Source organism: Staurois parvus, unplaced genomic scaffold (assembly GCF_062004578.1).
Source record: "Staurois parvus isolate SC_StPar_1 unplaced genomic scaffold, SC_StPar_1.0 ptg000073l, whole genome shotgun sequence".
Lineage (NCBI taxonomy): Eukaryota > Metazoa > Chordata > Amphibia > Anura > Ranidae > Staurois > Staurois parvus.
Window position 1 is genome coordinate 1,314,234 of NW_028317869.1, and position 70,080 is coordinate 1,384,313.

Consider the following 70,080-nt stretch of genomic DNA (forward strand, 5'->3'; position numbering starts at 1 on the left):
GTAGCGACAGCCGAATAATAACCATCAGACAGAGGGATGACTTTTGGCTGTCCACCTTGTTGGACCCTCGCTACCGGTCCAAAATGGTGGCCTTTTTCACACCTGCTGAGAGGGAGGCCAAAATTACGTACTATAAAAACCACCTATGTAGTCAGTTGGTCTCTGCCTTTGTGCGCCAACGTCCATCCTCAGACACTGTGGGCCCTGTGCGCTCGCGTTCCGCTGGCATGGCAGCAGGGGAGGGGTGGGGTGGTAGGAGCAGTGGCAGCTCCACCAGCAGCGGCTGCCTCAGTCTGCAGTCGATGATGAGTAGCTTTCTTCACCAGCGCAGTGAGGAAACTACTAACCAGCCGCAGCAGCAGCAGCAGCATCAGGTGGACCTGGAGCAGGAGCTCAAACAACAGGCTTGGGCCTACTTGGACAGCACCCTGCCAACCGAGGTAGACAATCCCCTTGACTACTGGGCAACGAAACTTGACCTTTGGCCCCAACTAGCTGAATTTGCCCTTGAAAGGCTGTCATGCCCGGCCAGTAGCGTGGCATCGGAGCGCGTGTTTAGTGCGGCAGGAGGTATTGTAACTCCGCGGAGGACACGACTGTCCACCCAAAGTGTGGAGAGACTCACGTTTGTGAAAATGAATCAGGCGTGGATTAGTCTGGATTTCAAACCACCAGTTCCTGACACAACTGACTAAATCCGCCATGAATCATGCCTCAAACATGTGCCACTTTCAGGTCTCCTCACACTGCTGGTGTGTTTAATTTTTTGACATAGGGTGCTGGCAGATTACGGGCCTCACATAGCTGCTGCCAGGCCCCTAATCTGCCATAGGCCCCTATATACCGCCTCCTCATGCTGCTGCTAGGTCCAGAGTCTCTCATGGGTCCCTGTACGGCCTCCCATTGCTGCTGTCTCCATCGCCACACTCTGCTGCCATGTGCCACTTTCAGGTCTCTTCACACTGCTGGTGTGTTAAATTTTTTGACATAGGGTGCAGGCAGATTACGGGCCTCACATAGCTGCTGCCAGGCCCCTAATCTGCCATGGGCCCCTATATACCGCCTCCTCATGCTGCTGCCAAGTCCAGAGTCTCTCATGGGTCCCTGTACGGCCTCCCATTGCTGCTGTCTCCATCGCCACACTCTGCTGCCATGTGCCACTTTCAGGTCTCTTCACACTGCTGGTGTGTTAAATTTTTTGACATAGGGTGCAGGCAGATTACGGGCCTCACATAGCTGCTGCCAGGCCCCTAATCTGCCATGGGCCCCTATATACCGCCTCCTCATGCTGCTGCCAAGTCTAGAGTCTCTCATGGGTCCCTGTACGGCCTCCCATTGCTGCTGTCTCCATCGCCACACTCTGCTGCCATGTGCCACTTTCAGGTCTCTTCACACTGCTGGTGTGTTTAATTTTTTGACATAGGGTGCTGCAAGATAACGGGCCTCACATAGCTGCTGCCAGGCCCCTAATCTGCCATGGGCCCCTATATACCGCCTCCTCATGCTGCTGCCAAGTCCAGAGTCTCTCATGGGTCCCTGTACGGCCTCCCATTGCTGCTGTCTCCATCGCCACACTCTGCTGCCATGTGCCACTTTCAGGTCTCCTCACACTGCTGGTGTGTAGAATTTTTTGACATAGGGTGCTGGCAGATTATGGGCCTCCTATAGCTGCTGCCAGGCCCCTAATCTGCCATGGGCCCCTATATACCGCCTCCTCATGCTGCTGCCAAGTCCAGAGTCTGTCATGGGTCCCTGTATGGCCTCCCATTGCTGCTGTCTCCATCGCCACACTCTGCTGCCATGTGCCACTTTCAGGTCTCTTCACACTGCTGGTGTGTTAAATTTTTTGACATAGGGTGCAGGCAGATTACGGGCCTCACATAGCTGCTGCCAGGCCCCTAATCTGCCATGGGCCCCTATATACCGCCTCCTCATGCTGCTGCCAAGTCTAGAGTCTGTCATGGGTCCCTGTACGGCCTCCCATTGCTGCTGTCTCCATCGCCACACTCTGCTGCCATGTGCCACTTTCAGGTCTCCTCACACTGCTGGTGTGTAGAATTTTTTGACATAGGGTGCTGGCAGATTATGGGCCTCCTATAGCTGCTGCCAGGCCCCTAATCTGCCATAGGCCCCTATATACCGCCTCCTCATGCTGCTGCCAGGTCCAGAGTCTCTCATGGGTCCCTGTACGGCCTCCCATTGCTGCTGTCTCCATCGCCACACTCTGCCATGTGCCACTTTCAGGTCTCCTCACACACTGCTGGTGTGTAGAATTTTTTGACATAGGGTGCTGGCAGATTATGGGCCTCCTATAGCTGCTGCCAGGCCCCTAATCTGCCATAGGCCCCTATATACCGCTTCCTCATGCTGCTGCCAGGTCCAGAGTCTGTCATGGGTCCCTGTATGGCCTCCCATTGCTGCTGTCTCCATCGCCACACTCTGCTGCCATGTGCCACTTTCAGGTCTCTTCACACTGCTGGTGTGTTAAATTTTTTGACATAGGGTGCAGGCAGATTACGGGCCTCACATAGCTGCTGCCAGGCCCCTAATCTGCCATGGGCCCCTATATACCGCCTCCTCATGCTGCTGCCAAGTCTAGAGTCTCTCATGGGTCCCTGTACGGCCTCCCATTGCTGCTGTCTCCATCGCCACACTCTGCTGCCATGTGCCACTTTCAGGTCTCTTCACACTGCTGGTGTGTTAAATTTTTTGACATAGGGTGCAGGCAGATTACGGGCCTCACATAGCTGCTGCCAGGCCCCTAATCTGCCATGGGCCCCTATATACCGCCTCCTCATGCTGCTGCCAAGTCCAGAGTCTGTCATGGGTCCCTGTATGGCCTCCCATTGCTGCTGTCTCCATCGCCACACTCTGCTGCCATGTGCCACTTTCAGGTCTCTTCACACTGCTGGTGTGTTAAATTTTTTGACATAGGGTGCAGGCAGATTACGGGCCTCACATAGCTGCTGCCAGGCCCCTAATCTGCCATGGGCCCCTATATACCGCCTCCTCATGCTGCTGCCAAGTCTAGAGTCTGTCATGGGTCCCTGTACGGCCTCCCATTGCTGCTGTCTCCATCGCCACACTCTGCTGCCATGTGCCACTTTCAGGTCTCCTCACACTGCTGGTGTGTAGAATTTTTTGACATAGGGTGCTGGCAGATTATGGGCCTCCTATAGCTGCTGCCAGGCCCCTAATCTGCCATAGGCCCCTATATACCGCCTCCTCATGCTGCTGCCAGGTCCAGAGTCTCTCATGGGTCCCTGTACGGCCTCCCATTGCTGCTGTCTCCATCGCCACACTCTGCCATGTGCCACTTTCAGGTCTCCTCACACACTGCTGGTGTGTAGAATTTTTTGACATAGGGTGCTGGCAGATTATGGGCCTCCTATAGCTGCTGCCAGGCCCCTAATCTGCCATAGGCCCCTATATACCGCTTCCTCATGCTGCTGCCAGGTCCAGAGTCTCTCATGGGTCCCTGTACGGCCTCCCATTGCTGCTGTCTCCATCGCCACACTCTGCCATGTGCCACTTTCAGGTCTCCTCACACACTGCTGGTGTGTTACATTTTTTGACATAGGGTGCAGGCAGATTACGGGCCTCACATAGCTGCTGCCAGGCCCCTAATCTGCCATGGGCCCCTATATACCGCCTCCTCATGCTGCTGCCAAGTCTAGAGTCTCTCATGGGTCCCTGTATGGCCTCCCATTGCTGCTGTCTCCATCGCCACACTCTGCTGCCATGTGCCACTTTCAGGTCTCTTCACACTGCTGGTGTGTTAAATTTTTTGACATAGGGTGCAGGCAGATTACGGGCCTCACATAGCTGCTGCCAGGCCCCTAATCTGCCATGGGCCCCTATATACCGCCTCCTCATGCTGCTGCCAAGTCCAGAGTCTGTCATGGGTCCCTGTATGGCCTCCCATTGCTGCTGTCTCCATCGCCACACTCTGCTGCCATGTGCCACTTTCAGGTCTCTTCACACTGCTGGTGTGTTAAATTTTTTGACATAGGGTGCAGGCAGATTACGGGCCTCACATAGCTGCTGCCAGGCCCCTAATCTGCCATGGGCCCCTATATACCGCCTCCTCATGCTGCTGCCAAGTCTAGAGTCTCTCATGGGTCCCTGTACGGCCTCCCATTGCTGCTGTCTCCATCGCCACACTCTGCTGCCATGTGCCACTTTCAGGTCTCTTCACACTGCTGGTGTGTTAAATTTTTTGACATAGGGTGCAGGCAGATTACGGGCCTCACATAGCTGCTGCCAGACATGTAATCTGCCATGGGCCCCCGTACCGACTCCTCATGCTGTGACGTTGCAACAAGGTGGAATTCAACCCTACATATGTTAGACCGCCTTTACGAACAGCTAAAGGCCATCACAGATTTCCTGATGTTAAAAGCGGATAAAGGTACTCCCTGTGTAACTTAGATGTCAGCCATTGGCAGCTCATGTGTGACACCTGCGCTTGCTCAGGCCCTTTGAGGAGGCCACGCTATTCGTGAGTCGGCAGGACTATGGGATGAATGAGGTCAAATCGGCCATGGGCCCCCGTACCGCCTGTTCACGCTGATGCTGGTCCCACAGTGTGACCTGGGTCCCTGTACGGCCTTCCATTGCTTCCACTCTGCCATGTGCCACTTTGAAATCTCCTCACACTCCTGCGGTTGTCCATTTTGTCATAGGTTGCTGGCAGATTACAGGCCTTCCATAGGTGCCACCAAGCCCCATATCGGACATGGGCCCCCGTACCGCCTGGTCACGCTGCTGCTGGGCCCATAGTGTGACCTGGGTCCCTGTACCGCCTCCCATTGCTCCCACTCTGCCATGTGCCACTTTCAGGTCTCCTCACGCTCCTGCTGGTTTCCATTTTGTCATAGGTTGCTGTATGGCCTCCCATTGCTGCTGCCTCCACCGCCACACTGTGGCTCCAAACACTGGTTTTGGCCCCGTGACTGGCCAAAGGAGTGAAGTGTGCAGTGATTCTAAGATCGACGGCACTCATCTGCATGTCATACTGACAGACAGTATTATTTCTCTTCCCCAGCAGACTCCAAGGGCATTTAAATTAAAGGTACAGTGTTCTGCACTAATATTAAGTCTCTCTGAAGCCTAGAAACACCCTTTTTTAAGTTAAATTCACAGCGAATTTATTCGACTCGAATCGAATATTGTCCACGAATTCGCCGAATCAGTCGAATCGAATTTTTCATTTCTTCGCTCATCTCTACTAACCACTAATCCACGGAGCTACATTGCTAATCCAGCCTGTATTTCTGTGCTGTGAATCAATCTTAGGTCCCTGGGCAAGTTCAGTGTAACTACCAGATATCTCCAATGTGACACAAATGTTGTGCTATGTTGCCAATTCACATGTATGTTGGTTGTATGTATCCCAATACAAAGGATTGCAATACTAATACAGGCGTACCTCGGTTTACCAATGCCTCAGGGAACGTCATATTTGGGGTACAAATGCCAAACCATTTCAGTTAATTGGTCTGTTTACAAATGTTTGAATAATTTGGTATGGGCATGTGGCCTGGTATGGTTCAGGAGGGGGGGAGGCGCTCGCTTGTCCCCCCCCCTTTCCTGACCTGCTGGGCTGCATGCTCAGATAAGTATCTGTTATGGATTTTGGGGGGTACCCCATGCTGTTTTTTATTTAATTTCAGCGTGGAGTTACCCCTTAACATCCATACGAGACCCGAAGGGCTTAGTATGGATGGGAGGGGGGACCCCACGCCGGGTTTTTTACAAATTGTTTATAATTCCCTGCAATACTTTTACATCAACTGTCAGTGGGGAACTCCGCCGACAGCTGAAACATGAGCGCTGCATTGCTTTTCGCTACTAAAATGCTGCATGAGTTGATAACATAACTCATGCGGGATTGTAGGAGCGACAGCCATGTGTTAATGTTTCAACTGTCAGCGGGGTTCCCCACTGACAGCTGAATGTAAAAAAAAAAAAAGCGTGGGGTCCCCCCTCCCATCCATACCAAGCCCTTCGGATCTGGTATGGATATTAAGGGGGAACTCCACGCTGAAATAAAAAAAAACAGCTTGGGGATCCCCCCAAAATCCATACCAGACCCTTATCCGAGCATGCAGCCCGGCAGGTCAGGAAAGGGGGGGCGAGCGAGCGCCCCCCCTCCTGAACTATACCAGGCCACCTGCCCTCAACATGGGGGGGTGCTTTGGGGAAGGGGGGCTCCCCCCCAAAGCACCTTGTCCCCATGTTAATGGGGACAAGGGCCTCTTCCGTTATTGGGATAATTGGTCAGCCATTTTTTGGGATTTTAGCATATTTTGTTTACCAGTAAAGTTGAAAATTTTTTGTTCCAAATTTACTGATAAAAAAAATGTGCCAAAATCCCGAAAAACAGCTGACCAATTAACCCACTAACGGCCCGAAAATCGTTCGATTTTCTTTTCGGCAGAAAAATCGGCCGATTTTAGACCCATCTATGGCCTGCTTTACATGGGTCTAAAATCGTCCGCAAAAAAAATCGGCTGATTTTCAGCCCGTTAGTGGGTTAATTGGTCAGGCATTTTTGGGGATTTTGCAACTTTTTTTTAATTGGTAAATTTGGATAAAAATTGGCCGATTTTGCAGATCGGCCGATTTTAGCTGCAATGATCGGCAAATTGGCTGATCTTTTAACAGATAAATAATCTGCACATGAGCCATGACCTGCAAGAAAAAGAATAAAAAAAAAGAATAAGAAAAAGAAAAATGCAGGCCTTAGATGGGGCGAAAACTGACCGTTTTAAAAAAAAAAAATCGGTTGTTCAATGGGCCGACGTTACCACCAATGGCAAAAAAATTGTTCGATTTTCGCCCCATCTACGGCCTGCAAATATAATAGCAAAGTAATTACTTCTGTCCCTGCAGAGAGCTGCGCTATTATATTTGACATTAAAAAGTATAAAGGTTGCAACATTGTATCTATTTGTATCCGAATAAAAACATCTATATCCGGAATGGATACAAATGGATACAATGTTGCATTCTCTATACTTTTTAATGTCAAATATAATAGCGGAGCTCTCTGCAGGGACAGAAGGAATGTTTCAGCTGTCATCGGGGTTTCCCACTGACAGCTGAATTTTAAATTATTTCCGTGAATTAAATAAATAATAAAAAAAACAGCGTGGGTCCCCCCTCTCATCCATACCAAGCCCTTCAGGTCTGGTATGGGTATTAAGGGGGAACTCCACGCTGAAATTTAAAAAAAAAACAGCGTGGGTCCCCCTCAATATCCATACCAGACCCTTATCCGAGCATGCAGCCCGGCAGGTCAGGAAAGGGGGGGGACGAGCGAGCGCCCCCCCCCCTCCTGAACCATACCAGGCCACATGCCCTCAACATGGGGGGGTGCTTTGAGGCAGGGGGGGCTCCCCCCCCCAAAGCACCTTGTCCCCATGTTGATGAGGACAAGGGCCTCTTCCCCACAACCCTGGCCGGTGGTTGTGGGGGTCTGCGGGCGGGGGGCTTATCAGAATCTGGAAGCCCCCTTTAACAAGGGGGCCCCCAGATCCCGGCCCCCCCCCCCCTACGTGAACGAGTCTGCGGTACATGGTCCCGCAGACTCCTTCACAAAAAAACTAAGTGTGGTGTAAAAAAAACACAGTACAGGGTCTTTGACAAGTCCTTTATTAAAACAATGTCCCCCGAAGTAGATCCAACGTCAATCACGGCGGCGGCGGCAGGGACCCGAAAAAAGAAAAAAAAAAAAGGTTCCGCTCCCGTCGGAGGCTCCCAGCCTTGTGAAGAAGAGGCTAGCTGACAGTTCTTATATAGGTATGGGGCGGGGCCAGCCGGGCACATCATCCCCGCCCCTTACCTATTTGAGAAATGTCACCCTGTCTCTCCACTGAGGCTAACTAGCTGAATGCAGGAGACAGTCTGACATTTCTTATATAGCTATGGGGCGGGGCCAGCCGGGAACAGCAAGCATGTGACATGGGGCGGGTCACTCGGATGATGTCCCCGGCTGGCCCCGCCCCATACCTATATAAGAAATGTCAGACTGTCTCCTGCATTCAGCTAGTTAGCCTCAGTGGAGAGACAGGGTGACATTTCTCAAATAGGTAAGGGGCGGGGATGATGTGCCCGGCTGGCCCCGCCCCATACCTATATAAGAACTGTCAGCTAGCCTCTTCTTCACATGGCTGGAAGCCTCCGACGGGAGCGGAACCTTTTTTTTTTTTTCTTTTTTCGGGTCCCTGCCGCCGCCGCCGTGATTGACGTTGGATCTACTTCGGGGGACATTGTTTTAATAAAGGACTTGTCAAAGACCCTGTACTGTGTTTTTTTTACACCACACTTTTTTTTTTTGTGAAGGAGTCTGCGGGAGCATCTACCGCAGACTCGTTCACGTAGGGGGGGGGCCGGGATCTGGGGGCCCCCTTGTTAAAGGGGGCTTCCAGATTCTGATAAGCCCCCCGCCCACAGACCCCCACAACCACCGGCCAGGGTTGTGGGGAAGAGGCCCTTGTCCTCATCAACATGGGGACAAGGTGCTTTGGGGGGAGCCCCCCTGCCTCAAAGCACCCCCCCATGTTGAGGGCATGTGGCCTGGTATGGTTCAGGAGGGGGGGGGCGCTCGCTCGTCCCCCCCCTTTCCTGACCTGCCGGGCTGCATGCTCGGATAAGGGTCTGGTATGGATATTGAGGGGGACCCACGCTGTTTTTTTTTTTAAATTTCAGCGTGGAGTTCCCCCTTAATATCCATACCAGACCTGAAGGGCTTGGTAAGGATGAGAGGGGGGACCCACGCTGTTTTTTTTTTGTTTTTTTTTATTGTGGACCTTTATTTTTACATTCAGCTGTCAAAATATATATTATCTAGACCTTTGAAATAAGTAAAATCATTACAGAAATAATTATAAAGGATAAGAAACAAAAATAGAATCACTAGAACTAAGGAAATCTAATTAGATTACATGAAGATATGCCGAGTGCTGTTTATTAAACACAATAGTCGCGAGCGAGTGCCGGCTCTCAGAGGAATCCACAATCAGATTCACTATTAGTCAGTGGCTAAAAAGCAAACGCCCATGTCAGAAGTCTAAAATGTGTTCTGCACATGCTCAGTTGTATCTGCCAAAGACACTGCACAGGCTTCTAGATTTTTACTGTGTCGATTTCCTTGAAAAAAACGATTTTTAACACATTTTTAATTTTTTTGGAAATAGCAGATATTGTTTAAAGTGAAGTCCTGATATTTGGCAAAGCAAATTTCTAAGTGAACATGTCTCTGCAGTGATTTTTCATGGTTTTAGACTTGCTTCTTAGCAAGTCTGTTTTGTGAGTCTGATTTCGGGCGTGTGTCTCTTTGTGAATTAGATTGGGCATCTGCTTATGGGCTCTGCTCAATAGTGAATTAGGTTGCAGGGTAAAAAATGACGGACGCCCATGAAAATTGGGCTTAAGCCCATAAATATGCGCCCACGCCCAATAGTGAATCAGGGCCTAAGAGATTGTATAAACACAGTGCAGTCATTGACCAGACAGGCTTTGTGTAAGCTCAGCTTTGTTCAACCCATACTGCAGACATGGACAGATTTGTTGCACCCAGCCTCAGTCAGCTTACAAAAACCCAGTCCTGTTTCTAACTCTACTCCTGTGTTCCCAACAGCTCCTCCAGTTACAGCCCAGTATACTTGGCTATCTACCGCATGTCAGTCCTCTGTTCCCACTCGCTGCACCTATCCTGCCTTTAACCCTGTAAAAAAGCCCTCTGTAGCAACTGCTCCCTCTCCTGTTCCATCCTCCAGTTTTTCTCTGTCTCCAGCTGCTCCATTCGTTTGCAGACCTGCGTTTACTTGCAGTGCTCCAGTAGTTAAAACCAGAAAAAAGCGAAAATTCTTTCCAACCAATACCATCCTGCCAGTATCCAAACCGGTGAGCCTGCCTTCCGTGACTCGGCCTGAAGCCTCTACTCAGCCTGTCCTGCCTTCTCTGCAGTTATGAAAGGGTTACAGAGGATTACAGGCAGTATAACCTTTGATGTCCACACAGTAAAGAGTCGATGATTGATAACCGATGATCTTTTACTGATAACATGTGATCATAATGAGAATGAATGAATGTGCGGATGAATGTGAATAAATGCGGTAAAACTGAAATACAAACAGAATAAACAAACATAAGTACATATCTAACTTCCTAGCTATGTGCATAACATTCCACAGTACATAGGAAGGGTACTTACAGACTTTGGGGGTCTAATCAAGCCCATATATGAAGAGGGAACAGCATCCCACATGTACTTGCATTGTAGAATTTCTTTAGTCTGAAGAGATGAGGTCACTTCCTCCCAAGTTAGCAAACAGGACGTCCCTAGCCTTAAAGGGACAGACACTGCTGAATGCTAAAGAATGCCTTGTGTAATACAAGGCAGCACACTCCCCACCTGGCATAATAATGATATGCCACTATTAAACTCCTGGAAGGAGTAAAACGACTTCCGTGATGGGTCTAAGGTACACCTTAGGGGTGCCCTGTTTTACTACTCTGACCTCTACTTTCCTGACTCTGCTATCACTACTAGCATCAGTCCCCACAATGAGTCCAATTGGCCACTCGTTCCTGTGGGCCTGAGAGTCTTTTAGTAGAACAACATCTCCAACTTGTAAGTTGGGCTTGTCGGCTTGCCATTTGTTGCGTGGTTGGAGGGTCATCAGGTACTCCTGTCTCCATCTCTTCCAGAAGATATCACATCTGATAATGGTGACATTGGCTTGCTCAAGATAGTCATTGTTACCCTGGTCAACACTGGCTGTTTTGCTGAAGGATCTGGCCAAGCAGATGAGTTTCCCTATGGCACGGAAGAGTGACTTCCAGCTGGAAAACCTTTCGAACCTACATGAGCCAAGACCTTCTCTGGTGGTTAGAGTCTTGTAAACTGCAACTAGAGGTCTTACCTCTTTGTCTTGGTCTGGTTCTACAAGCTGAAAAGTTCCTTTCTGATCAGTCTCTTCAGTTTCTGGTCCAGTCAAGAAGGATGGACCTGTGAACCAGTTAGTCTGTTTGAGGACAGCAGCTGGTACCAGTCTAGTCCCATGGTCAGCAGGGTTCTTGTCTGTACTGATGTGATGCCACTGTTCTGGACTTGTACACTTTCTGATACGTGTTACTCTGTTTGACACGTATGTGTAGAATCTTCTTGAAGCGTTGTGGATATAACCTAAAACAATCTTGCTGTCTGTGTAGAAGTTCACTGCATGGATCTCGATGTCCAGTTCTGCAATGAGTAAGTCTGCTATCTCCACAGCTAGGACAGCAGCACAAAGTTCTAAGCGTGGAACCGTGTGAGCAGGTCTTGGAGCCAGTTTGGACTTTCCCAAGATGAATCCTGCATGGCTTTGTCCCTGAGTGTCTATGACTCTAAGGTAGGCTACAGCTGCTATAGCCACGGTGGATGCATCTGAAAACACGTGTATCTCTCTTCGTTTTGTAACAGACAAAGAAACAGAGACGTATGGTCTTTGGATGCTAAATCGCTCAAGCTCCAGCAAAGAGTCTTTCCACAACTTCCACTGCATTTCTTTCTTTTCAGGTAGAGGTGTGTCCCAATCACTTTGTTCTAGCTCAGTTGTAATCTCTCTCAAAAGAGCTTTGCCTTGCATGGTGATGGGTGCTACGAACCCCAAGGGATCGTAAAGACGGTTGACCGTAGACAAGACACCTCGCTTTGTGAAAGGCTTCTCTTCCCTGGATACTCGGAAGGTGAAGCTGTCAGTTTTCAAGTCCCAACTAAGCCCTAAGCTTCTTTGAAGGGGTGGTGAATCTGTACCTAGATCTAGGTCTTTGAGGTCTTTTGCACGGTCTTCTGCTGGGAATGCTTCCATTACTTTGCTGTTGTTGGAAGCCACTTTGTGCAGTCTTATGTTAGAGTCTGCTAGCAAGTCTCTAGTGCTTTTCAAAATGTCAATGGCTTCTCCACTACTGGAGAAGGAAGCAAGTCCATCATCTACATAAAAGTTTTTCATAACAAATTGTTTGGCTTCAGGGTTGTGTCTGTCACCTTGCTGCGCTGCTCGTCTCAAGTTATAGATAGCGACAGCTGGTGAGGGACTGTTCCCAAACACATGTACTTTCATCCTATACTCTATGATACCTTTGTTGAGGTCGTTGTCTTCATACCATAGGAACCTCAGGTAGTCTCTGTGGTCTTCACGGACAAGGAAACAGTAGAACATCTGCTGTACATCTGCTGTTACTGCAACAAGTTCTCTTCGGAATCTGATAAGGACTCCAAGAAGTGTGTTGTTCAGGTCTGGTCCGCTGAGAAGTACATCATTAAGGGAAATACCTTCATGCTTTGCACTGGAATCAAATACTACACGTATCTGACCTGGTTTTTGAGGATGGTACACTCCGAATATTGGCAAGTACCAGCGTTCTTGTTTTTCATGCAGTGCTGGTGCTTTTTTAGCTTGATCTTTGTCAAAGATTTTCCGCATGAATTCTTGGAAGTGTTCTTTCATGTCTGGCTTTCTTTCAAGAGTGCGCTGCAATAGCGCAAGGCGTTTCTCTGCTTGCACTCTGTTGTTGGGAAGACGATGCCGTGGTGTACGGAATGGTAGTGGGGCTACCCAACTGCCTGCTTTGTCTTTGAAGACTTCTCTATCCATGATCTCAAGGAAGAGGTTATCTTCAACAGATGGTGCTAGTTTGTCATCATCTTGAGTTCTCTCAAACACTTTGTGGCCTAGCTGATCTGAATCTTCAGCTGAGGCTGTATCTTCCAGGAACCTCTGGATGTTCTGGGGATGTGTTGGGTTAGATAGTTTCTCTTTAATCTCCATGCTGTTGTTACATGGGCAAAGACATGATGTGCGACCGTTCTGCAGCAGATTTGTTCTGTAGACATTCACCTTTGCGGGTTTGTGAAGTCCGTTCAGACATACATTTCCAACGATAACCCATCCAAGATCAAGACGTTGAGCAAATGGTGCATTGTGCGGCCCATTGTATTGTTCTCTGACCTTGTGCACTCTCAGTATGTCTCTTCCTAGTAGAAGGACGATTGCAGCATCTGGGTTGAGTGTTGGGATCTTGTCTGCTATTCGCACGAGATGAGGGTAGTGACGTGCCACTTCAGGTGTGGGAATCTCTGACCTGTCATCTGGTATCATGTCACATTCTATGAGGGTAGGAAGAGTCAGCTGTGTCTTTCCATCTAATGACTCGATGGTGTAGTTGTTTGCTCTTCTCCCTGATGTCTCTATAACTCCAGAACATGTCTTCAAGGTGTATGGAGTTGAACTTCCTTTGTCACCAAAGAGGTCGAAGAACTCTGTCTTTGCTAGAGACCTGTTGCTTTGTTCGTCTAGGACTGTATACATCTTCACTGCCTTTTCTCTGAGACCGTTGGGATACACTTTGACTAAGCATATCTTGGAGCATGATCTAGAGAGTCCTGGTTCTGTACAGATCTCAGTACACTTTGAAGTTATCGCTGGTGTTGCACTTTCTTTTTGCTCCCCACCATGATCTTCTTGAGTTGCTGGAACTTCTGATCTCCATGGTGGTGGTCCTGGGTGCAGTGCTGACAGATGTCGGTCATTGTTGCATTCTGTGCACCGTATTTCTCTCTTACAGTCTTTTGCAAGATGTTGCATTGAGGCGCAGCATCTGAAACAAATGTGATTGTCTTTAAGGTAAGCCTTGCGCTCCTCTAATGTCTTACTTCTGAAACTGCGACATTTTCTTAGTGGATGAGGCTTGTTGTGTATTGGGCACTGTTTGTCTGGATCCTCAACTTCTTTGGTTGTGTTGTCTTCCTGATTGGCTGCAGCCTCAGGCGGGACTTCTGTCTTCCGCACAGACACTGTTGCTCTGCGTTCTTTGTAGTGTACTGGCAGCTGCTTCTCTGTCCTTGGGGAGCTTGCAACTCTCTTGTTCAGGAAGGCGAAGCTTGGGTCATTGCGTGTCTTAGCTTGGTCTACAACGAATTCAGCGAGGAAGACAAACGGTGGAAATGCAACTCGATAGTCTTTCTTGTATCTGGATGCTTGAGAGACCCACCTTTCTTGCAGGTTGAAAGGGAGCTTCTCGATTATGGGCTCTACTCCACGTGCTGTGTCTAAGTATAAGAGACCTGGCAGAGTTCCACTAGTCTTTGCTGCTTCTATCTCTAGGAGTAGGTCTCCAAGCTCTCTCAGCTTCTGATTGTCTTTGTTTGTCATTTTTGGGCAAGTTTCAATTTTCTTTAAAAGTGCTTCTTCTATTACTTCAGGTGACCCATAGCAGTCTTCCATTCTCTGCCAGACCATCGCAAGTCCTGCTGTTGCATCATGGACATGCACTGACCTGATTCTTTTGGCCTGCTCTGAGGACTCTGGTCCTAGGTATTTGGCAAGTAGGTCGAGCTTCTCTCTGTCTGTCAGCTCTAAGTTTTGGGTGCTGCTTAGGAAGGATGACCTCCAGGCCCAGTAGTTTTCAGGACGATCGTCAAACTTCAAGAGACCAGTGCTCACCATCTCACGGCGCATCAGGTATTTCGACATGTCTGTAACCCTTGCTGTGTCAGGTGCGTTTGTTCTGGGTACAAACGCGGGACTACTGGCTGATAGTGACTGATGGGTTCGTTGAGGTATTTGACTAAGTCTATTTTGATCAGATGGTTGCTCTCCTCTATTGTAGTCTAGATCTGGTCTTGCACGAGGAGAGGTTATATCGCCATCTACTTGGTTTCTTAGCGTGTTGGCGGTTTGGTATCTGAGCACGTGATTGGTTGACTTATCACGTGGCGGTTCAGGTTCAGTCTTGTAGTGATGCGTAACATCAAAGCTGTCTGCTCCCAACTGGGTCCTTGATGGTTTCGGTGCGTCACTAGGCTGTTTATCAGGGTATAGGATTGCTTGTGATTGTACATACTCACGGGTGCGTTGGAATGTACTGAGAGGTGTTATCAGGGTTTCCAGTACATCGCTCTCTACAAACTGAATATCTGCAGCTCTCGCGAGAACTTCGGCTTCAGCTATGGCTGCTGCAGCTATTTTCTGTTGCTGAAGTATGTGTAAAGAGGCTTGCACTTCTGCCTTTCTCCTAAGCGTTTCTGCTTTTCTCCTAAGCGTTTCTGCTTCTGTCCTTTTTATTTCAGCTTGACTCTTCTGCTGCTCTTCATCTAGGTAGCCTTGCTCTTTCATAAGCTCTGCTTCCTGTATGGCATAGGAGGCCATGGCGCATGCGGCCTCGGCCTTGGCTTGTGCCCTGGCGGCGATAGCGCTGACTGAAGACAAGTTTGTGACGCTAGAATGTCTGGAACTTGTATGCTTACTCCTGGCTGCCACAGCACTGACTGACGATAGGTCTGTGACGTTTGAATGCCTGGAACTTGAACGCTTAGATCTGGCGGTTTCTGCTTTGGATGACGACAGATCCGATTTGTTATAAGTTCTCGGCGTGCTGCATTGTGACCTAGTTTCCAGCGTACTGTGCATATTTTCTTCCTGTTTGCACGAGATTTTAGGAAGGGTTAATTTAGTGATATCTTTCATATCTTTCTCTGTGTCTGCGTGCTGCATTGTGCTTGAGTGGAGTACACAGCGTGTACACGAAGCTGAGTTAGTTTCACTTTGCTATGCCTAGACTGGCTGTGCTGTGGGGATTTCACACACACGTGCTGCTGTATTAACAGTTAAGAGTCTTTTCTGTGTTGTGGGGCTTGCTGTAGTGTTTTCACACAATGTGCTCTGAAGTAACCGAGTAAGTCTTTTTACTGTCCTGCCTTCTCTGCAGTTATGAAAGGGTTACAGAGGATTACAGGCAGTATAACCTTTGATGTCCACACAGTAACGAGTCGATGATTGATAACCGATGATCTTTTACTGATAACATGTGATCATAATGAGAATGAATGAATGTGCGGATGAATGTGAATAAATGCGGTAAAACTGAAATACAAACAGAATAAACAAACATAAGTACATATCTAACTTCCTAGCTATGTGCATAACATTCCACAGTACATAGGAAGGGTACTTACAGACTTTGGGGGTCTAATCAAGCCCATATATGAAGAGGGAACAGCATCCCACATGTACTTGCATTGTAGAATTTCTTTAGTCTGAAGAGATGAGGTCACTTCCTCCCAAGTTAGCAAACAGGACGTCCCTAGCCTTAAAGGGACAGACACTGCTGAATGCTAAAGAATGCCTTGTGTAATACAAGGCAGCACACAGCCTGAAGCCTCTACTCAGCCTGATGCCTCTCTTCAGCCGGATGCCGGTACGCAGCCTGATGCCTCTCTTCAGCCTGAAGCCTCTCCTCAGCCTGAAGCCTCTCCTCAGCCTGAAGCCTCTCCTCAGCCTGATGCCTCTCCTCAGCCTGAAGCCTCTCCTCAGCCTGATGCCTGCATTCAGCCTGATGCCGCTACTCAGCAGGATGAACTGATCCAGCCCGACGATCCTATTAGGCCAGTTGACTCGATGCCCGCTGTTGATCCAGATGATCCGGTACCTGATCCAGTGCCCGCTGTCGTGCCAATTGACTCAGAGCCCGCTGTCATACCTGGTGACCCGGTGCCCACTGCCTTGCCAGATGACGCGGTGCCCGCTGGCAAGCCAAATGACCTGATGCCTGGTGACCCAGTGCCCGCTGTCATACCTGGTGACCCGATGCCCGCTGTCGAGCCAGACAATCCGGTACCTGATGCCCCGGTGCTCACTGTCGTGCCTGTTGACTCGGAGCCCACTGCCTTGCCAGATGACGCGGTGCCCGCTGTCGAGCCAAATGACCTGATGCCTGGTGACCCAGTGCCCGCTGTCCAGTCAGACGATCCAATGTCTGACCCAGTGCCCGCGGTCATACCAGTTGACTTGGAGCCCACTGCCTTGCCAGATGACGCGGTGCCCGCTGTCGAGCCAAATGACCTGATGCCTGGTGACCCAGTGCCCGCTGTCCAGTCAGACGATCCAATGTCTGACCCAGTGCCCGCGGTCATACCAGTTGACTCGGAGCCCACTGCCTTGCCAGATGACGCGGTGCCCGCTGTCGAGCCAAATGACCTGATGCCTGGTGACCCGATGCCCGCTGTCCAGCCAGACGATCCAATGTCTGACCCAGTGCCAGCGGTCATCCCAGTTGACTCGGAGCCCACTGTTGTGCCTGGTGACTCGGTGCCCGCCGCCCCGCCTGGGGGCCCGAGACCTGTCGTTCCGCCTAAGGGCCCGAGACCTGTCGCTCCGCCTGGGGGTCCGGCACCTGCCACTCCGCTTGAGGGCCCGAGACCTGTCGCTCCTCCTGGGGGTCCAGTGCCCGCCGCTCCGCCTGAGGGCCCGAGACCTGTCGCTCCACCTGGGGGTCCGGCGCCCGCCGCTCCGCCTGAGGGCCCGAGACCTGTCGCTCCGCCTGGGGGTCCGGCGCCCGCCGCTCCGCCTGAGGGCCCGAGACCTGTCGCTCCGCCTGGGGGTCCGGCGCTCGCCGCTCCGCCTGGGGGCACGATGCCTGTCGCCCCGCCTGGGGGCACGATGCCTGTCGCCCCGCCTGGGGGCACGATGCCTGTCGCCCCGCCTGGGGGCACGATGCCTGTCGCCCCGCCCGGGGGCCCGGTGCCTGTCGCCCCGCCCGGGGGCCCGGTGCCTGTCGCCCCGCCCGGGGGCCCGGTGCCTGCTGCTCCGCCCGGGGGCCCGGTGCCTGCTGCCCCGCCCGGGGGCCCAGTGCCTGCTGCTCCGCCCGGGGGCCCGGTGCCTGTCGCCTTGCCCGGGGGCCCGGTGCCTGTCGCCTTGCCCGGGGGCCCGGTGCCTGTCGCCCCGCCCGGGGGCCCGGTGCCTGTTGCCCCGCCCGGGGGCCCGGTGCCTGTCGCCCCGCCCGGGGGCCCGGTGCCTGCTGCTCCGCCTGGTGGCCCGCTGCCTGCTGCTTCGCCTGGTAATCCGATGTGCCTCTGCCCGGAGTCCTGCCCGATGTGCCTCTGCCCGGAATCCTGCCCGATGTGCCTCTGCCCGGAGTCCTGCCCGATGTGCCTCTGCCCGGAGTCCTGCCCGATGTGCCTCTGCCCGATGTGCCTCTGCCCGGAGTCCTGCCCGATGTGCCTCTGCCCGGTGTGCCTCTGCCCGGAGTCCTGCCCGATGTGCCTCTGCCCGATGTGCCTCTGCCCGGAGTCCTGCCCGATGTGCCTCTGCCCGGAGTGCCTCTGCTCGATGTGCCGCTGCCCGGAGTCCAGCCCGGTGTGCCGCTGCCCGGAGTCCTGCCCGGTGTGCCAGTCTTTGCTATCCCGCCAGTTGCCAGACCCGGGCGGTGGAACATTTTGCCCAGCTAGGACTGTTTGGAGCGTCCTGAGGCCGCTCCTTGAGGGGGGGGGGTACTGTTAGGAATGGACTGGCCAGCAATGGTGGGACTCACCTGCCTTTTGATCTGCAGTACCAGGGCTGGCCAGCGGGTGCTCCCAGCAATCAGAGACTCAACCTTTCAGCCAGCTAACACCTGGAACTGATGATACTGGGGTATTTAAGGGATGGCCAGACTTGCAGACTCTGCCTTGGTGTTGTGTTTGTCCTGGGCCCTGTATCTGTCCTGCATCCTGTTTCTGTTCCTTTGCTGACCCTGATCTGAACTGCTGCTGACTTCTCCTGCTCTGATCCTGGCTTGTGACCCTGACCATCCCTCTGTCTGACCCTCTGTACCTCGCTGCTTGCTACCTGCTGAACCTGGCCTGTGACCCCGACCATTCTCTGCTTGCTCCCCCCGTACTTACCTGCCCAATTGATATTGACCCGGCCTGCCTGACGACGCTTGCTTGTATGTACTGTTATCTGTGGGTGGTTGGTTTGGTTTGTTTGCACTGTATTATGTTTAGTATTGCCCTGCGTTTATGTTTGTATGGTTAGTGTTAATAAATTATATTGTTTATCACATTTCTGAAGTCTGCGTTTCCCTGCATCAGTCACACATCTCTGGTCATACCTGGGAGCCCTGACAGCTGGCCTGGTACAATGATCTGTCATCTGGTGGACACAGCAGGTGACATATCAAGATACAGCAGAGCCACTAGACTTGGAGGACTTCATATGATGTCCACCCAGGATGGGAGAGATCCCGCTCAGCTGTCATTCTGCTATAGGCCTGGGGGGAAGCAATTCATTACAGGGGACAGGGGACACTACAGGGGACACTGTACAGGTTCTATATGTAGTCTGAGGGCCCCTGTGGAAGTCCATGTGTGGACATTTCTACCTATGATAAATGACAGGCTAAACCCACCTGGAGACTTTCTCCACACCTGGAGTGTGCTGAGTTCTTGGAGAACGTCTACACAGTGTTTCCAGATTGGCTTTATCACCCCAACGAGCTCGCTCCAGTTCATGGATGTCATCATTATGTTTGGAGGATCTCACCAGTCAGGAGCCTTTCCTGTCATCCTACATGTTCCCTTCTGAGGATTGTTCTATCCTTCCAAACAAATGTATGAAATCATGGATGAGTCCTCCTTCTATGTGATCTAGAAGATCTTCAATCACAATGTCTTTATGGATGAAGTGGATGGCCCAGTTTATATATTATTTATTGCTTTACAGCTTTATTCCCTCCAGGATTCATTCTTTATTTATAGAACCATTCAAGGAAGTGTTCTTACTTTGAGAGATCTCCACCACCATTCCTCTGTGACCATTACATCCTTGTCATTTATGTCTAACATCTTCATTATGAGTGGATTGATAGATATTATTATACTTTAGGATGTATTTTTGCATTTTTTTTACCCAAAAAGATCTGTTTTGGAGGTCTCTGTTTTATTATGTATTTTGTTTTTATCTTGTGTTCTGTGTCTTTAAGACTTTTCTATCTGTAGTAAAATATATTATATAAACAGTTGGTTGCATAAGAGTTAGGTTTATTGTTTCTTACTTTTTTTAGTTCTTTTTGATCTTCCCTGGTATCTCTGTAAGGTAGATACAATGCAGGAATGGTTATTAGGGGATGTTTCTCAGGGCTGCAGGTCACCACAAGATGGTGATCTCATTTCTCCCCAGACAGGACTTCTCTATGGAATACAGACAGGAAGTGATGTCAGGTACAGACAGGAAGTGATGTCAGGGACAGAGAGGACATTCGGAGAGGTGAGTTGGGAGGAAATAGATCAGAGACATTGGTGGACGTGGCAGCAGAGGAGGTAATAAGATGTTATTTCCTATTTACACTCAGTAACCCCCCGTCATGTCCGTCCTCTTCCTCCATAGTCCTGTCCGTCCTCTTCCTCCATAGTCCTGTCCGTCCTCTTCCTCCATAGTCCTGTCCGTCCTCTTCCTCCATAGTCCTGTCCGTCCTCTTCCTCCATAGTCCTGTCCGTCCTCTTCCTCCATAGTCCTGTCCGTCCTCTTCCTCCATAGTCCTGTCCGTCCTCTTCCTCCATAGTCCTGTCCGTCCTCTTCCTCCATAGTCCTGTCCGTCCTCTTCCTCCATAGTCCTGTCCGTCCTCTTCCTCCATAGTCACGTCCTTCCTCTTCCTCCATAGTCACGTCCTTCCTCTTCCTCCATAGTCACGTCCTTCCTCTTCCTCCATAGTCACGTCCGTCCTCTTCCTCCATAGTCACGTCCGTCCTCTTCCTCCATAGTCACGTCCGACCTCTTCCTCCATAGTCACGTCCGTCCTCTTCCTCCATAGTCACGTCCGTCCTCTTCCTCCATAGTCACGTCCGTCCTCTTCCTCCATAGTCACGTCCGTCCTCTTCCTCCATAGTCACGTCCGTCCTCTTCCTCCATAGTCACGTCCGTCCTCTTCCTCCATAGTCACGTCCGTCCTCTTCCTCCATAGTCACGTCCGTCCTCTTCCTCCATAGTCACGTCCGTCCTCTTCCTCCATAGTCACGTCCGTCCTCTTCCTCCATAGTCGTGTCTGTCCTCTCCCTCCATAGTCGTGTCTGTCCTCTCCCTCCATAGTCACGTCCGTCCTCTTCCTCCATAGTCACGTCCGTCCTCTTCCTCCATAGTCACTGTGACGTCTTTTATCTCCAGCAGATGATGATACACACATATATAGTGTGGGAACCCAGATGAACCCCTTCAGGGGCAGAACATTCCCCCACTTCCGGGGCCGGAACATTCTCCTCATTGTGGAGATAAATTCTAGTAATATGGTCCTCTAAACAAACAGCACTGACAATAAATAGACAAGACAAGGACCAGCCTGACCATACATGGCCTACAAAGGGCAATGATGACACTACACAGGCAGCCAATGGGCAGTCATTACACTATGCAGCCAACACAATGATGGAGTGCCGGGGTCAGGAGTATGGAGCATAGAGCCCCTTACATTGCTGCTCAGGAGGAAGAAAATATTCCTTTGTAACAGAAAATGTATATAAATCTGAGGCTCTTTTAGGAATGTCCGGGGAGTTAAAAAATGAAAGGGGCTTTATAGCGATTAAAACATTTAATATGTGTAACATTGCGCTGTTTATCTTCTCCTCCCCTCCCCCGCCTGTCTCCAGCACCGCACCCGGGGACTAGCAGGGAGGGGAGAGACCTTGCAGTGTAATGAGAACCGATTGGCTGCTCCTCAGGAAAGGGGAGTGTCCGGCTTATCCTTTCTCCCTTTCACTCCCAGAGCCATTTTTGCATTTTTTGCACATTTAAAAAATCATTTTATCCTGAAGATGACAAAAAAACCCCCAAATATAGGTTTTCTAAAAGTAGAGACTTTAGAGAATAAAATAGCGGCAGTTCTATTTTTTTATGTCACAAAATATTATCACAAAGTCTAGGAAATGCCAAATTTCACTAAAAAATATACTTACGTTAATTTCAGGGCACAAAAAAGCAATAAATGACCCATTTATGTGTAAAAATATAAAAGCCGAGGTTGCAGCGAGTAAATAGATATCCAACATGTCAAACCTTAAGTTGTGTGTGCTGAAATGGTGACAACCTTTAGTCCCCGGTATTATCTATAGGGGACACATTTATAGCCCCTTCTAGGTCATCAGTATAGAGTACGGAGGAGGTCTGCTCCTAGAATTATCCTCTCATTCTGGTGTGACCGGCGATATGTAACGTTTATCACAATCAATGTTATCACATGTAGGCCCTCCAGCGTGTGCTCTTACATTTGGGCGTGCATATATGTGGGGGAGGGGGGGCCTTAAAATTTTTTAAAGGGATGAGTTATGTACTTGGGTGTAACTTTAATTGTTTGCATTTAAAAAAACATTTTTACTTAAGGGGACAAAGTCCTCTATGAGATGACTTTTGATGAGAGGTTCTCTTTATTGAGACATCCAGGGTCTAAAAGACCCCCAATGTCTCCCCTGTACTGCATTGGATGTAATGTAGCGCACATCGCACCGCATTACATTCTTTGCTGGCCTCAAGTGTGGGGGAAATCTGTCATAACGTCACTTCTGGGTCAGGACAAGAAGGGAGTGAATGTGTCCGCTCTCCTCCGTCCCCTCTACCCTCCGACACCCGCTGACCCGGGCCCACAGATGGGCAAGCAGAGCCGGGGAAGCATAGTAGGTACAGGAGAGGTTCACACACACGGGGTTGCAGAGGCTGGCACCTGAAAGGAGAGCCCTGTGGCTTGCCCTCAGCAGGGATAAAGATTAAACACAATACTTGCCCGGCCCCCAGAACTACATGTCCCGGGCGTCGGGTGATGTAAAGTGACCATCCCGGCATGATGAGCCGACATTGACCTCACAGCACTGCCCCAGAGCAAACTAGTCATAGGAAGGATCAGATTTATCATTCCTTGTCTGCAGATCTAATACTCAATAAAACCAGTTCAGAGACCAAACAAACCCAACAGAGAAAAGGGGCCCCGGACCTCAAAATTGTAGTAAACACTAAACAGTCCAAACAAAATGTCTTCCCATGAGGGGAGTAGTTCTTCAATGTCCAGCAACCCTCCTATTCCCCCCTCACATCCACATCCTATTATTGTGTGACCAATACCATCCAAATCATTCTTACTTTCATTTCCCAAAGTTATCCGTCTACAAGGAGACCTGTATAGATCACATGATGGCACCAATGAGGATGGAGGAGGACCGGAGTCACATGACTGAGAAGATACTAAACCTCACCCTGGAGATCATCTACCTGCTGACCGGAGAGGTGAGGAGGATTCTGGGAGGTCACATGACATCACTCTCATCTCTATTAATAAAACACAGACCTGACCGGAGAGGTGAGGAGGATTCTGGGAGGTCACATGACGTCACTCTCATCTCTATTAATAAAACACAGACCTGACCAGAGAGGTGAGGAGGATTCTGGGAGGTCACATGACATCACTCTCATCTCTATTAATAAAACACAGACCTGACCGGAGAGGTGAGGAGGATTCTGGGAGGTCACATAACGTCACTCTCATCTCTATTAATAAAACATAGACCTGACCGGAGAGGTGAGGAGGATTCTGGGAGGTCACATGACATCACTCTTATCTCTATTAATACAACACAGACCTGACCGGAGAGGTGAGGAGGATTCTGGGAGGTCACATGACATCACTCTTGTCTCTATTAATAAAACACAGACCTGACCGGAGAGGTGAGGAGGATTCTGGGAGTCTAACATGATATTCTGGTCAATAGACCATTTTATTTTTGCACACATTTAGATGATGTCAGGTGGTTGATATTGTTTTATTTGTCTCCTGATCTGTAGGATTATGTTGTAAAGAAGAAGTCTAGTGGGGAGCCAATCTCAGGAGGATGGAGCAGAACCCAGAGCCTCACCATGGTACCTCCATCTCATTCTCTGATACCTGAGAGGGAGAAAGAGCAGAAGATTCTGGAACTGACCACCATGATGGTCCATCTGCTGACAGGAGAGGTGAGCGGTGCCGGGAATTCTGGGACATTCTCCAGTAACAGACAAGGGATGTGTCTGGATGGTGACTGTATCATTGTGTGTGTCAGGTTCCTATAAGGTGTCAGGGTGTCACTGTCTATTTCTCCATGGAGGAGTGGGAGTATTTAGAAGGACACAAGGATCTCTACAAGGACGTCATGATGGACAATCAGCCGCCCCTCACATCACCGGGTAAGAGGAGACTTTATTGTAAAGGAGAGAGCAGTACGGAGGATCCACCTAGATCCCCCATCATCTGATAAACACATAGAAACAATGGATTCAGTCAGTGTGTGTGTTTCCTACAGATGGATCCAGTCATGGGAACCCACCAGAGAGATGTCCCCGTCCTCTGTATTCCCGGGATTCCACACAGGAAGGTCACACCATCCCTCACCATCATCAGGTAGATGATGACAATTATTGGTAGTTGTGATTTATACACAGCATGTTTGTTACAATGAATGTTTTATTATATCTTTCAGAGTGGAATCCTCGGGGATGATAATATTGATGTTAAAGAAGAGTATAAAGAGGAGGATGAGGAGTATGGAGTGATGGAGGAGTTTTCAGAAGGACACAAGGATATGATGGAGCCACCTAATACCAGGAACCCACCACAGAGATGTCCCCGTCCTCTGTATTCCCGGGATTCCACACAGGAAGGTCACACCATCCCTCACTATTACAAGGTTGGTGGGATGGAGAATCTAGAACATGGACTTGTAGAGACTATGGGCTCCAATCACAAAGCGGTATCTTCCCGTATCCCAGTATGTAGTAAGATGCTGCATTCTGTTTTTTAGTAGTGAAGCCTGCGGGTAATTTACCACTGGTGTCCATAGCAACACTTGTAAATAGCTTGTTGTTAAGGAGAGGGCAGCCGCCAGTGTCCTCAGCAACCAGTAAACAAGGAGCGGACGGCCACCAAGTTCCCCGCTGACAGCTGTGACAGGTCTGGTATGGATTTTGAGGGGATCCCCGATGCCAAAATAATAAAAATAAAGGCGTGGTTTCCCCTCCAAAATCAATACCAGATCCTTAGTGAGTGCCCACCTTCCTCCTGAACCATACCAGGCCACATACCCTCAACATGGGGTGGGTGCTTCAGGGCAGGGGCGCTCTATCCTCCCAAAAGCACCTTGTCCCCATGTCGATGGGGACAAGGGTCCTTCCCCACAACCCTGGCCAGTGGTTGTGGGGGGCATATTGGAATCTAGAAGTCACCTTTAACATGGAGGCCCCCAGATCCCGGCCCCCCACAATGTGAATGAGTATAGAGTACATAGTACCCCTATTCATTCACCAAAAAAAAGTAGTTTAAGAAAAAACGAAGTCATTTTTGAAAAAACAAAAATAAAGAACAATATCCCCCTGATGTAGATCCATCGATGATCCAATCACGATACTCACTGTCATTGCCTTCTTGTGACATCACCAATACAACATGCCCCGGTCAGTGATGTCACCAATACAACATGCCCCGGTCAGTGACGTCACCAATACAACATGCCCTGGTCAGTGACGTCACCAATACAACATGCCCCGGTCAGTGACGTCACCAATACAACATGCCCCGGTCAGTGATGTCACCAATACAACATGCCCCGGTCAGTGTCGTCACCAATACAACATGCCCCGGTCAGTGATGTCACCAATACAACATGCCCCGGTCAGTGACATCACCAATACAACATGCCCCGGTCAGTGACGTCACCAATACAACATACCCCGGTCAGTGACATCACCGAGTGGCACCGTCCCTCAGTATATTTAGTGGCAGGAGGTAGCAGAGCTGTCAGACAGAGGGGAGTCTTCATTGGGAGCGGAGCTTTTCTTTCTGAGTCAGCGGTGACAGCGAGCATCGTGATTGATGATGGATCTACACCGGGGGGGACATTTTGCTTTAGTTTTGCTTTTTAATAAAGGACTTGTCAAAAACTGCCTGCTGTCTATTTAACAGAATACTTTTTGGGGGTGAATAATTAGGGGTACCATGTACCCCATACTCGTTCACATGGGGTGAGGGATCTGAGGGCCCCCTTGTTACATTTTGTAAGTCCTCTGCCTGCAAACCCCCACAGCCACTAGCCTGGGTTGTGGGGAAGAGTCCCTTGTCCCCATCAACATGGACAAGGTGCTCTGGGGGAGCAAAGCCCCCCCGCCCCAGAGCATCCACTCCATGTTAAGGGCATGTGGCCTGGTATGTTTCAGGAGGGGGGTCGCTTGCTCATCCCCCCCTTTCCTGACCTGCCAGCAGCATGCTCAGATAGGGGTCTGGTATGTGTTTCTTTCATTTAGGCAAGGGGTCCACCTCAAAATCCTTACCAGACCCCAGGGGGGGGGGACCTTACAACATTTTCTTAATATTTTGTTGCCGGTAATTTTTTTTTTTTTTCGTGATTTATCGGTTGGTTAGGACGCAGCGGCCGCTCGCTCCCTAACAACCATGTTGTTTACTGGTTGTTAAGGATGCCAGCGTCCGCCCACTCTTTACCAAGCAGTACACATTTCCTGAATGCCGCATGTCTCCACCACTAATTAATGACCGCATGCATTTCATTCTTTATTTCCTTCTGTGAATGTAACGCCTGTTCATGCGGTATTTACTGAGCGTGTTCAGTGTTTGTGGTCAATACCGCAACACGGGATAGGAAATGGACAGTTTCAGGATGGCATGCGGTATTTAGGGGAAATGTACCGACATATCACATGTGATCTGCTTCTGTGAAGGGAGACAATGTGTGGATTTTGTGTGTGATGTCACAATCATAAATCTTACATTTTACAGATGATATTTTCTCTCATTTCCTTGATTTAGAGTGGAGATCCAATCGATATAGAATTTGAGGTGAAAGCAGAAGAAGAAGAGGCGTATGTGAGGGATGATCAGCAGTCTATGGAGGAGGATGGAATAACGGGGACATTTATAGAGGAGGACACTCCTACAGAGATCAGCACAGGTGGGTCATGAACACTAAATCCATTCCTCCACCCATACTGCTCACTGATTGGTCCAGAGTAGGGCGGGGACTGGGTGATATCAGCCTGTAATCCCCTGGTCACTTTCCTGAGCTGTGTTCCCCGTCCTGTATTCCTGGATTTCTCTCGGATAATCTTCCTTCTCTGTGCTGCAGACACAATTTATGTATCTAGACTGGATTTATGGAGGTTCTGGGGTTCAGCTGGCAGCAAAATGTTCATTTCACCATAAGTGTTACTAGACCTAGGCACCTGGGGTGTGTGTATTGGGTGTCCTTCCTCATGTCCAGATCTATTAAGATCTCTGACAGAACATTTCTCCCAGGGTTCCTTGCTCTGTGGTCTGCTGGCTGTGCCGGGTGGAGGGATATGTCTGTAGTGTCTCAGACCCAAGTCACTGAGTGCAGTCTCAGGAGATGGGAGGCAGCGGTGTGGGATCTCTGCAACTTGTCTACAGTAAACATTTAATATTCCACTGATTACTGAATACCAATATTATGAGTCCTGACCCTTACACTGTATATTGTACATTACATACTCCTGACCCCTGCACTATATACTCTATGTTGTACATTACATACCCCTGACCCCTGCACTATATACTCTGTTGTACATTACATACTCCTGACCCTGCACTATATACTCTATGTTGTACATTATATACTCCTGACCCCTGCACTATATACTCTATGTTGTACATTACATACTCCTGACCCCTGCACTATATACTCTATGTTGTACATTCCATAGTCCTGACTTCTGCTCTCCCCCTCCCCCTCCCCCCACTGCTATATATACACATAATATGGATTATCTTTTGTTCTACCAGCTGGACATTTTATATCGGACGATGTGATTGGAGCACAGACTTTTACATGGTGATAATAATGTGATAACATCCTCCAACTTTGGACCCTTAAACAGAAAGTGATAATGAGGGAGGAGTCAATCCCCCAATGATGGTGGTCTTCAGGATCAGTCCAGTCTTCATCTTGGTTGTTCTCCCCCCATCCTCATTCTCTGACCTCTGGTGGGGCTCAGCCCCGCTTTTCTTCATGACTAAATCATGGACTAAATAAGGAAGTGCAGTACTTCTTGTGTTGGGAAGATGGCGATGAGTGATAGAGGGGGTGGGGACCCTCGTCCTATAATCCCCTCATCACTGTCCCTCCTATAAAAGACAGTTCTGGTTGTTTCCTCACTCTCTGACTAAGGTCCATGAATAAAGAAATGACCTGGTAGGAGATCAGAGGAGCCATTTCCTAGTTCCCTTGAGGGTGGAATTGTAAGCTCCTCAGAGACCAAGCTGCCTGATGTGGGCGGAGTCCTGGTTTGGGGGAACCAATCAGCTCCTGTCTAGTAATCCTCTTTGTCTTTGTATTTTAGTCCATGGCCGGGAGATGAGGAAAACCTCCGAGGATTGTCTCACTTTGTCTCCAGACTGGAAAGTAGAAAATGAGGACATCACACAGTATAGTCCAGGAGAAAACCCGGCTCCCTCCAATGTCCATCCGGCACCACCCAGTGTAGATGGACCATCGGATTCCTTGTATCCTGAGGAACCTCAGACTGTGCGGGACCAGGCCAGCCTTCCAACAGGGAAGAGCTTCTCCTGTACTGAGTGCGGGAAAGGATTCCGTTATAAATCCAGACTTAATAGGCATGAAAGATCTCACACAGGTGAGAAGCCATATTCCTGTGCTGAGTGCGGGAAATGTTTTGTATCAAAATCACATCTTGTCATACATCAAAAGCTGCACACAGGAGAAAAAATAAATTCCTGTCATGAGTGCGGGAAATGTTTTTCACAGAAGTCCCATCTTTACACACATCAGAGATCTCACACGGGGGAAAAGCCATATTCCTGTTCTGAGTGTGGGAAATGTTTTTCACATAAATCCAGTCTTTACAGCCATCAGAGATATCACACGGGGGAGAAGCCGTATTCCTGTCCTCAGTGCTGGAAATGCTTTTCAGAGAAGTCCGTTCTTTCCAGACATCAGAGATCTCACACGGGTGAAAAGCCATTTTCCTGTCCTGAGTGTGGGAACTGTTTTACACAGAAGTCTAGTCTTTATGTACATCAGAGATCTCACACAGGGGAGAAGCCTTATTCCTGTCCTGAGTGCGGGAAATGTTTTTCAGACAAGTCTAGTCTTTACAAACATCAGAGATGTCACACGGGGGAGAAGCCGTATTCCTATCATGAGTTTGAGAAATGTTTTTCAAGGAGCTTCAATCTTTCTAGGCATACGAAATCTCACACAGAGGAGAAGCCACTTTCTTCTCCTGAGTGAGGGAAATGTTCCTCACTGAAGTCCTGCCTTCCTGTACATCAGGGGTCCCACACAACCCTGGAGGTGTATTAGTGCCTTGAGTGCGGGAAATGTTTTCTAGATGAATGTTGCTGGACATCCCAGCTCTCATGTGGGGAAGAAGCACACCCTGATATACACCTCAGATATACTCCATGGCTGATCTTCATCATGGAAGGAACAGTTCATAAGGAGATCAGAGGTCCCCAAAGACACGGATGAAGTGTGGGACCGGGTTGCCCATTGATGGCAGGAGAAGAATAACAATGGAGTCCTGCCCTGTGATTGGCTGAGTCTATAAATTGTTGACTGAATGAGCCGTCATTCACCCAGACGTGACCAGTTTGGTCCATACTTGAAGGAGAAGTTCCCCTTTTTGGGCAGAATTTCCCTCCCATAATACACAGAAGCGTTCTCTGATGCCGTCTCTGGCCCGGCCGTCCCGATGGGCTTTCCTCTCCCCTCATCCACAGGACCATCACTTGTCTGTCAGTTTATTGGATCGTTGGAACGGATTTTCAGATTGCATCATTTCCTGTCCATGATATCTTAGCATTCACTTCCTGTAGGCCACATCCCAGAAGCCTTCACTTCCTTGTTGCATCACAGAAGGGGGTGTGACAGGGCGTGTTCACCGCTTGGGACCACACCTCCCTCATTATAATACCTTCCTATACAATCTGATTGGACAATCTCCTCTAGATCTCCCCCCAGCTATGTAGTACAAGGGCAGACAAAGTCCAGGGTATGGAATGTGTGACAATTTATATTGGGAACTTGTGAGGCCTGGGGGCTGCAAATGCATTAAGATGTACCGAGGGTTCCGGGGGGAGCGCAGATTAGTAACGTTTGTAACCGTTTTAGGATCACCCAAAAGAGGACAGAGAGGCAAGTGAGGGGATATGAAGTTGCTGGAATATTTATCAGAGTTTCAGGTGCAGAGTGTGTGACCCATCAAGAGGCTGATAGACGTAGGTCTGGATTTAGGAGGAAGCCATGGGAGTGAATGGTGAGAAGTTTGAGAACAGAGCAATGCTTCTAAGTCAGCCCATAAGGAGCCATGTATTGTGGTGTAAAGGGGGGTTAGTGGGGTAATCTGGGCACCAAGAAATATTTAGTAACATTTGGAACACCCAAACCTCCTTGTTCCTTATGTATAAACATAGCATGTCTTGGGATTCGTGGCCCTTTGTCTGCTCAGTTGAATCACAAGACCTGATTTTTAAAAAGATTTCAGAGTATAGGAGGAGATGGGGATTGATGGGGGTGGGGATGGGGAAGAGTACAGAACAAGTAAAGGAGTTTTGGTAAAATTGCCAATTTTCCATCACTGATCCTCCCTATCCAGGAGAGGTGAAGATGAGTCCAGGACAGAAGTAGGACTCTCAAGTATTTGAAAGTGGGGATGTAGTTGGCCTCATGGAGTGTGTTGTACGAGCGAGGGAGATGAATGCCCAAATAATCCAGGTAGGAGGTGGGCCAAGGAAACTATCATTCTGTTTTACAGAGGAAAGGGAAATGTATGGAGTACAGAGAATAGGACTGGCAGGGAGGTGTTGGGTTGGACCAAAGTAAGCAAAAGATCATCAGCAAACAATCTGACTTTACCCAGTTCAGGACCGACCACCACACTTATACTGCGGCAGGGCAGTCCCTCTGTTCCAGATCACATACAGTACATGTACACGTGTGAGCCCACCGCCCTGACTATGGTGTCATTCAGTACACCACAAGCCGATTATCAGGTCCAGGCCAATGATTTCTGGCCTGGACCTGCTGATCACCTGGACCTGCTGATCACCTGTACAGAATCAGAGATCATTCTGTGTCCATATTTATAAACACAGGAACTGGAAAGGTACACTAGTGAAGAGGAGCACAAATAATACAAAGTATTCCCACAAGCAGCTAAAAAAGGTGATCAATAATCAATAAACCAACTTATCAGTGAATTCAACTAAAACAACGCTGCCCACACCTAAACACACTCATATAAATGTGCAAAAATGTCAATAAATAGAAATACAGCGCCGAGCTTTCCTTAACCACTTTAAGTCCCCCCTATAATAGAAATACTGCCACAGGGCGGACTCCCTGTGCAAAATCATGTGTATATGATAGCTATGCCCAATAGAAATTGCGGTTACTGTCTGTGTCCCCATTAGGGAGATTCACTGTCTCTATTTGTCCTGTTTTCATTGTGAACATAAAAAAAATCCCACACTTTGGGTTGTCCCCAGAAAAGTAATAGAAGAGAAATCTTCCAATGGGGACGCTGGTTCTGGTGGTCACCAAGGAACTTCCTTAATTGGGAAGAATTTTCTCTCACTTCCTGTTTGGCTGACACAAGAAGTGAAGGGAAATCTGCACAATGGTGCACAGATGTAAAAAAAAAACTGACAGTGTATTTTTTGTTGCATTCAGTAAAAAACAAAGAAAAATGAACAAATAGGAACACATTTTATTAAAAATAAAGAGTACAGTGTTAAAGTTTATACCTTTGACTGTATTTTGCAAGATGACTTTTCTGCATTGGGGATGTTACCCATTTCTAATCTGTGTACTCTGGAAATATTGAACTGCTCTGTGAGTGTGGAATTGTCTCTATAAATAAAGAATTTGAAAAAAAATAGAGAGTACATACACATTAATTTTTGTTGCATTTAATAAAAAAAAAAAAATGAATAAATAGGAACAATTTTTAATGGTATTTTCATTTTTTTTTTTTGCATTTAATAAAAATATTTGCACAGTGGCTAAATGGTTATCACTTCTGCCTGGCAGCACAAGGATCATTGGTTCAAATCCCAACCACAGCATCACCTGCCTGGAGTTTGCATGTTCTCCCTGTGCCTGCATGGGTTTCCTCTGGGACTCCGGTTTCCTCCTACACTCCAAAGACATGCTGGCAAGTTAATTGAATCCTGTCTAAAATTGGCCCTAATATAGTGTATGAATGTAAGTTAAGGACTTGAGATTGTATGTCCCTTGAGGGGTGGGGACTGATGTGAATGTACAAGATATATGTAAAGAGCTGCGTAAATTGATGACGCTATATAAGTAATGGAAATAAATAATAAAAAAGGAAAGAATGAATAAACAGGAACAAATTTTATAAGAAATAAAAAGAGTACATGCAAAGGTAACGTATACACACACATTCCTGAATATCCATGCATAGACTGGGGACAAGTCCATTTACATATTAAAAGGGAATTCCTGAAGAGTGATAGACTATGGGGACTATTCTGGTGCTAATTCTATTTAAAAGGCAAACTGTATCTGTGTGACTGTAATGAGAGAAATGGTAATGGTCCAATGGACAATAGTATACTGTGCTGTCCTGGGTGACCAGGGTGGGAAACAATTGTCCATTTCAGCAATTAACATTTTCATGATTAGATGTTTGGTCAAAAAATCAGAAATCCCTCCAGCAGGTATTAATCTGTATATGAAGGGAAGATTAACAGCTAAAGACTTTATACCCACATGGAGGTAAGATATATTTTAAATATATTCTAAAAATATTCTTCCCAATATTTTGACATATATTTGAAATACCACAATTTTGGCCGTATATATATGCTGCATGTTAAAATGAGTTTTTTATATATTCCAAAATATATTAAAAATATCTTTAAAAATATATATTTTTAAAATGTATTCTTCAGATTTTTTTTAACATATAAAAAAGTAACTTTAACATATATTTTTACATATATTTGTAAATGCATTCCAAAAATGTAGATTAAATGTATTTACAAAGGCATACAGTATATATGTAAATGTATTTTTAAAAATATGTTTCCTATATTTTGTAATACAAATGCATTTCAACATACAATATATATATATTTATTGAAATATCTTTAGAAATATATTGCATATGACCAAAATTGTAGTATTTCAATACATTTTGGAAGAATATTTTTAAAATATATTTAACCACTGGACATCCTGAGGATTTACCCCCCTTCCTGTTTTTGCTGTTCGGCGCTGCACTATTTCAACTGACAATTGCGCAGTCATGCAATGCTGTACCCAAATGAAATCTACGTCCTTTTTTTCATACAAATAGAGCTTTCTTTCATTGGTATTTGATCACCTGTGCGGTTTTTATTTTTCACACCATAAACAAGAAAAGGCCAAACTTTTTGAAGAAAAAGGATATTTTTTACTTTTGGCTATAAAAAATATATAGTAAACTCAAAGTTCGTTATACATTTAGGCCAAAATGTATTCTGCTCCATGTTCTGGTAAAAAAATCCCAATCAGTGTATATTGATAGTTATAGCGTCTACAAACTATGGGATAGATAATGGAATTTACACAGCTTTACTTTCTGACTGCCCATCACATTTCTTGAGGTGCTAAAATACCAGGATAGTACAAACACCCCCAAATACCAGGACAGTACAAACACCCCCAAATACCAGGACAGTACAAACACCCCCAAATACCAGGATAGTACAAACACCCCCAAATACCAGGATAGTACAAACACCCCCAAATACCAGGACAGTACAAACACCCCCAAATACCAGGACAGTACAAACACCCCCAAATACCAGGACAGGTCAAACACCCCCAAATACCAGGATAGTACAAACACCCCCAAATACCAGGACAGTACAAACACCCCCAAATACCAGGATAGTACAAACACCCCCAAATACCAGGATAGTACAAACACCCCCAAATGACCCCTTTTCGGAAAGTAGACACCCTAAGCTATCTGCTGAGAGATATATTGAGTTCATGGAAGGTTTTTTTTGTTCCACTACTTTTTGGAAAATGACAAAAATATATATTTTTTTTACACAAAGTTGTCATTTAAGTGATATATTTCTGGCATGAGCCATGGGTATATGTGGAATTATATATATAGACTTTTTGGGAGCCTAGCCACATACAGGAGCCTGAAATCCAATGACCACTTTGAAAGCCTGAAGGTGCGTAACTTCCTCATTATACTTCCTCACTACCTATCACAGTTTTGGAGGCCCTGAAATGCCAGGATAGCACCAAACCCCCCAACCCCAAATTAACCCTTTTTGGAAAGTAGACACCCCAAGGAATTTAAAAAGAGGCATGGTGAGTATTTTTCAGATCTCATGTTTTTCACAAGGTATTGAAATATTCAAAAAGAAAAGAAATAATATGTTTTTGTTTTTTTTCTTCATTTTATAAAACTTTGTGGCAACAAATGAGATCTGCAAAATACTCACCATGCTTCTTATTAAATTCCTTGGGGTGTCTACTTTCCAAAAAGGGGTAATTTGGGGGGGTTAGGTGATATCCTGGCATTTCAGGGCCTCCGAAACTGTGATAGGTAGTCTGGAAGTGTAATGAGGAAATAAAGCCCTTTAAAAGCCTGAAGGTGCTTATTGGATTTTGGGGTCCTGTACTTGGCTAGACTGCCAAAATGTCTCTCACATGTGGTACCCCCATACTCGGGAGAAGTAGCAGAATGTATTTTGGGGTGTAATTCCACGTATACCCATGGCTTGTGTGAGCAATAAATCATTTAAATGACAATTTTAATTTTTTGTCATTTTCCAAAAACTTAAATTCTATGACTTCATGATCTTCAGTTGAGTGATATGCAGGACCCAACTTCGGTAACTGGATCTTGGTGTGTGGAATATACCTGGGATAATATTTCAGTTTAGATATATGCCACACTTATTTTTGTAATTTTTTTTGTAATTAAATGAAGCAAGTCTTTCTTTTGAGCCGAGTGCAAAGTTCCAGGAGAGACGACATAGGAAGCCTCTAGGTACTAGAACTATTGTGTGATCGTTAGAGAACACATCCAGATGGAGATTAGTGAGAAGTTTGACTCACTATAATTGAGTTTCCTGGAGACCTACAATTGACTTTAATCCAGATATCTCCTGGCTTTCCATAGACAATGGTGCTTGTTTAGATAACACACATCTGCAAGGACTTGTGAGAACCGGAGTCACTAAGGTTTAGTCCACCATTGTCATTGTACGGTATCTTGTGTTTGATCATCTGCGAGGTCCTGTGAGAACCAGAGTCACTAAGGTTCAGTCCCACCATTGTCATTGTACGGTATTTTGTGTTTGATCATCTGCAAGGACTTGTGAGAACCAGTCACTAAGGTTCAGTCCACCATTGTCATTGTACGGTATTTTGTGTTTGATCATCTGCAAGGACTTGTGAGAACCAGAGTCACTAAGGTTCAGTCCCTGTTAGATTTCCAGAGTTATGAAAAAACTCTATTAATATTTCTAGGTTCTTGTAGATGGTTGTGGGAAGAAATCCTTATGGAAGCCAGTTCAGTATGAGCAGTGTGACTTTTTTTGATCACACACCAAAAATACAAAGTCAATAAAAAACAGTAAATTCAGATATACAGTTGTGACCAAAATTATTCAACCCCCACTGAAATTGAGTGTTTTGGCCAGTTTGACATTGCTTTTGATCATTCAGTCATCTTGCTTACATTTACATTAAAGAGGCACTTGTAGGTCAGACAAATATAACATAACAGTTATAATGAAATAACCACAAATGTCTTTTCTGTGCTCACAGCATTATCAGTTTTATTCAACCCCCAAGTGACATTCAATCTTAGTACTTAGTACAGCATCCTTTTACAGTTATAACAGCTTTTAAACGTGAAGCATAGCTTGACACAAGTGTCTTGCAGCGATCTACGGGTATCTTCGCCCATTCTTCATGGGCAAAGGCCTCCAGTTCAGTCACATTCTTAGGCTTGCGCACTGCAACTGCTTTCTTTAAGTCCCACCAGAGGTTCTCAATCGGATTTAAGTCTGGTGACTGCGATGGCCACTCCAAAATGTTCCAGCCTTTCCTCTGCAACCATGCTCTAGTGGACTTGGAGGTATGCTTGGGATCATTGTCCTGTTGAAAGGTCCAACGTCTCCCAAGCCTCAGGTGTGTGACGGACTGCATCACGTTTCCATCCAATATCTCCTGGTACTGAAGAGAATTCATGGTACCTTGCACACGCTGAAGCTTCCCTGTACCTGCAGAAGCAAAACAGCCCCAAAGCATGATTGACCCTCCACCATGCTTCACAGTAGGCAAGGTGTTCTTTTCATCATAGGCCTTGTTCTTCCTCCTCCAAACATAGCGTTGATCCATGGGCCCAAACAGTTCTAATTTTGTTTCATCAGTCCACAGAACACTATCCCACAACTTTTGTGGTTTGTCCACATGGCTTTTGGCATACTGCAGTCGACTCTTCTTATTCTTTGGAGACAGCAAGGGGGTACGCCTGGGAGTTCTGGCACGGAGGCCTTCATTACGCAGTGTGCGTCTTATTGTCTGGGCTGAAACTTCTGTACCCACATCTGACAAATCTTTTCTCAGTTCCTCAGCAGTCACACGGGGACTTCTCTCCACTCTACGCTTCAGGTAGCGCACAGCAGTCGAAGTCAGCATCTTCTTTCTGCCACGACCAGGTAGCGTTTCAACAGTGCCCTTTGCCTTGAATTTGCGAATGATGCTTCCTAAGGTGTCTCTTGGTATGTTTAACATCTTTGCAATCTTCTTATAGCCATTGCCCTTCCTGTGAAGAGAAATCACCTCTTCTCTTGTCTTCCTGGACCATTCTCTTGCCTTCACCATGTTTGTAACCACACCAGTAAATGTCTAGAAGGAGCTGAGTATCACAGTCATTTTAAAGCTGCCTAATTGGTGCTTATTATGCTTGATTGCTGCTCGGTGACATCCACAGGTGTTTTCAATACCTGATGGAAAGCACCTGTATGAACCTCTGTTCTTCAGAGTGGTAGTCTTTAAGGGGTTGAATAATTGTGGCAATGAAGAAACCACATAAGAACCATTTACTACTGTATTACATAAACAATTGATGTCATTTTAGTTGCATTTGGGTAGTTACAACGTCCTTGTAGGATTTGATTCTGAATACAATTCCAAATGTACACTATAGTCCCTAAACCCCTTTACAGCATTGGGGGTTGAATAATTTTGGTCACAACTGTATGTAGCTTAAAATGAAATAAAAATAAAGAATAAATTGCCTTGGATATTAGGAAATAATGTAGTTCCTTTGCATAGCTTAGATAGAAGTTTTTGGCCTAGTTTAAGAAATGACCATGTGCTATTCTTTTGTTCTTTGTCCAAGCACGTGCTTTGAGTAAGAGTGTGTAAAAAGAATGTCTCTGTGTGTGAGTGAATGAAGTGAAGTGTAGTGTATCTGAGAAGCTTCTGCCTCGTTCTTTGAAAAGCTGCATACTTAAAATGCATGAGAAATTAGGTCCTCCCATTAAGCTTTGTTTCAAATTCGCGGGCTTCTAAACTACTCCCATAATCACTCCCAGTTTGAATAGAAACATGTGTTCCCATTCAAACCACCAAGTCATTATCATGATTGACATGCAGACTATGAAAAAGGTTTCTGAAGTTCTTATGTTACATACAACTGTCTAAATCCATGATTTATGACTACAATTTAAACTCTCAGACTCATTATAAGAATTCACAATATGGTATACATTACATGAGTATTTTAAAAAACAACATGACTTTAAACCTCTACTGATTACCTTTAGCTCAAACACAAATAATTCACATCTGACCACTGAAATGCAAAACCTCACATTCACATCCAATTAAGAGGGTATATTCTGCCAGCATATATTTCAAAAACTACTAAAGACCGAATTAAAGTTTGGATATTAAAAATTAATATTACATTCCCCTCTGAAATTCATATTAATTTATAACAAGCACACATCATTTATATCACAAACACTCAGGTTTTGATTTAGTAATCTCAAATGTATCATTATTTGTAACTGAGTCAGCATAACCAGAAAGTATTTTTCTCTGAAGTATATCTTGTAATAGATTATCTCCTTTCCTAATTTCACTTCTAATTCGCTTATAGAAACTGTTCATTTTACACATCAAACATAATTGAAATATAATACATAATATGATAATAATAAAAATAATTATTACAGGATGTAATAAAATATTTCCTGCTGCAGATGCAATTGAAGTTTTTCCCAACATTGATACAGTACGTTTAAATTTTGACCACCAAGAATGACCTGAAAATTCAGACCATTCATGTTCTATATCTTTTAAACTCCCTTGTTCATGTTTAAATAATATTTCTGCTTTTTGAAGTTCATCTGATAATGCTATCAGTAAACCTTCATCTTTTTGAATAACATTTGCCCAATCTCTCCATGGGAATTCATCCACTTGAGATATATTGTACTGTATGGGAAGAGCACTTATATTTTTCATAAGCATGTTTGTTAAATTCATTCTCATCCCATTAACACTTATTGCTGAAATATCTCCTTCTATACAGAACAAACCTCAACTTAAGTTTTCTGTATGTGTACAAGAAGAGAAGAAGGATTGAACCCTTTCTGAGTCAGACATAACTTGAAAACAAACTTTCTTTTTATCTACAATTGAGATTAACTCAGAAGTGGTTTTAACCTTTTCTATCCTTGCTGAACATAGAGTATGGTTATGGTAACAAGAATGAAATATACCTTTGTCTTGATTAGGTAGACAAATCACTTTAGACTGAAATTGTAAACATGAAGACAGATCTAATTGTTCTAACTCAAAATTATTATCAGTAAATGCAAAATCTGTATATTGCAGATGATAATATAGTAACTGTGTGTTGCTAACTGGTAATCCCAAGACAGTGATTGGAACCAACATTTGTTCTTTTCCTGCTACAGGAATCATTGAAGAACTATAACATATGTTCTGATAACATCCAATCCACTTATTTACCCACAGATCAGTATGGTTTATGGCATATACATACTCTCTTGGTAAATTTTGTACAATACCTATAGGAGTTATTCCACTTTGAAAAGCTTGAGCTATTATTTTAAAATTTGTGGAATATTCCATCTGAATTTCTAAACATGCTCTGGCTATATGGGAATGCTGTTCACTTGACATTAAATTAAGAGTAATATTCTCTAAGTGTAATATAGATGGACCCATAATATTGGCTGTTTTAATCACCATATTTTCCAATATTTGATTCAAGTTTCTTTGTACTTTAATACTATTGCTTCCCACTAAACCGGCTGTCTCGAGATCAGACTTTAATGTACTAATGTCCATGCTATTTGAAATACTACCAATAGTACCTATTCCTCCTAAAATACCTTCAACTATACCACGTTTATTCCTGTGAGGATTCCTAATATCAGTACCAAACCATCTTTCAATACCTAATTCCATGTTAACCAGATGTTCTTTACATTGTGGAAACCTTGTTGAGATTTTCCATTCTGAAATGTTAAAGTTCCACACTATAATAACAAACTTTCCTTCTCTCAACAGAAGTCTGGTCTGGAAATGGTTAATTTGGAAGGGACTGGCTGGAATAAATTTCTTATCCGTACACTGTGTTCTTTTAGGGGATAGTACAATTACATTTGTATTTACACATTTCTTCGGATAATTTTCTATTGATATGCAGCATTCATATATACCTGTATCATTAATTGATATAGTGTTTTGATGATACACAAAGTTATCATTATCCCAGTTCAAATTACCAAAAATACTTTTATGGATAACATCAGTTTTATCATGAAGAAAACTTCCCAAAAATTCACCATTCCTTTTCCAAGTTAATAATGAATTTTGAGGTAGGTGTATTTGTATATTACACATCAAATTCAGATTATCCTTTCCTTCTACAAGTCTTAATGATTGAGGAGATATTTTTATCTCTGGGACAATCAAATCTACCACAGTAACAATTACTTTGACTTTAGTTTGAACCAAAGCTCTTGTCACTTGGAAATCCCATATTTTCACTATGTCCTCTTTTTCATTACCATTTATATTCAAATGTTCAGGATCAAGAAAGTGTGAATAACTTTGTAATTGATACCAAATATCTGTTTTAGAACTTCCTATATTTCCAGTATTTAACATGTCTATGGAAATATCTCCTGACCAAATAGTAGGTTCATTTCCCTTTAAAACTATTAACCAGTATCCCATATCGGATAAATTACATTCAAAGTTACTAGTTTCGTTATTGATCCTATAAAATCCTTGCATTTTAACAAATTTTGATTTAGACTCTATTTTAGCTCTAACTTCAATATCATTATTATGAACGAAATACAATTCCGAACAACAAGTTCTACCATAACCTATGCACATATATCCTAGCAAGTCTTCAGCTGTATTAATGTTACTGTCTTTAGGAAAAAATCTTTTGTTCCTAATAAGTGTAGTGTCTTTCTTATGTAGGGCTTCAGTCTTGTTAACTTCTGCATTGCTGGAAAAGTTTATGTTGTAGATTACTAATATTGTCATTGTCACTAAGAAAATAATCAATCCTGTAATAAGTCTTTTCTTTCTACTGCTTTGATTTTCCTTATGTTCTTTTGTTGTAATGTTTATTTTTCTTTGGAATCTGCGATGCTTTGTTTCTTCCGGATTATTGAAATCCATGTCTGCAAAAGAAATGCAGTATCATTATCTCGGTATACACAATTTGCATTGGTCACTGTGCACCCACATTGTTTGTTGTCTGCGCGCATTTTTTACTGAATTAAGAGGTCTTTGCACTTGTACCATTACTCCTTGAACATCCAAAATATCAAATGGACCTTCCCAGTTGCTTTGCCATGGTCCAGTTTTTCTGAAAGTTTTTACCATTACTTGTCCTCCTTTTTCGAACTTAGAAGAATGTGGAGGAACCATTTTTTGCATGCGAGTAGCTGCATGTGGTACAATAGTGTTCAGATTGTCTTGCAACATCTGTAACCACTTTGTTTTTTCTATTGCCTCTTTTTGCGGCGTTGACAAAAACGGTTCATGGGGAAAAACAATACGCATTTTCCTTCCTGTCATTAACTCAAAAGGAGAATACTGTGTTGCAGAAGATGTTGTACTTCTGACACTCATCAGAACCAATGGTACAGCATCAACCCAAGTATTTCCTCTGTCTAATAACATATTTGCAATCCTTGATTTAACAGTCCTATTCATTCTATCCACAATACCTGCAGATTGTGGATGATAGGGCACATGAAATCTCTGTTGTATACCCAAGATTTTACACATTGCCTGCATAATTTTACCTGTGAAGTGGGTTCCTCTGTCACTACTGAGGTTTGTTGGTATACCCCAGACTGGAAAAACATGATTAATTAGCATTTTAGCAGTTGTTAATGCATCATCTTTGCGAACAGGCAAGATTTCAATCCATTTTGAAAAAACATCAACTACAACTAAAGCATACCTGTACCCATTTTTACCTGTAGGTAACGGTCCTATATAGTCTAGTTGTAATGTGGACCATGGTCCATCTGCTGGAGGAGTTCTTTGTAATGGAGGTTTTTGACCCTTTGGTCGAGGATTCACTTGAGCACAGATTAGACAAGATTGAACTACACTGTCTACTGTTTCTTCCATTTTGTCCCAGTAAAATTTTTCCTTGAGTATTTCAAGCAATCTTTGTTTACCTATGTGACCTAGGCTTTCGTGATTGTATTTTGTAAATTCTACCTGTAGATGCTGCGGTATAACAGGACGCAGAAACCCGTTTAAGTCATGAAACAAAATTCCGTATTCACATACAAAGGGAAATTTTGGATCAACCTGAGAAGCAGAAAGAGATGGATCCCTTTTCTGTTCTTCTGCAAAGGAGGGAATCTGTGTGTCTGTCTTCCTAACAACATTAACTGAGACTGGTTCAGACTGCATCACTGGTACTCCGTGTAAAGCTGCTTCCTTTGCTAAGAAATCAGCTGTTCTATTGCCTACACTCATCTCATCATTGTCCTTCCTATGAGATGGAATTTTTACAATTGCATAGGCAATAGGATTTTCCTCTGCTAGCTTAAAAATTGATTCAAGTGTCTCTTTGTGCACTAGGACTTTGTTAGATGCATCTACAAAACCTCTACGTTTCCAAATTGGTAAATAATCTGTCAGGGAACGTACAACATATGAACTGTCACTGTAGATCACTAATGGACTTCTGTTCTCTTCCTTGTCTAATGTCAACACAGTTTTTACTGCTTCAAGTTCTGCCCTTTGAGCTGAAAAATGTCCTGGCAATTTGTGCTGTATGGAATAATTACGCTCTGGATACCAAATTGAATATCCACTGTAATAATTACCTGACATACAGTATCTAGAACCATCAACAAATACAGGTTCATCAATTTTCTCTGCCTCTCTACGGAAAAGAGGAGAGGAAGTTTCTTGGACTTCACATAGACATTCATGTTCTAACCCGTTGTATTCCATCAACTGAGGTAGGACATACTTGGCATTATGTTCAACCTGTATTTGCTTAGGTGATAGAGCCAACAACCATTGAGAAAATCTTTGGTTGGAAACTCCAGGAACATTTTTCTCAAAAAGAAACTTCAAAGTGCTATGTGGAGTTTGTAGAATAATTTTGTTGAATCCTACAATATGCTCTGTTGCTTTTACTGCATAATGTACTCCCACAAGTTGTCTGACACAATCATCAAAACCTTTCTCTACTGGGGTAAGCAGACGTGAGAAGTATCCAAGACTTCTCCAGACTCCTCCTTGTTTCTGAATCAAGACAGCTGAGATTGCAGTTTCTGAAGCATGCACTTGCAAAGCAAATGGTGCTTGCTTATCAACAGTAGCCAAAGCTGGAGCTGTTTGCAAATCATTTTTCAACATCTCAAAAGCTTTTTGCTGTATTTCTGTCCAGGGACCAAATACATTTTCCTCATTGTACTTCAACAAATCATACAATGGTTTGGCTTTTTCTGCAAATGATTCGATAAAATCTCTAGAGAAATTTACCAAACCCAAAAACTGTCTCAGTGCTTTGAATGTTGTTGGTACAGGAAGTGACGCAATAGACTCAATTCTTTCCTGTAAAGGCTGTCTCTTTCCTGGACCAATCAGAACTCCAAGAAATTTTACTTCATTTTTCATGAGCTGAACTTTGCGTGTATTCAGCTTGAGACCTTCATCTTGCAGAAGTGTAAACAATTCTGCTAAGAGAGTCCTGTGTTCAGTGTCAGAATTCGTCATAAGCAAGATATCATCTACATATTGAATTAAACAATCAGGTCTAGAAAATTTAGACAAAACATTTGCTAATGCCTGATGTAAAATATACTTAGCAGAATGATATCCTTTTGGAAGACGTTTGAGACAATATTGCACATTTTTGTGGACAAATGAAAACTTGTATTGGCAACTCTCAGCCAATTTAATACTAAAAAATCCATTTGCAATGTCAAGAACAGAGAACACTTTCGCATTGGCATTTATTTGTGACATGATGTCTGGAGTTTCTGCCACAATGGGTGTACAACTTGGAGTGTATTTGTTTAGCATTCTTAGATCTATCAATAATCTATATGCACTAGGGTCATCACGCTTTGCCTCTACCCACAAAGGATTATTAGTAACTGAATTAGCTTTCCTGATGATACCCTGTTCCAAAAATTCTTGTATGATTACTGATACAGGTTCATCAGATTCTGGCGGCAACTTGTATTGTTTTAATGGGGGATGGTCTTTGCCTTGAATATTAACTTCAATATTTTTGAACAGTCCAGCTTCATTTTTACCTTGACTCCACAGTTTTTTGTGTAGTTGTACTAACTGTTTCAATTCCAGATTATCTCCAGTATCTGGCCATTTATAGTCAGCATCAATTGCTTCTGTCAAACAGATGCTACCGACTTCACAATAATCTGCTGGGTCAATTACCATAGGCTTACGATTAGCAGAGCCTTGCCAAACAATGCCATTGGCTAAATCAAGTATCCACCCTCTTTGAGACAAAACATCAGCACCAATAATGTTCTCTGATCCTTGACAATACCAAAAGTCTATCTCCATTTGCGAACATCCTGGTATTTCAAAAGACACATTTTTACATTTTTTAGCTTGAACATCACCTTTTCCATTGAAACCTACAACTGTGCATACTGTTGCATTAGATGGAATTGGTATTTTCATGCCTAAAACACTTATTTGAGCTCCACTATCCAAAAGAATTGAAGATTTCTGTCCATTAATTTTAGCTTTTACATAAGGGCGGCCACACTTATCCAAGAAAATTGGAGCTACATATTCCAGACAATGGAGTTCAACTTCCTTTTCTTTTGCTAGTCATGGTGAAGGTAATAGTGGCTGTCTTGAAGTATAGTAAATTTCCTCTTTTGTTCTGACTTAGAGACTTTTCTGGTCACCACTTGAATCCTCAGATCTCCACAACCAACGTTTTCCGTTCCAGGTTCTGCAATCTTTCCGAAGCTTAATCAATAGAAATAGTTCATCTCAATCCCCTCTGAAGAAGCGAGGAGAAATTGAAAAAACGTGGAAAAATCGAATGGCTGGTGTCATGGAAATTTTGTATTGTTGGTCGAACTTTAAATGTGTCATATATTCGTGTTATTCATATGTCTCTCGTGTGGCTTAATTAAAGCTCTGAAGGCTGCAATTGGGCCATGCCATGTACAATGTATGTATTACAGTACTCAGCTTGGTAATGGATGAGATGGCAGATCTGCGCTTATAGACCGGCGTGTATACCACCACGGCATTCCATGCGAATGCTGCTGTCAGTAGACCGTGGGCCTGTATCCACATATCAGCAGCATGGTACCACATGGGCTTCATAACGCAATGCGCAAGCGGTGTGAACTCCACGTGTAGGCTTGTGCATATCTTACAACCCATTACTAATCTGAACTGTATCTCGGATGGATGTGTTTTAATAAAGATCGTATCGGGCCCATCCAGGTACAGACTGATATTTTTAGGGAGTGCTTGTGCAGAGAATTTTACATACCAATAGAAGCTAGTAGGACAGGAAATATGACCTCAGATGGCTCATAGGGGGGAAGGGGAGGAAGTCTGCTGACCTCAGAAGGTTCATGGGGGAGGACCAGTGATAGATAATAGGAAAGGCTATGCTCCAATTGGAATGTACATCTTCTGTATAGGCAATCCCCATTGCATTGTTCGGTGGGAGGGGTTTGACTTTATTCATGTGGGGGGCATGTGTGTATTTTTAATAAAAACAGAGAGCTGAGCCTAAAGCCGGCCCTTATGTGGATTGCAACCAGCCTTAGAGTGTCGTGTGATCATTCTAGGGTAACGGAGCTCCAAATCACCTACAAATCAACAGGACCAAAGTATTTGGATGGGCAGGAATCGTGTAATTTGGCTGCAGTCGTGGTAAGCGAAATTCGCACAGCTTTATGGGGGATTTCTGCGCATCCAACTGCGAGTACTCACGGTAAGGAGAAATTCGTTAAAGCGAATTTCCAAGACAGTTTGGCGAGCCTGGTGGATACTAACGCGTATTCTTGCGTAGCTAACCTAGAACGAGGGGGGAATGGCCATCATGAACTAGCAAAAAGTATGCCGGCACATTTCAGGTCTCTCTGCCATTAAGAGGATCGCTTTTTGCGTGTTTGTGTGGCTGATTTCGCTCTCTGTTAGCTAACAAGAAATACCGCTTAACAAGGACCTCGTTTTTTGTCCTAAACTCTTGATTTGTGGGTGAAAGACGAGGGTTTGTCTCTGCGGAGAGCAGCAGAGGGGTGGGTTTTGGTTGGCTGGATTTGGTCAAGTTTAAAAATCTTCCAACCAAAAATTAAACGGGTATATGTTTTAGTGGGTAAAAGTTGTTGCATAGTGTTAGGTAAGTATTTGTGGGCTGTAGGTACTGTGGTGATTGCTTTACCCCCCTCCACGTGAGGTAATTATTACAGTGCTGAAAGGCTTAGGTTAATTGTTAACTGTTGTAAGATCTCTGTGTGTATGTGATCTGTACAATGTTTTGTGGTACTACTGCTCCCAGCAAGCATGCAGCAGGGGGTCCTTTCTGTTACATGTGCATGTTAGTGTGATATGTTGGTGTTTTATGTCCGTTCTGTGATTGTGCCAAATTGTGTTGTATGTGTGCTTCATATTGTTGTGTAATTGTCCAGTGTATGTTCTGTCCAAACGTCTGTTTTATGTAAGAGGCAATTTTGAGGCTAGAGGCTGCCGTGTGCTTCCCTGTGGGGGGCCATTCTAGCGTTACCATGTGCTTCCCTGTGGGGGGTCATTCTAGTATCTGCCATGTGCTCCTCTGTGGGGGGTCATTTTCTTGACTAAACCACATGGACTCCTTTTGTTTGGTGGCCATTTCGTTGGCTACCATATGTGCAGTAATCTCTATGCAATGTGCATGAAGTTTCCTATATGCATTTGACCCATATTGTGTTTTTAATCCAAATTTTTTACAGTTTCATTTGTTTGCTTTTAGCTTTAAATTTGCGTATTGCCAGCCAATTTAAAGTGTATTAAGCGAGTTTTCCCTTCACGTGTTCCACATTTAATGAGCGCGGTGTAGTCTGGGTTTTTGCACATAGATTTCTTGTATAGTGATTATGTTTTTCTTGTGTTTTTCCTGTTAAAAGTAGTTCCTTATTGTAAAGCGGGTTTGTTTTAAGCTGCTGTGTCGCGTGTTTCACGTCCAGCAGACTTTTTGTGTAAACGGTTCTAGGTGGTTGCAGTAAAGATTGCGTGTATAACGTGGATCGTTTAGCGGTGCTGATAGGAGTGATTTTTGCGTCAGCAACAAGGTTACTTTTGGCGCAGTTTTTCGGTTTACCTCTGTGTAATTGTTTTACTGTGAAACGTCCCGTGTTTTTCATAAGGATCCACTTTGTCCTTTTTAACAGTTTTTCAGGTTGAAAAGAGTTTTTTTTTTCTGTGTGTATTAGGAAAGTTTTTTTCTTTACACAAATTTCCTAAAGGTCAGTTAGTAGGTTTCTGCCCAACCAGTGACCCCTAAGTAACATCCAAGAACCCCTCTTTTTGTTTTGACTTGTGTTAGCTTCTGTGTGCAGGGAGAGAAAAGCCACTTTCATCATTGTGCGGTGTGGCCTGCCAAACACAGTGGGTGATGAGAACCACATAAATTACGCTGTGTGAGTGGGCGGTCCAGGGAAATCCTGGTTACCACAAACACTTCGGGTGGTCAGGATCACACAAATTGCGCTGTGGGAGTGGGAGGTGTGCTCTCAGTCTGACCGCCACTTGATGCGCTTCGGGTGATCGATAAGTATCACATAAATTACGCTGTGCTGGGAAAGTGGTGGAATCAGGCCTCTCGGTAGGATCCCACCGAGTGCTCCAGGGGGTAAACAGGTACCCGGACGCGGGATATATACCAGTGACTAGTCACGATGGGCAGTAGTCAGTCCATGAAGAGAGAGGGGGAACCAGCCCTCTTCAGGGTAAGGACAGCTGCACAACTGATGAAGGTGAGTTTGGGGGGGAAGTCTACAGAACCCCTCAAAAGGTGGAATAAATGGTCGAAGGGTACCAGATGGGAAATTCCCCGGGAAGGTACATTTGACGCATGGAGGTGGGAAAAATTCATCTCTGAATTTGAACCACGGATGCAGGCGTCAGAACTAGAGATCGCACAGCTATGGCTTCACAGGTCAATCCGATTAGGGAAGCAGGGCATACTTAAACTGGTGTCTGTCCGGAAGAACCAGGTGATGTATACCTGGCCTCCAGAGGGAATAAAACAGGAAGATCCGGTGTCAGAGGTGGAGGAAGCTCTTTCAGGGCTGACTCTACTAAGGCAGGCAGGATCAGGGTCTGCTGGGGTCCCCCAACAACCAACAGTGGCTGAGATAAGTATAACTGCACCTGTCTCTTCTGTTAGTGACGTCACTCTTGACATACCTTCTGTGTCTTCTGTCTCTATGCCTCAGCCTCTGCCTCTACCTCTCCCTTCTTCCTGCTTCACCCCAGCTCCTTCTGTTTCCAACTATGAAGCCTACTCAACAACCGATTTGCAGACTATCTGTGAATCAAGGGGAATAGATACCCGGTTAAAAAACAGGGCGGATTGCATCAAAGCGCTACGAACCACTGATCAGACCCCTGCCCCCCAGCTATACCCTGATCTGAGGGACCTCAAACCTGAAGGTGCAGTAAGCGAGGTGGTTAATCTAAGCCCACCGATGAAGCTGGGCCAGCCCTTGCACTCTTCCCGGACCGAGGCCTATCCAGTCAGGGTGCAGCAATTTGAAGGTCCTCCCAATGCACGGGGGGAACGGACTTTAGGGGAACGGGTAGTTTGGCATGTCCCTTTCACCCCGGCAGAGATCCGCACTATTCTGGCTGAGCTCCCGGACTATCGAGTCAATCCGAGAGGATTTGCTCGAATGTTTGGACAAAACCAGTTCAGCTATGGTATGAGCGGGTCAGATTGTGCACAGATCCTACGGGCAAAGGTGGGCATGGAAGTGGCCAGTACAGTGATTGCAGGGTGCTCTATAACCACGCATGAGGAGATGACTTCAGGGGGCAAAGAGTTCTGTACACAGCTAAAGGCAAAGCTTCCAGAAATGTATGGTGCTACCTCTACTACGGACATGATGAAGCTCACCCAGGGTCCTAATGAGGAAAGCGCCTGCTTCTGGCGCCGTCTCAAGCAGACGGCACTGGATGCGGATCTGGAAGTTGGACCTGATGCTCCAACTGAAGGGGTAAAGGTGACCGCGACGCACATTCTGTTGCGGGCCAAATTTTTGGAAGGCATCAATATTAAAATTCGGGAAAGGCTGGTTCTGGCCCGACCCGAATATAATGAGATGTCTATCCCTGCTATCCTTTCCACTCTTGCGGCAATAGAGAGGGAAATGGATAGAAGAAAACAAGACAAGGCCAAAGTTCTTATGTCCCAGACCCCACACGAAAAACCAAGGGATCTGGGTCACAGGAAGGATAGGCCCCCACCCAGGTGCTTCCAGTGCCACCAAACGGGGCACATGAGGAGGAGCTGTCCCCAATTACCTAAAGGTCGGTGGCAGTTCATTCCTGATGAGTCCTCCGCCCCTATGACCACCATGGTAAGTAACTCCTATGAATTCTCATAGGAAGTTGACAAATCGGTGTCGGCCCAGATCCATCTTTTTCTAGAGGAATTAAAATATCCCCTCCCTTGCCTCACTGACACCGGTGCAGCAAGAACGGTCCTGCAAAAACAGGACATCCAAGGCAAGGTACCCCTCTCAGGGGAAAGCCCTCCTAACCCCTACTAACCTCACTATCAAACGATGCACTATTCTTAACCCAGCTTCTCTTCTTCCTGTGTCGGAAGATGAGAAGGGGGGGGAGGACAGAAATGACAGTGCTGAATTTTGCAACACGACTAACAATACTAACACCTCTTCTGCTAACATGTCTTCTTTGTCCACTACTAATCTCTCTTCCAAAGGACACGACTGCATTTCTTTGGTGGAACTGGAGTCAGCGGCGACACACCCCATATCACCCCGAGAGTAGCGGTAAGGTTGAACGTCTTCCGATACCCAAAAACCTAGGCCTGAGTGTCTCCCCATTGCCCCCTATTCCATCCGGAATGCCCCTCGGCAACCACATGGGCTGTCACCCTACGAGGTGTTGTTTGGGGGACCTCCCAAAACAGGGTTGTACTTTCCTCAACAGTTGTCATCTTTGCATTCACAGCTTACAGGTTATGTGCAATCTCTGCAACGGGAGCTGCAGAAGATACACCATCGGGTTCGCGAATCGCTCCCCGATCAATAACAGGTGTTCTTTCTATTGAGCCAGGTGATTGGGTCGTCCTAAAGAAACATCAAAGAACCGGACTCGAGCCACGGTTCACCGGACCATACCAAGTCCAGCTGACGACACCTACCTCACTCAAACTCAAGGGACGAGACAACTGGGTGCACGCAAGCCACTGCAAGAAGCTTCTCAGCTACACCAGAGAATGAGGGGTGTCATTTTCCTTTTTCTTTTTGTTTGTATGTCATACATGTGTGTGAACGGAGGAAAAGACGGCAGATACACCAACCTTTTATTTAAAATGCACCTGCGTTTAGCTAGAACCGCCAACAAAACCAACTGTTGGGTATGCTCTAAGCCCCCACCCAGTCATCACATGTCCGCAATGGCCGCTGTTCATGCCCTATATGACATCCGCGTCGGCATGAAAAAGCAAGGGACCCCTGGTCAGCCCCCACGTAGACATTTATCGGTAGAACTTAATGACACATTTTTGTCAGGTAACATCAGTTTCAGCACCAATATTAGCTCTAGCTCCTGTAGGACCCTCGTCAGTCCATTATGGGTAACTGGACAGCTAGGCAGCCCTCAGGTGTGCTTTAACATCAGCTTTGGCACAGGTAACAAGTTTGTTGGGACTACCACCTGTGAGGGAGGTATAACTGTCAATCTGACTAACCAGACTTCCCTTCTGAGTAACCACACTGACCGACCAGACCACGTGTGTTGGAAGGACGGATGTGATGTGCAGACTGAGGGAGCAATCCCCCAGTCTGTGCAACTGTTGCTCAGTGCAGGAGGCCGAACGAGGAACTCCTCCTGTTCTGCTCTGACAGGTCCATACTATTTTCTGTGTGGTTCGGCAGCCTATAGAACATTTCCCCAGAACGCGAAAGGTTCGTGTGCCCTCATAAAGCTAGTCCCCGCATCCTATGTAGTGATGGACCATGAAGAGTTGATGGTCCACAAGAAGGTAAGGATGGCAGGGAGAGTTCGCAGGGAGCTGTTCTCTGAGGGCGACCAGGCATGGGCTTGGTTCCCCTCATGGACAGGATGGGGAATAGAACTTATGAAGCGCCTGAACAATTTTTCTGTCATCGTGGATAGTATGTTTAACGAGACCGTAGAGGCTGTCAGAGAAATTGCCCAAGAACAACGGCAGATGGGAATTTTAGTGCTTCAGGAGAAGATGGCCCTTGATTATCTTTTAGCCGCCAAAGGGGGGTTCTGTGAGTTCATCGGAGAGGATTGTTGTACTTGGATAGAAGACACCGATGACAAGGTCCAGGCCCATATGGACAAAGTTAGTGAACTACAGGGAAAAGCTAGAGCTATAGCTAGTGAGGGTTGGAATCCGTTCAAGGGTTTGGGAGGATTGGGAGATTTCCTGTTCTCCATCGGATCTTGGTTGAAGGAAGTGGGAGTGTATATCCTGATGCTTCTCTTTTTCATCTGCCTTTTATATGCCGCGGTGAGATGTTCCTGTTGCCTCATCGACCGTGTAAACCAAGCTCGGGCAGACGACCACATCTCCATGCCCGCTCCTGGGATCCCACTCCAACCACTGATCGGAGGAAGACCTCACCAACCATCCACCTTCTCTACAGATTACGTCCTGGCTTCCCTCTAATTTATCTCTCTGAAGACCACATTCTCCAAGACCTTCAAGCAAGCTTCAAGCCTCATCATGGTTTGTGTCTGCGATTTGGAAAACTGTCTGGGACGAGACCAGCCTTGTGTGGCCCCGTCTGCAGGGGCAATTTGAGAATCTGTTGCTGGATCTCCCCAGACCACCGTGGGATCACAAGCTTTATTCATACCACAAGTCTGTTTGTGGTTTTTGCAAGAGCCTTCCTGTAGTGAAGGTTCCAACGCTCTTGAGGATCATCGCTTCAATCAAGCCTGTTTGCGTCGAGTCTGCGTCGGGTCTTGTTGTTTCAGGTACCCCGTGGAGCTTTATTCTCAGGGACAACTACAGGAACTCTTTGAAGTTTGAGACTACACCCATCAAGCTGAAGAAGATCAAGAAGGGACACGAGGAGAATATGATAAAACAGGAGGGAATGTCATGGAAATTTTGTATTGTTGGTCGAACTTTAAATGTGTCATATATTCGTGTTATTCATATGTCTCTCGTGTGGCTTAATTAAAGCTCTGAAGGCTGCAATTGGGCCATGCCATGTACAATGTATGTATTACAGTACTCAGCTTGGTAATGGATGAGATGGCAGATCTGCGCTTATAGACCGGCGTGTATACCACCACGGCATTCCATGCGAATGCTGCTGTCAGTAGACCGTGGGCCTGTATCCACATATCAGCAGCATGGTACCACATGGGCTTCATAACGCAATGCGCAAGCGGTGTGAACTCCACGTGTAGGCTTGTGCATATCTTACAACCCATTACTAATCTGAACTGTATCTCGGATGGATGTGTTTTAATAAAGATCGTATCGGGCCCATCCAGGTACAGACTGATATTTTTAGGGAGTGCTTGTGCAGAGAATTTTACATACCAATAGAAGCTAGTAGGACAGGAAATATGACCTCAGATGGCTCATAGGGGGGAAGGGGAGGAAGTCTGCTGACCTCAGAAGGTTCATGGGGGAGGACCAGTGATAGATAATAGGAAAGGCTATGCTCCAATTGGAATGTACATCTTCTGTATAGGCAATCCCCATTGCATTGTTCGGTGGGAGGGGTTTGACTTTATTCATGTGGGGGGCATGTGTGTATTTTTAATAAAAACAGAGAGCTGAGCCTAAAGCCGGCCCTTATGTGGATTGCAACCAGCCTTAGAGTGTCGTGTGATCATTCTAGGGTAACGGAGCTCCAAATCACCTACAAATCAACAGGACCAAAGTATTTGGATGGGCAGGAATCGTGTAATTTGGCTGCAGTCGTGGTAAGCGAAATTCGCACAGCTTTATGGGGGATTTCTGCGCATCCAACTGCGAGTACTCACGGTAAGGAGAAATTCGTTAAAGCGAATTTCCAAGACACTGGCACTCGCCAATAATGTTAGATTTCCAGAGTTATGAAAAAACTCTATTAATATTTCTAGGTTCTTGTAGATGGTTGTGGGAAGAAATCCTTATGAAAACCAGGTCAGTATGAGCAGTGTGACTTTATTTGATCACACACCAAAAATACAAAGTCAATAAAAAACAGTAAATTCAGATATATGTAGCTTAAAATGAAATAAAAATAAAGAATAAATTGCCTTGGATATTAGGAAATAATGTAGTTCCTTTGCATAGCTTAGATAGAAGTTTTCTTGGCCTAGTATAAGAAATGACCATGTGCTATTCTTTTGTTCTTTGTCCAAGCATGTGCTTTGAGTAAGAGTGTGTGAAAAGAATGTCTCTGTGTGTGAGTGAATGAAGTGAAGTGTAGTCTATCTGAGAAGCTTCTGCTTCGTTCTTTGAAAAGCTGCATACTTAAAATGCATGAGAAATTAGGTCCTCCCATTAAGCTTTGTTTCAAATTCGCGGGCTTCTAAACTACTCCCATAATCATTCCCAACTTGAATAGAAACATGTGTTCCCATTCAAACCACCAAGTCATTATCATGATTGACATACAAACTATGAAAAAGGTTTCTGAAGTTCTTATATTACATACAACTGTCAAAATCCATGATTTATGACTACAATTTAAACTCTCAGACTCATTAAAAGAATTCACAATATGGTATACATTACATGAGTATTTTAAAAGAAAACATGACTTTAAACCTCTACTGATTACCCTTAGCTCAAACACAAATAATTCACATCTGACCACTGAAATGCAAAACCTCACATTCACATCCAATTAAGAGGGAATATATATTCTGCCAGCATATATTTCAAAAACTACTAAGGACCGAATTAAAGTTTGGATATTAAAAAATTTATATTACACTCACTCTCTGACTAAGGTCCATGAATAAAGAAATGACCTGGTAGGAGATCAGAGGAGCCATTTCCTAGTTCCCTTGAGGGTGGAATTGTAAGCTCCAGAGACCAAGCTGCCTGATGTGGGCGGAGTCCTGGTTTGGGGGAACCAATCAGCTCCTGTCTAGTAATCCTCTTTGTCTTTGTATTTTAGTCCATGGCCGGGAGATGAGGAAAACCTCCGAGGATTGTCTCACTTTGTCTCCAGACTGGAAAGTAGAAGATGAGGACATCACACAGTATAGTCCAGGAGAAAACCCGGCTCCCTCCAATGTCCATCCGGCACCACCCAGTGTAGATGGACCATCGGATTCCTCGTATCCTGAGGAACCTCATACTGTGCAGGACCGGGCCGACCTTCCAACAGGGAAGAGTTTCTCCTGTACTGAGTGTGAGAAATGTTTCAACTTTAAATCCAATCTTAATAGGCATAAAAGATCTCACACGGGGGAGAAGCCGTATTCCTGTCCTGAGTGCGGGAAATGTTTTTCAAGGAAGTCCCATCTTTACAGACATCAGAGATCTCACACGGGAGAGATGCCATATTTCTGTCCTGAGTGTGGGAAAAGTTTTTCACAGAAGTCCACTCTTCACTCACATCAGAGATATCACACGGGGGAGAAGCCGTATTCCTGTCCTGAGTGCGGAAAATGTTTTGCAGAAAAGTCCAATCTTTACAGACATCAGAGATCACACACAGGGGAGTAGCAGTGTTCCTGCTTTGAGTGAGGGAAATGTTTCTCACTGAAGTCCTGTCTTCCTGTACATCAGGGATCCCACACAACCCTCAAGGTCTATTAGTGCCTTGAGTGTGGGAAATGTTTTCTAGATGAATGTTGCTGGACATCCCAGCTCTCATGTGGGGAAGAAGCACACCCTGATATACACCTCAGATATACTCCATGGCTGATCTTCATCATGGAAGAAACAGTTCATAAGGAGATCAGAGGTCACCAAAGACATGGATGAAGTGTGGGACCGGGATGGCCATTGATGGCAGGAGAAGAATAAAAATGGAGTCCTGACCTAGAGCACTGGGCTGACTTTTCATTGGGGTGCAGCCTATGTACTATGGATGGCTTGCACCTACAGTGAAGGGGATCTGCTGTGCTGGGGGAGGGGTTTTTGGGAAGGCTGGAGGAGTATATAAACTAGGATGGAGGGGGGAGGGAGAATTCGATTATAACGGGGTAGACAGATCAGACGGGTCAGTACTTAGTGGGGGGTGGAATGGGGAAAGATGGGGGGAGGGCTATGGTAGATGGTAAGAAGGTTCCCATGTTACAAACAACCAGTGGAATTGGTACCATTTGTATGAAAATAAAAAATACACAAAATCCGTGTGAACAAGGTGTCAGTGAATGAACAAGGTGTCGGCGAATGAACAAGGCGTTGGTGAATGAACAAGGTGTCAGTGAATGAACAAGGTGTCAGTGAATGAACAAGGTGCCAGTGAATGAAGTGTTTGTTCCCCAATGCCAGAAGTGTGCCCAGCACAATAGGTGAGTTGGAAGGTTTGGTGCATGAAGAGAACTAGGTTTGAATTTGTATTGCTGAATCTTGGCTTCATTCCTCACATGACTGGGCCATTCATATTCCTGGCTAGGTTCTCTTTCGGAGAGACGGGGGAATAGGAAAGGTGGTGGTTGTGATGTACATGTGACATGAATGTACAGATTTGAGTAGATAAGATGTGACCTGTAGAGAATATGACAATGTAAATTTAGCTCAGTCTTTATTATTAAAGAAATATTCAGTCATAGGTACTCAGACAGATGGTCATCAATTAACATCTAAAAAGCCTGGCTTCCTCTGGAAGTGGCACCTGGGGGGCTAATAAGATTTTGTCACCTTCTGGGAAAACCGGTTCAATGGAAATGGCTGTAGACAGATTGTCTCCCTGACATCGGGAGCTCAAATATAATATATATACACATCAAAGGAAATGTTTCATCGCTGAGAACAGCTAAAATATTAGTTGCAGAGAGATGAAAATACTTCCTTTTGATGGGGCACCCTGTGGGTCGCACCAACATATAACAACCATATTTGTGTCTTAGGTAGAAGGCCAGGAAAATGCAGGAAATGGTTAGGTGGCGCTGGAGTGCGAAAGGCAAACAGTGTTTTGTACTGTTGCAATCGGACTGATGCGCTCGATTTGGAAATCCAATCCCCGACTTGGTGTTTCAGGCCGGTCTTGGTCCGATTGACCTTGGGCAGGTCAGCACCCAGAACATCCTGTGGGCAGGAACAGGAACACCCCTCAGGGTCAATTGGACCAAGACCAAGACCGACTTGAAACACCAAGTCGGGGATTGGATTTCCGACACCAGCGCGTGAGTCCAATAGCGACAGTACCAAAAACTGTTCGACTGTCGCACTCCAGCACCACATAACCATTTCCTGCATTTTCCTGGCCTTCTACCTAAGCCACAAATATGGTTTTTATATGTTGGAATTTGTCATGGGTTCCTCACACGCCACGCCTACAGTGACTAGCTAACCGAGGCATGCACGTGTGGCAGTGACTTGGGGTACGAGGGAATAAAGGGGACTTAACTCTGAATATATAAATCCATATATAAGACCAGCAGTGATGTACTTCCACAGCCCACACTATGTTTTGGCCACCACCAGAGGGAGACTCCACTCCAATCTAGATGGCTGACCACACACACTGGCAGATACAAATCTTATATACAATCTGGTGCACTTATTAGAGTTGAGGAGCATCTTAGCAATCACACCCTTCTAGGGTTCCTCCACCTACCTACAGCTGGACCTTGTTAGGAGGAAGTGGGCGTGGTTGTTACAGACTGCTGTGTGTGGACTGTCCTGATCTCCACAGGCCTTATCTGGAGCCTGGGGCTCAATTTTGGAGCCTATCCAAAAAGGATGGCGGAGCCCGGCCGTGACCCGGGTGGCGGTGGAAGTCATGGGGTGCCGAGTACCAGTCCTGGGACATCTACAGAGGACTTGGGAAAGGGCCCTAAGCCTGGTGAGACCTATACAGCCTATCAGGGACATATTACTATGCATGTGAGGAAAATTTCTGAGGAGGAGGAGAAGTTGGCTCAAATGAAACTTGAGCTGAAGAGGTTTAAGGCCTCTTTTGATCATTTTTGGAGCACAAAGAGGAAAAGTAGGAAGCCAGAGTTGGAGAGCATGGAGCGGGCGGTCCGTGTGCAGAGTGACCTTGTCTCCACGCTGAAAGCAGCGAGCTGCATACTAAGGGAGAAGTATGTTAATGAGGACCGGGTGAAGCAAGTGCAGGAGAAAGCCTTGGCGGCAGCGAGAGGCCAGGCACAGGAGACCCTTTCATCTGAGGAGTCATCTGACCCTGCCACAGGAGCACCGGCTGGTATGGTCCGGCGGGAGTATCTACACCCAGGGATACGGTGAGTGAGGGATCGGAGTCCATCCCTCCCCAATAGCAACAGCTGGAGAAAGCAGATTGAACGTCCCAGGTGGAGCAGGAGGAGTCATGGAGTTGGTGACTGAGCTGGAGTCTCCCCTGCATGGGAGGCAGTTTGCCTTCTCATCCGAGGACACGGATGCAGAGGATGACAAGTGACCAAGGCGCCTGCAGCAACAGAGCAAGGAGAAAGCTGTGTTTGTTGTGCTGGAGAGGCTCTCCAATGCACTGGGCTGGATGTGAGCAGAGCGGAGGGAGAACCGCAGGAGGGATGTGAGCAGAGCGCAGGGAGAGCCGCGTGGAGGATGTGAGCAGAGTGGAGGGAGAGCTGCAGGGGGGATGTGAGCAGAGTGGAGGGGGATGTGAGCAGAGTGGATGAGAGCCTGCGTGGAGGATGTGAGCAGAGCGGAGGGAGAGCCTCAGGGGGATGTGAGCAGAGCGGAGGGAGAGCCGCAGGGGGGATGTGAGCAGAGCGGAGGGAGAGCCGCAGGGGGGATGTGAGCAGAGCGGAGGGAGAGCCGCAGGGGGGATGTGAGCAGAGCGGAGGGAGAGCCGCATGGAGGATGTGAGCAGAGTAGAGGGAGAGCCGCAGGGGGGATGTAAGCAGAGCGGAGGGAGAGCCGCAGGGGGGGATGTGAGCAGAGCGGAGGGAGAGCCGCAGGGGGGATGTGAGCAGAGCGGAGGGAGAGCCGCAGGGGGGATGTGAGCAGAGTGCACTGAGAGCCTCAGGGGGGATGTGAGCAGGGTGCAGGGAGAGACGCAGGGGGGATGTTAGCAGGGTGCAGGGAGAGCCGCAGGAGGGATGTGAGCAGGGTGCAGGGAGAGCCGCAGGGAGGATGTGAGCAGAGTGGAGGGAGAGCCGCAGGGGGGATGTGAGCAGAGCGCAGGGAGAGCCTCGGGGGATGTGAGCAGAGCGGAGGGAGAGCCGTAGGGGGGATGTGAGCAGAGTGGAGGGAGAGCCGCAGGGGGATGTGAGCAGAGTGGAGGGAGAGCCGCAGGGGGGATGTCAGCAGAGTGGAGGGAGAGACGCAGGGGGGATGTGAGCAGAGTAAAGGGAGAGCCTCAGGGGGGATGTGAGCAGAGTGGAGGGAGAGCCACAGGGGGATGTGAGCAGAGTGGAGGGAGAGCCGCAGGGGGGATGTCAGCAGAGTGGAGGGAGAGCCGCAGGGGGGATGTGAGCAGGGTGCAGGGAGAGCCGCAGGGGGGATGTGAGCAGGGTGGAGGGAGAGCCGCATGGAGGATGTGAGCAGGGCGGAGGGAGAGCCGCAGGGGGGATGTGAGCAGAGCGGAGGGAGAGCCGCATGGAGGATGTGAGCAGAGCGGAGGGAGAGCCGCAGGGGGGATGTGAGCAGAGCGGAGGGAGAGCCGCAGGGGGGATGTGAGCAGAGCGGAGGAGAGCCGCAGGGGGGATGTGAGCAGAGTAAAGGGAGAGCCTCAGGGGGGATGTGAGCAGAGCGGAGGGAGAGCCGCAGGGGGGATGTGAGCAGAGCGGAGGGAGAGCCGCATGGGGGATGTGAGCAGAGCGGAGGAGAGCCGCAGGGGGGATGTGAGCAGAGTAAAGGGAGAGCCTCGGGGGATGTGAGCAGAGTGGAGGGAGAGCCGCAGGGGGGATGTGAGCAGAGTGGAGGGACAGCCGCAGGGGGGATGTCAGCAGAGTGGAGGGAGAGCTGCAGGGGGGATGTGAGCAGGGTGAAGGGAGAGCCGCATGGAGGATGTGAGCAGGGTAAAGGGAGAGCCGCAGGGGGGATGTGAGCAGGGTGGAGGGAGAGCCGCATGGAGGATGTGAGCAGGGCAGAGGGAGAGCCGCGTGGAGGATGTGAGCACAGCGGAGGGAGAGCCGCAGGGGGGATGTGAGGAGAGCCGCAGGGGGGATGTGAGCAGAGTAAAGGGAGAGCCTCAGGGGGGATGTGAGCAGAGTGGAGGGAGAGCCTCAGGGGGGATGTGAGCAGAGCGGAGGGAGAACCGCATGGAGGATGTGAGCAGAGCGGAGGGAGAGCCGCAGGGGGGATGTGAGCAGAGGGAGAGCCGCAGGGGGGGATGTGAGCAGAGCGGAGGGAGAGCCGCAGGGGGGATGTGAGCAGAGCGCAGGGAGAGCCGCGTGGAGGATGTGAGCAGAGTGAAGGGAGAGCCGCAGGGGGATGTGAGCAGAGCGGAAGGAGAGCTGCGTGGAGGATGTGAGCAGAGCGGAGGGAGAGCCGCAGGGGGGATGTGAGGAGAGCCGCAGGGGGGATGTGAGCAGAGTAAAGGGAGAGCCTCAGGGGGGATGTGAGCAGAGTGGAGGGAGAGCCTCAGGGGGGATGTGAGCAGAGCGGAGGGAGAACCGCATGGAGGATGTGAGCAGAGCGGAGGGAGAGCCGCAGGGGGGATGTGAGCAGAGGGAGAGCCGCAGGGGGGGATGTGAGCAGAGCGGAGGGAGAGCCGCAGGAGGGATGTGAGCAGAGCGCAGGGAGAGCCGCGTGGAGGATGTGAGCAGAGTGAAGGGAGAGCCGCAGGGGGATGTGAGCAGAGCGGAAGGAGAGCTGCGTGGAGGATGTGAGCAGAGCGGAGGGAGAGCCGCAGGGGGGATGTGAGCAGAGCGGAGGGAGAGGCGCAGGGGGGATGTGAGCAGAGCGGAGGGAGAGGCACAGGGGGGATGTGAGCAGAGCGGAGGGAGAGGCGCAGGGTTGATGTGAGCAGAGCGGAGGGAGAGCCGCAGGGGGGATGTGAGCAGAACGGAGGGAGAGCCGAAGGGGGGATGTGAGCAGAGTGGAGGGAGAGCCGCAGGGGGGATGTGAGCAGAGCGGAGGGAGAGCCGCAGGGGGGATGTGAGCAGAGTGGAGGGAGAGCCGCAGGGGGGATGTGAGCAGAGCGGAGGGAGAACCGCGTGGAGGATGTGAGCAGAGCGGAGGGAGAACCACGTGGAGGATGTGAGCAGAGCGGAAGGAGAGCTGCGTGGAGGATGTGAGCAGAGCGGAGGGAGAGCCTCAGAGGGATGTGAGCAGAGCGGAGGGAGAGCCGCAGGGGGGATGTGAGCAGGGCGGAGGGAGAGCCGCAGGGGGGATGTGAGCAGAGCAGAGGGAGAGCCGCAGGGGGGATGTCAGCAGAGTGGACTGAGAGCCGCAGGGGGGATGTGAGCAGGGTGCAGGAAGAGTCGCAGGGGGGATGTGAGCAGGGTGCAGGGAGAGCCGCAGGGGGGATGTGAGCAGGGTGCAGGGGGAGCCGCAGGGGGGATGTGAGCAGAGTGGAGGGAGAGCCTCAGGGGGGATGTGAGCAGAGCGGAGGGAGAACCGCGTGGAGGATGTGAGCAGAGCGGAGGGAGAGCCGCAGGGGGGATGTGAGCAGAGGGAGAGCCGCAAGGGGGATGTGAGCAGAGGGAGAGCCGCAGGGGGATGTGAGCAGAGCGGAGGGAGAGCCGCAGGGGGGATGTGAGCAGAGCAGAGGGAGAGGCGCAGGGGGGATGTGAGCAGAGCAGAGGGAGAGGCGCAGGGGGGATGTGAGCAGAGCGGAGGGAGAGGCGCAGGGGGGATGTGAGCAGAGCGGAGGGAGAGGCGCAGGGTTGATGTGAGCAGAGCGGGGGGAGAGCCGCAGGGGGGATGTGAGCAGAACAGAGGGAGAGCCGAAGGGGGGATGTGAGCAGAGTGGAGGGAGAGCCGCAGGGGGGATGTGAGCAGAGCGGAGGGAGAGCCGCAGGGGGGATGTGAGCAGAGTGGAGGGAGAGCCACAGGGGGGATGTGAGCAGAGCGGAGGGAGAACCGCGTGGAGGATGTGAGCAGAGCGGAGGGAGAGCCACAGGGGGGATGTGAGCAGAGCGGAGGGAGAACCGCGTGGAGGATGTGAGCAGAGCGGAGGGAGAACCGCGTGGAGGATGTTAGCAGAGCGGAAGGAGAGCTGCGTGGAGGATGTGAGCAGAGCGGAGGGAGAGCCGCAGGGGGGATGTGAGCAGGGCGGAGGGAGAGCCGCAGGGGGGATGTGAGAAGAGCGGAGGGAGAGCTGCGTGGAGGATGTGAGCAGAGCGGAGGGAGAGCCTCAGGGGGATGTGAGCAGAGCGGAAGGAGAGCCGCAGGGGGGGATGTGAGCAGAGCGGAGGTAGAGCCGCAGGGGGGATGTGAGCAGAGCGCAGGGAGAGCCGCGTGGAGGATGTGAGCAGAGTGAAGGGAGAGCCGCAGGGGGATGTGAGCAGAGCGGAAGGAGAGCTGCATGGAGGATGTGAGCAGAGCAGAGGGAGAGCCTCAGGGGGATGTGAGCAGAGCAGAGGGAGAGCCGCAGGGGGGATGTGAGCAGAGCGGAGGGAGAGCCGCAGGGGGGATGTCAGCAGAGTGGACTGAGAGCCTCAGGGGGGATGTGAGCAGGGTGCAGGGAGAGTCGCAGGGGGGATGTGAGCAGGGTGCAGGGAGAGCCGCAGGAGGGATGTGAGCAGGGTGCAGGGAGAGCCGCAGGGGGGATGTGAGCAGAGTGGAGGGAGAGCCGCGTGGAGGATGTGAGTAGAGTGGAGGGAGAGCCGCAGGGGGGATGTGAGCAGAGCGCAGGGAGAGCCTCGGGGGATGTGAGCAGAGCGGAGGGAGAGCCGCAGGGGGGATGTGAGCAGAGTGGAGGGAGAGCCGCAGGGGGATGTGAGCAGAGTGGAGGGAGAGCCACAGGGGGGATGTGAGCAGAGCGGAGGGAGAACCGCGTGGAGGATGTGAGCAGAGTGGAGGGAGAGCCACAGGGGGGATGTGAGCAGAGCGGAGGGAGAACCGCGTGGAGGATGTGAGCAGAGCGGAGGGAGAACCGCGTGGAGGATGTGAGCAGAGCGGAAGGAGAGCTGCGTGGAGGATGTGAGCAGAGCGGAGGGAGAGCCGCAGGGGGGATGTGAGCAGGGCGGAGGGAGAGCCGCAGGGGGGATGTGAGAAGAGCGGAGGGAGAGCTGCGTGGAGGATGTGAGCAGAGCGGAGGGAGAGCCTCAGGGGGATGTGAGCAGAGCGGAAGGAGAGCCGCAGGGGGGGATGTGAGCAGAGCGGAGGTAGAGCCGCAGGGGGGATGTGAGCAGAGCGCAGGGAGAGCCGCGTGGAGGATGTGAGCAGAGTGAAGGGAGAGCCGCAGGGGGATGTGAGCAGAGCGGAAGGAGAGCTGCATGGAGGATGTGAGCAGAGCAGAGGGAGAGCCTCAGGGGGATGTGAGCAGAGCAGAGGGAGAGCCGCAGGGGGGATGTGAGCAGAGCGGAGGGAGAGCCGCAGGGGAGATGTCAGCAGAGTGGACTGAGAGCCTCAGGGGGGATGTGAGCAGGGTGCAGGGAGAGTCGCAGGGGGGATGTGAGCAGGGTGCAGGGAGAGCCGCAGGAGGGATGTGAGCAGGGTGCAGGGAGAGCCGCAGGGGGGATGTGAGCAGAGTGGAGGGAGAGCCGCGTGGAGGATGTGAGTAGAGTGGAGGGAGAGCCGCAGGGGGGATGTGAGCAGAGCGCAGGGAGAGCCTCGGGGGATGTGAGCAGAGCGGAGGGAGAGCCGCAGGGGGGATGTGAGCAGAGTGGAGGGAGAGCCGCAGGGGGATGTGAGCAGAGTGGAGGGAGAGCCGCAGGGGGGATGTCAGCAGAGTGGAGGGAGAGCCGCAGGGGGGATGTGAGCAGAGTAAAGGGAGAGCCTCAGGGGGGATGTGAGCAGAGTGGAGGGAGAGCCACAGGGGGGATGTGAGCAGAGCGGAGAGAGAACCGCGTGGAGGATGTGAGCAGAGTGGAGGGAGAGCCACAGGGGGGATGTGAGCAGAGCGGAGGGAGAACCGCGTGGAGGATGTGAGCAGAGCGGAAGGAGAGCTGCGTGGAGGATGTGAGCAGAGCGGAAGGAGAGCTACGTGGAGGATGTGAGCAGAGCGGAGGGAGAGCCTCAGGGGGATGTGAGCAGAGCGGAGGGAGAGCCGCAGGGGGGATGTGAGCAGGGCGGAGGGAGAGCCGCAGGGGGGATGTGAGCAGAGCGGAGGGAGAGCTGCGTGGAGGATGTGAGCAGAGCGGAGGGAGAGCCTCAGGGGGATGTGAGCAGAGCGGAAGGAGAGCCGCAGGGGGGGATGTGAGCAGAGCGGAGGGAGAGCCGCAGGGGGGATGTGAGCAGGGCGGAGGGAGAGCCGCAGGGGGGATGTGAGAAGAGCGGAGGGAGAGCTGCGTGGAGGATGTGAGCAGAGCGGAAGGAGAGCCTCAGGGGGATGTGAGCAGAGCGGAAGGAGAGCCGCAGGGGGGGATGTGAGCAGAGCGGAGGTAGAGCCGCAGGGGGGATGTGAGCAGAGCGCAGGGAGAGCCGCGTGGAGGATGTGAGCAGAGTGAAGGGAGAGCCGCAGGGGGATGTGAGCAGAGCGGAAGGAGAGCTGCATGGAGAATGTGAGCAGAGCAGAGGGAGAGCCTCAGGGGGATGTGAGCAGAGCAGAGGGAGAGCCGCAGGGGGGATGTGAGCAGAGCGGAGGGAGAGCCGCAGGGGGGATGTCAGCAGAGTGGACTGAGAGCCTCAGGGGGGATGTGAGCAGGGTGCAGGGAGAGTCGCAGGGGGGATGTGAGCAGGGTGCAGGGAGAGCCGCAGGAGGGATGTGAGCAGGGTGCAGGGAGAGCCGCAGGGGGGATGTGAGCAGAGTGGAGGGAGAGCCGCGTGGAGGATGTGAGTAGAGTGGAGGGAGAGCCGCAGGGGGGATGTGAGCAGAGCGCAGGGAGAGCCTCGGGGGATGTGAGCAGAGCGGAGGGAGAGCCGCAGGGGGGATGTGAGCAGAGTGGAGGGAGAGCCGCAGGGGGATGTGAGCAGAGTGGAGGGAGAGCCGCAGGGGGGATGTCAGCAGAGTGGAGGGAGAGCCGCAGGGGGGATGTGAGCAGAGTAAAGGGAGAGCCTCAGGGGGGATGTGAGCAGAGTGGAGGGAGAGCCACAGGGGGGATGTGAGCAGAGCGGAGAGAGAACCGCGTGGAGGATGTGAGCAGAGTGGAGGGAGAGCCACAGGGGGGATGTGAGCAGAGCGGAGGGAGAACCGCGTGGAGGATGTGAGAAGAGCGGAGGGAGAGCTGCGTGGAGGATGTGAGCAGAGCGGAGGGAGAGCCGCAGGGGGGATGTGAGCAGAGCAGAGGGAGAGGCGCAGGGGGGATGTGAGCAGAGCAGAGGGAGAGGCGCAGGGGGGATGTGAGCAGAGCGGAGGGAGAGGCGCAGGGGGGATGTGAGCAGAGCGGAGGGAGAGGCGCAGGGTTGATGTGAGCAGAGCGGGGGGAGAGCCGCAGGGGGGATGTGAGCAGAACAGAGGGAGAGCCGAAGGGGGGATGTGAGCAGAGTGGAGGGAGAGCCGCAGGGGGGATGTGAGCAGAGCGGAGGGAGAGCCGCAGGGGGGATGTGAGCAGAGTGGAGGGAGAGCCACAGGGGGGATGTGAGCAGAACGGAGGGAGAACCGCGTGGAGGATGTGTGAGCAGAGCGGAGGGAGAACCGCGTGGAGGATGTGAGCAGAGCGGAAGGAGAGCTGCGTGGAGGATGTGAGCAGAGCGGAGGGAGAGCCGCAGGGGGGATGTGAGCAGGGCGGAGGGAGAGCCGCAGGGGGGATGTGAGAAGAGCGGAGGGAGAGCTGCGTGGAGGATGTGAGCAGAGCGGAGGGAGAGCCTCAGGGGGATGTGAGCAGAGCGGAAGGAGAGCCGCAGGGGGGGATGTGAGCAGAGCGGAGGTAGAGCCGCAGGGGGGATGTGATCAGAGCGCAGGGAGAGCCGCGTGGAGGATGTGAGCAGAGTGAAGGGAGAGCCGCAGGGGGATGTGAGCAGAGCGGAAGGAGAGCTGCATGGAGGATGTGAGCAGAGCAGAGGGAGAGCCTCAGGGGGATGTGAGCAGAGCAGAGGGAGAGCCGCAGGGGTGATGTGAGCAGAGCGGAGGGAGAGCCGCAGGGGGGATGTCAGCAGAGTGGACTGAGAGCCTCAGGGGGGATGTGAGCAGGGTGCAGGGAGAGTCGCAGGGGGGATGTGAGCAGGGTGCAGGGAGAGCCGCAGGAGGGATGTGAGCAGGGTGCAGGGAGAGCCGCAGGGGGGATGTGAGCAGAGTGGAGGGAGAGCCGCGTGGAGGATGTGAGTAGAGTGGAGGGAGAGCCGCAGGGGGGATGTGAGCAGAGCGCAGGGAGAGCCTCGGGGGATGTGAGCAGAGCGGAGGGAGAGCCGCAGGGGGGATGTGAGCAGAGTGGAGGGAGAGCCGAGGGGGGATGTGAGCAGAGTGGAGGGAGAGCCGAAGGGGGGATGTCAGCAGAGTGGAGGGAGAGCCGCAGGGGGGATGTGAGCAGAGTAAAGGGAGAGCCTCAGGGGGGATGTGAGCAGAGTGGAGGGAGAGCCACAGGGGGGATGTGAGCAGAGCGGAGAGAGAACCGCGTGGAGGATGTGAGCAGAGTGGAGGGAGAGCCACAGGGGGGATGTGAGCAGAGCGGAGGGAGAACCGCGTGGAGGATGTGAGCAGAGCGGAAGGAGAGCTGCGTGGAGGATGTGAGCAGAGCGGAGGGAGAGCCTCAGGGGGATGTGAGCAGAGCGGAGGGAGAGCCGCAGGGGGGATGTGAGCAGGGCGGAGGGAGAGCCGCAGGGGGGATGTGAGCAGAGCGGAGGGAGAGCTGCGTGGAGGATGTGAGCAGAGCGGAGGGAGAGCCTCAGGGGGATGTGAGCAGAGCGGAAGGAGAGCCGCAGGGGGGGATGTGAGCAGAGCGGAGGGAGAGCCGCAGGGGGGATGTGAGCAGGGCGGAGGGAGAGCCGCAGGGGGGATGTGAGAAGAGCGGAGGGAGAGCTGCGTGGAGCATGTGAGCAGAGCGGAGGGAGAGCCTCAGGGGGATGTGAGCAGAGCGGAAGGAGAGCCGCAGGGGGGGATGTGAGCAGAGCGGAGGTAGAGCCGCAGGGGGGATGTGAGCAGAGCGCAGGGAGAGCCGCGTGGAGGATGTGAGCAGAGTGAAGGGAGAGCCGCAGGGTGATGTGAGCAGAGCGGAAGGAGAGCTGCATGGAGGATGTGAGCAGAGCAGAGGGAGAGCCTCAGGGGGATGTGAGCAGAGCAGAGGGAGAGCCGCAGGGGGGATGTGAGCAGAGCGGAGGGAGAGCCGCAGGGGGGATGTCAGCAGAGTGGACTGAGAGCCTCAGGGGGGATGTGAGCAGGGTGCAGGGAGAGTCGCAGGGGGGATGTGAGCAGGGTGCAGGGAGAGCCGCAGGGGGGATGTGAGCAGGGTGCAGGGAGAGCCGCAGGAGGGATGTGAGCAGGGTGCAGGGAGAGCCGCAGGGGGGATGTGAGCAGAGTGGAGGGAGAGCCGCGTGGAGGATGTGAGTAAAGTGGAGGGAGAGCCGCAGGGGGGATGTGAGCAGAGCGCAGGGAGAGCCTCGGGGGATGTGAGCAGAGCGGAGGGAGAGCCGCAGGGGGGATGTGAGCAGAGTGGAGGGAGAGCCGCAGGGGGATGTGAGCAGAGTGGAGGGAGAGCCGCAGGGGGGATGTCAGCAGAGTGGAGGGAGAGCCGCAGGGGGGATGTGAGCAGAGTAAAGGGAGAGCCTCAGGGGGGATGTGAGCAGAGTGGAGGGAGAGCCACAGGGGGGATGTGAGCAGAGCGGAGAGAGAACCGCGTGGAGGATGTGAGCAGAGTGGAGGGAGAGCCACAGGGGGGATGTGAGCAGAGCGGAGGGAGAACCGCGTGGAGGATGTGAGCAGAGCGGAGGGAGAACCGCGTGGAGGATGTGAGCAGAGCGGAAGGAGAGCTGCGTGGAGGATGTGAGCAGAGCGGAGGGAGAGTCTCAGGGGGATGTGAGCAGAGCGGAGGGAGAGCCGCAGGGGGGATGTGAGCAGGGCGGAGGGAGAGCCGCAGGGGGGATGTGAGCAGAGCGGAGGGAGAGCTGCGTGGAGGATGTGAGCAGAGCGGAGGGAGAGCCTCAGGGGGATGTGAGCAGAGCGGAAGGAGAGCCGCAGGGGGGGATGTGAGCAGAGCGGAGGGAGAGCCGCAGGGGGGATGTGAGCAGAGCGCAGGGAGAGCCGCGTGGAGGATGTGAGCAGAGTGAAGGGAGAGCCGCAGGGGGATGTGAGCAGAGCGGAAGGAGAGCTGCGTGGAGGATGTGAGCAGAGCAGAGGGAGAGCCTCAGGGGGATGTGAGCAGAGCAGAGGGAAAGCCGCAGGGGGGATGTGAGCAGAGCGGAGGGAGAGCCGCAGGGGGGATGTCAGCAGAGTGGACTGAGAGCCTCAGGGGGGATGTGAGCAGGGTGCAGGGAGAGTCGCAGGGGGGATGTGAGCAGGGTGCAGGGAGAGCCGCAGGAGGGATGTGAGCAGGGTGCAGGGAGAGCCGCAGGGGGGATGTGAGCAGAGTGGAGGGAGAGCCTCGGGGGATGTGAGCAGAGCGGAGGGAGAGCCGCAGGGGGGATGTGAGCAGAGTGGAGGGAGAGCCGCAGGGGGATGTGAGCAGAGTGGAGGGAGAGCCGCAGGGGGGATGTCAGCAGAGTGGAGGGAGAGCCGCAGGGGGGATGTGAGCAGAGTGGAGGGAGAGCCGCGTGGAGGATGTGAGTAGAGTGGAGGGAGAGCCGCAAGGGGGATGTGAGCAGAGCGCAGGGAGAGCCTCGGGGGATGTGAGCAGAGCGGAGGGAGAGCCGCAGGGGGGATGTGAGCAGAGTGGAGGGAGAGCCGCAGGGGGATGTGAGCAGAGTGGAGGGAGAGCCGCAGGGGGGATGTCAGCAGAGTGGAGGGAGAGCCGCAGGGGGGATGTGAGCAGAGTAAAGGGAGAGCCTCAGGGGGGATGTGAGCAGAGTGGAGGGAGAGCAACAGGGGGATGTGAGCAGAGTGGAGGGAGAGCCGCAGGGGGGATGTGAGCAGAGTAAAGGGAGAGCCTCAGGGGGGATGTGAGCAGAACGGAGGGAGAGCCGCAGGGGGGATGTGAGTAGAGCGGAGGGAGAGCCGCAGGGGGGATGTGAGCAGAGTGGAGGATAGCCGCAGGGGGGATGTGAGCAGAGTAAAGGGAGAGCCTCGGGGGATGTGAGCAGAGTGGAGGGAGAGCCGCAGGGGGGATGTGAGCAGAGTGGAGGGACAGCCGCAGGGGGGATGTCAGCAGAGTGGTGGGAGAGCTGCAGGGGGGATGTGAGCAGGGTGCAGGGAGAGCCGCATGGAGGATGTGAGCAGGGTACAGGGAGAGCCGCAGGGGGGATGTGAGCAGGGTGGAGGGAGAGCCGCATGGAGGATGTGAGCAGGGCGGAGGGAGAGCCGCGTGTAGGATGTGAGCAGAGCGGAGGGAGAGCCGCGTGGAGGATGTGAGCACAGCGGAGGGAGAGCCGCAGGGGGGATGTGAGGAGAGCCGCAGGGGGGATGTGAGCAGAGTAAAGGGAGAGCCTCAGGGGGGATGTGAGCAGAGTGGAGGGAGAGCCTCAGGGGGGATGTGAGCAGAGCGGAGGGAGAACCGCGTGGAGGATGTGAGCAGAGCGTAGGGAGAGCCGCAGGGGGGATGTGAGCAGAGGGAGAGCCGCAGGGGGGGATGTGAGCAGAGCGGAGGGAGAGCCGCAGGGGGGATGTGAGCAGAGTGGAGGGAGAGCCGCAGGGGGGATGTGAGCAGAGTGGAGGGACAGCCGCAGGGGGGATGTCAGCAGAGTGGAGGGAGAGCTGCAGGGGGGATGTGAGCAGGGTGCAGGGAGAGCCGCATGGAGGATGTGAGCAGGGTACAGGGAGAGCCGCAGGGGGGATGTGAGCAGGGTGGAGGGAGAACCGCGTGGAGGATGTGAGCAGAGCGGAGGGAGAGCCGCAGGGGGGATGTGAGCAGAGGGAGACCCGCAGGGGGGGATGTGAGCAGAGCGGAGGGAGAGCCGCAGGGGGGATGTGAGCAGAGCGCAGGGAGAGCCGCGTGGAGGATGTGAGCAGAGTGAAGGGAGAGCCGCAGGGGGATGTGAGCAGAGCGGAAAGAGAGCTGCGTGGAGGATGTGAGCAGAGCGGAGGGAGAGCCGCAGGGGGGATGTGAGCAGAGCGGAGGGAGAGGCGCAGGGGGGATGTGAGCAGAGCGGAGGGAGAGGCGCAGGGGGGATGTGAGCAGAGCGGAGGGAGTGGCGCAGGGTTGATGTGAGCAGAGCGGAGGGAGAGCCGCAGGGGGGATGTGAGCAGAACGGAGGGAGAGCCGAAGGGGGGATGTGAGCAGAGTGGAGGGAGAGCCGCAGGGGGGATGTGAGCAGAGCGGAGGGAGAGCCGCAGGGGGGATGTGAGCAGAGTGGAGGGAGAGCCGCAGGGGGGATGTGAGCAGAGCGGACGGAGAACCGCGTGGAGGATGTGAGCAGAGCGGAGGGAGAACCACGTGGAGGATGTGAGCAGAGCGGAAGGAGAGCTGCGTGGAGGATGTGAGCAGAGCGGAGGGAGAGCCTCAGGGGGATGTGAGCAGAGCGGAGGGAGAGCCTCAGGGGGGATGTGAGCAGGGCGGAGGGAGAGCCGCAGGGGGGATGTGAGCAGAGCAGAGGGAGAGCCGCAGGGGGGATGTCAGCAGAGTAGACTGAGAGCCGCAGGGGGGATGTGAGCAGGGTGAAGGAAGAATCGCAGGGGGGATGTGAGCAGGGTGCAGGGAGAGCCGCAGGGGGGATGTGAGCAGGGTGCAGGGGGAGCCGCAGGGGGGATGTGAGCAGGGTGCAGGGAGAGCCTCAGGGGGGATGTGAGCAGAGTGGAGGGAGAGCCTCAGGGGGGATGTGAGTAGAGTGGAGGGAGAGCCTCAGGGGGGATGTGAGCAGAGCGGAGGGAGAACCGCGTGGAGGATGTGAGCAGAGCGGAGGGAGAGCCGCAGGGGGGATGTGAGCAGAGGGAGAGCCGCAGGGGGGATGTGAGCAGAGGGAGAGCCGCAGGGGGATGTGAGCAGAGCGGAGGGAGAGCCGCAGGGGGGATGTGAGCAGAGCAGAGGGAGAGGCGCAGGGGGGATGTGAGCAGAGCAGAGGGAGAGGCGCAGGGGGGATGTGAGCAGAGCAGAGGGAGAGGCGCAGGGGGGATGTGAGCAGAGCGGAGGGAGAGGCGCAGGGGGGATGTGAGCAGAGCGGAGGGAGAGGCACTGGGTTGATGTGAGCAGAGCGGGGGGAGAGCCGCAGGGGGGATGTGAGCAGAACAGAGGGAGAGCCGAAGGGGGATGT

General features: G+C 49.5%; 4 protein-coding genes and 1 long non-coding RNA gene across 5 annotated transcripts; 2 read left to right on the forward strand and 3 right to left on the reverse strand.

The window, feature by feature from the left end:
• Positions 1-10,043: 10,043 nt before the first annotated feature.
• Positions 10,044-14,557, reverse strand: LOC149469369 (uncharacterized). Its single transcript, XM_089669356.1, has 2 exons — positions 10,223-14,557; positions 10,044-10,130 (listed from the first exon to the last, which is right to left on the reverse strand). Exon 1 carries the CDS (start codon positions 14,523-14,525, stop codon positions 10,449-10,451), a length of 4,077 nt encoding a protein of 1,358 aa, XP_089525482.1. The 5' UTR covers positions 14,526-14,557; the 3' UTR covers positions 10,044-10,130; positions 10,223-10,448.
• A 1,270-nt stretch (positions 14,558-15,827) lies between these two features.
• Positions 15,828-16,194, reverse strand: LOC149469370 (uncharacterized). The gene is made up of 2 exons (XR_016311594.1): positions 16,007-16,194; positions 15,828-15,914 (listed from the first exon to the last, which is right to left on the reverse strand). It is a non-coding gene; the product is annotated as an uncharacterized LOC149469370 (long non-coding RNA).
• Positions 16,195-22,941: 6,747 nt separating this feature from the next.
• LOC149469371 (gastrula zinc finger protein XlCGF66.1-like) lies at positions 22,942-24,089 on the forward strand. Its single transcript, XM_089669386.1, has 3 exons — positions 22,942-23,073; positions 23,629-23,796; positions 23,883-24,089. Exons 1-3 carry the CDS (start codon positions 22,978-22,980, stop codon positions 24,072-24,074), a joined length of 456 nt encoding a protein of 151 aa, XP_089525512.1. The 5' UTR covers positions 22,942-22,977; the 3' UTR covers positions 24,075-24,089.
• An 818-nt stretch (positions 24,090-24,907) lies between these two features.
• LOC149469372 (uncharacterized) lies at positions 24,908-31,735 on the forward strand. Its single transcript, XM_089669382.1, has 3 exons — positions 24,908-24,916; positions 26,636-26,777; positions 28,183-31,735. The coding sequence occupies exons 1-3, from the start codon at positions 24,908-24,910 to the stop codon at positions 29,091-29,093; spliced, it is 1,062 nt and encodes a 353-aa protein (XP_089525508.1). The 3' UTR covers positions 29,094-31,735.
• A 5,384-nt stretch (positions 31,736-37,119) lies between these two features.
• LOC149469373 (uncharacterized) lies at positions 37,120-40,633 on the reverse strand. The gene has a single exon (XM_089669357.1). It carries the CDS (start codon positions 40,590-40,592, stop codon positions 38,463-38,465), a length of 2,130 nt encoding a protein of 709 aa, XP_089525483.1. The 5' UTR covers positions 40,593-40,633; the 3' UTR covers positions 37,120-38,462.
• Positions 40,634-70,080: the final 29,447 nt, after the last annotated feature.

What these genes read in the sequence shown, in the direction of transcription:
- LOC149469373 (XM_089669357.1), bottom strand. Translation starts at nt 40,592, where the DNA reads ATGGATTTCAATAATCCGGAAGAAACAAAGCATCGCAGATTCCAAAGA.
- LOC149469371 (XM_089669386.1), top strand. Translation starts at nt 22,978, where the DNA reads ATGATGGCACCAATGAGGATGGAGGAGGACCGGAGTCACATGACTGAG. An exon ending in TCTACCTGCTGACCGGAGAG is followed by an intron (nt 23,074 to 23,628) that starts GTGAGGAGGATT and finishes CCTGATCTGTAG; the next exon opens with GATTATGTTGTAAAGAAGAA. An exon ending in TCCATCTGCTGACAGGAGAG is followed by an intron (nt 23,797 to 23,882) that starts GTGAGCGGTGCC and finishes TGTGTGTGTCAG; the next exon opens with GTTCCTATAAGGTGTCAGGG.
- LOC149469369 (XM_089669356.1), bottom strand. Translation starts at nt 14,525, where the DNA reads ATGTCGAAATACCTGATGCGCCGTGAGATGGTGAGCACTGGTCTCTTG.
- LOC149469372 (XM_089669382.1), top strand. An exon ending in TCCTACAGAGATCAGCACAG is followed by an intron (nt 26,778 to 28,182) that starts GTGGGTCATGAA and finishes TTTGTATTTTAG; the next exon opens with TCCATGGCCGGGAGATGAGG.